Here is a 72,089-nt window from a genome sequence, read left to right as displayed (position 1 = left end):
CCTTAGTTTCTTCTTGCAACAAAAATGAAAATTTAGTTGGTGTTCCTATTCATTCTTCCATTTTTATGCCCAAAAACATCATTTTCCCTTGATTTTCCATATTTTACGTGTTTTAGTGTATTATTTTGAGACAGAAAATGGATGTTTTTCTGATTTTTTGATTATGAACAACAAGTTCTCATGGAAAACAGCAACATAAACAATTTTTAGCCCACATGAACAACATTTTATCAATCAAAAGCCATGAAATCTCAAATTTCCTTTGAAAATTTTGAATTACCGCTTATTTGCGTGTTTCGGGTTTCATGTCCATGGCTGCAAATCTGAAAATCAGCAGCACTCCATGCTCATGACGATCACAAATCACCATTTCCAGCCCGTGGAGCAATCCGATCGATGCCGGACAAGCCTCCACCATTCTTTCTTCTTCTTTTCTCTTCCCACATGAACTCCCCCTTAGAGGAGAGAGAGGGAGGAGAGAGAAAGACTGATTTTCTCTCTCCCTCTACAGGCTGCCATTCCTCACGTGGACCGGAGCGATATGGAGCACGGAGTGAGTGCAATTGCCTGCTGTGATTTGTTGCAGGGCTTGCTTGTAGTCCAACATCTTGATTTGTGGGGGGGGGGGGGGGGGGGGGGGGGGGGGGTTTCGGCGGCCTGCAGTAGCCGCCGCCCCCCCTCAATCACGTTTTTTCATGGGGGGGTGCCCCTTCACAAATGCACCCCCTCACTTCTCATTTTTGGGCACCTCCCAAATTTTTGAACGCCCTTTTGGCCCTTTTCCCGGCTCTCTCGCATACGGCATCCGAATCTCGATCTGAAAATTTATGTGAGCTCGTCTCGGCATCCCACACTGATTTCCAGCTCCATTGACCAGCACAGGCGCATGGAAAAATTACTAAAAATCCACAAGTGTTGCCCGGGCGTCCTTAGAGCACTTTGACGCTTAAAATCATCCTAGGTCGAGCCGCCGCCTTTGACATTGGATATTTTTCCCTTGATATTCATACTTTTTAGCTATTTTTAAGCACTTTCCCGGCACCAAAATGCCGCTCTCAATATATTAGCTCTTTTTCTCCACTCAAAATGCATTGACAAGAAATTCAAGCCACAACCTCTCACACTTTAGGCACATTTCTAACATATACTCAAATGCATTCAATATAGTGCTTATTCTTGCATTTCAAAAAATATATATTAGCGTGCATGTCTCTTTCCTCCTTCTTGTACTTGTAATCAAAGAAAACCAAAATATAGAATGAATACCATAAGATTACAATTAGGGAAGATAGTATAAAGTAATAAAGATCATTACATTGCATCCACATTACAAAATGAAGATACTTAACCTAACATTCTTGCACCACTTAGTAAGAGCTATGTACCCTTGATGCATAGTGACTAAGCAACATAAGTCCTTAATGTCATAACTTTGCCAATGTATGGGTATCTTATGTGTGTGAGATTATGTAGACTTGTGGTTCTAGTCATGGGCAGTCAAGTGAGTAGGACGAACACATTTAATGTAACCTAGATATGAGATCTCAACAAATAGACAAAACACACTATCTATATTGGAATCAAACTCCACACACTCTACGACTCTATCTAGAGTCCCTCTTATGATAGCATGGTTAGTAATAGCCCAAAAGTACATTGTAGAAAGTGATTTTGATACTCAAAAGCTAGATAATAGACATAACTTGGAGTAGGCATCTACAAAGATCATAACTTAAGAAAGATAGAGATTGAAAATCAAAAGAAAATTTTCAAAAACTTCATATATAATATGCAAAAAGATATATGAGGCAAGTGGTTGCAAAGGGATATCAAGAAAATAAACTTCACAGAATGGACTTTTCAAAGTATATTTCGAAGTACATTCTTATAGACAATGTTCGTAGTCACATTTGCAACATCTACACTTTCTCCTAGCAAGACTTTCACACTAGATGATGATTTTACCCTTAAAAATGCTACATACAATAGGCCATGAATAAAGACTGGTGCTTTCAAATAAAGGCCAACAATAGATAAAGTTTGTCCTTTTGACTTATTGATTGTCATAGCAAATGCAAGTCATATAGAAAATTGTCTTCATTTCATTGTAAATGGAAAATGCAAATTGCTATGTGATTATTGGAATAAAAACCCTTTCACCTATATTTTTTTGTGAAATTATTTTTGCATCTATCAACTTTCTATTAAAAGCCTTGCATATCAATCTCATGTCAATTCCTTTCCTAGATTCAAGTTTCTAAATTGAATTATAAGTGCATTAATTTTCAATAGCAAAAGAAGAGGAGGGAATCTGCCTCCCAAGTGGTCTTGAACCTAGAGTGAGAAGTAGGACCACTAGGTAGAAGCAAGTAGCAATGCCAAATGATGCTATTGCCAATGCTTTATGTCCATCACTTTGCAATTGATCCCTAATAAAAACGTGTAAATAAATATCTTTCCAAACCCACTAGAACCATCCAAAAAGAATACATCCCTAGAATCTGAATCCATAGCATGCATAATTGTAGAGTATGTAATTCTCTATCCATCATTTAGTATTGCATTCATAGATATGTAAGCACTTTGCTAATTTGTAGTATCATACATTAATTCATCTTGCAAAATTGAATTGATATGCAATTGACCATTTGGATCAAGAGGATTTGGCAACCTAGGAAAGTTAGACAATCTTTGCTCATGCTGACATGGAAAGTCATGGAGATGTAATAAGGCCCTATTAGATGCCTCTTGTTGTAGAACATAATAGGATTACATGCCCATGTTCTTGTTGCAACTTATATAAAAGATCATCTATCATCAATAACATAAACCTTTTCCATAATTAGCTAGGTTGAGTAGCCTCACAAAAAACCAAAATAGTAGCAATTAACAATTGAAGTTGAATGCCAATTTGTACAGTTGCAACCTCTTCTAAGCATAAAGTCCACTCATCATCACTTTCAAGCATTCCTTTTGAAATGTAAGCATCCTTAAAGTTACCATACACCACATTGTGAATAATACACGAATCCTCAAAGGAAGTACATCATCTAGACAGTGTCAAAACCATTCATAAGTAGTAACATTCACCAACGATATGTTAGATATGCTCAATGAAACACCCTCATAGGGTACCACCAATAACGATGGTGCTCTAAGCTATAAGGCACCCATTATGAGGAGAAGCGATGTGTGAGCTTGATGCGTCTTGATTTGTATGTTAGATAGGTCACGAGAAGGGAAAAAGGTAACTAAGTTGACTAGATGATCTTCCAAGGCTATAAAAGGGAGACCCCTCTTTCTAAAGACATTGTTAGTCTATCCTTCACCTAGTTAGAGTTCTTCTAGCTAGCCTTAGCTCTTCTCATATCATCTTTTTAGATTGCTATCTAAGCTTCATAGTGGAAGCACACAGATGGATAGAGTCATCATTGTGTCAGTTTGTTTGAAATTAAAGTAGTTTTGGTTCCTCTAAAAATTATTATGTATTCTCTACTCTTTACACAAATTCAGTCCATTGTGCCCAGTAATTTTTACAAGGTAGGTGCCATAGAGTATATATGACCTATTAATATTTCCATGCTTTCTCTTAGTCCAAACCTTTTGTGTGTATTCCATACCCAAAACATTAGAAAGTCTTGATAAAGTATCTAGTTTTGGCCTTTGCATGAACTCTATTGCATACAAACCATTCGGTAAGAGTAGTTTTTTTGGATGTTTTCATTTTTCATGATATCAAATATATTATCTGTATCTTGAAATACCACATAATTCTCACCTAGAAAGTTAACTTGCAAGCATTGTATATCTGGCATCGCATTATGTAGTGGAAAATCCAATATTTGCTAGCATGCCTCAAAATTGCCTAGCCATTGCAATATCTAAAAGCTTGTGCATACACATTATGGTGATGCATCATAGATTGAAGCTCTCTAAGTAAGTTTAGTAAGAGATATGACATAATTGCTAGCTGATTAGACAACTCATGCTTAGTATCATAAATATAAAGTTGAGAAAATCTTAGTATTCCTTGATATTGCATATTAGCTAGGAGAGAACTTATACGATGATAAATTAAGCCATGTACTCTAAAAGTATAGGCATTACCATCATCACACAGAAGCTCATCAACATTTGCACCAATTGACCAAAATGTAAGAATTGTAAACTTGTGTATTATTTTTGAACTCTCTACTCATAGGATGCACACCATGCAACAAATCACGCAATGGTTGTGGTGGACATTACAATGGCACCAACATCACTTTTCCATTTTGATAGCAATGTTTATCAAATTTAACTGCATATTGTAATTTGTGTTTTGCATTTGCATAGTTAGGTAGAACGTCACTCGCGTATTTCAGAAAGACTCCCAATTGAATGCATACTTGGGTCTTAAAATATCAATATTGTAGTTGTAAGATGAATGTTCATTGTGGGTAGCATATGTAGTATGGATAAAAATCCTACATTTTGGGGATTAGAAATGGGAATACCATTGATATGTTCTTCACCTATCGTTGGATTTTCTAGACTTTGATCATTTTGAGCATTACCACCATCTACTAACTCCAAAGGTTCATGCATAAGAATAGTTGATCCAATATTCCTAGTAGAAACTTCTATATAAGAAATCCTATTCTAAATAACAAAAGGCACCATATCATTCAATGTATTATGCCTAATTACACAGGTTTCTCTTGTTTGTCAAATGTTACCATGTAACATTGCCACTCTCCTTTCCCTCCTGTTGTGTGAGCTAATGCTTGGGAAGAGGTTTTAAGTTATAACCTTTTGGAAAAAAAGTTAAAAACCAAAAAGAAAAAGAAGTCAATGTTTCCATCAACACATCAAACCACCATCTCTCCACCATGTGATCGTCATGGATCAAGCACATCAAATTACCTAGATGGCATTGAAAACTCTTGGCTCATCACATAGGTGGACGCTAGAGAATCAGCTCAAGGCTATGAGAGAGAGAGAGAGAGAGGACTCGTAATATGATGGCCTTAGCCATGAAAAACAAAGGGAGATAGTAAGCCTTTTCATTCGCATTCTAATACAGCAAGAGAGATACACAATAATAATAGGAGGAGAGAAAGAGGAAGAATAGAATAGAAGAGAAGGGAGAAAGGGAGAAGAAGAGAAAGGAGAAGAGAAGATAGTGAAGAGAGGAAGGGCAAGGAGGAGGAGAAGAGAAGTAGAGGTAGAGAAAAAGAGGAAGGGAAAAAAAAGGAAAGAGAGGTAGAAGGAGAGAAGTAGGGAAAGAGAAGAACAAAAGAGAGAAGAAAGGGAGAGAGAGAAAAAGTAGAAGAAGAAGATAAGAAGAGGGGAGAGGAGAGGAAAAGATAATGGAAGTAGACAAAGAGAAGGATAGGATAAGAGGATAAGAGAGGAAATAGAGAGATTTGATATCACTCACTCAGACAAATCAACAATACAGTGGAAGAAGATTATTGACAATGTGTGAAGACCTGCCTCTTTCCCATATTGTAGAGGCTTTGTTTGCATATCTAATCTCTTTCCCATCCTACATAAGCTCTAGCCACATACTTTAAGACTCAAACACCCATCATGATAATCCCATCTTAGTAATGTGGATATGCTCAGGTAAAGGTTGCTCACCTTATGCTAGTAGTCAAGATCAACTAGAACGCTTTAGATATCACAAGGCTCTTTGTGATAAAAATATTTAGGTTGCATGGATTTCCTAAAAGGACCATCAATGATTGCGACTCTCGTTTCACTTCCAATTGTGGATATGTTGGGATAAAGGTTGTTCACATTATGCTAGCAATCAAGATCAACTATAACACTTCAGATATCATCACAATTATAGAAAATGGAACATAATCGGATATATGCCCATATTCTTATTACAACTTATATGAGATTTATGCTTTGTTAACATAAACATTTCCCACAACTAGCCAAGTCAAGCAGGCTCATAAAAAACCAAAATAGAAACAAACAACAATTGAAGTTGAATACTGATTTGTATAATTGCAGCGTCTTCTAAGTAAAAAGTCTAATATTTATTAGTTTCAAGATTTCATTTGGAGGATATATTCACCCAGATGGAATGGATATAATATTTATTAGTTTCAAGAATTCATTTTGAGGATATATTCACCCAGATGGAATGGATATATGCCCATGTTCCTATTAGTTCCATTGAGCAAAATTATAGAAAATGGGATTTTGAGGCGAATTGAATGATTAGATGGATCCTTAGTTGTCATGGTGTTAATGCCAAGTAATGTGATCATAGAAATGGCCAAAGAAGAAGCAACTAATGATCTAAAGTATCGACAGATGCTAAAGGAGATCCTATCCAAAGAGATAAACCCTAAACTCAAGCTCAAGGATCTAAACTTCTCCACATCTACTTCAAGACAAGACTGTGCATACCATTGAGTCAAGAATTCAAGAAAGGGATACTTTGGGAAGCCCATGACTCCTCATTCTCAAGATACCTGGGCTATACAAGACTCTCAACATTGTAAGGAGAAGCTACGACTTTGAAAAACTCAAAGGTGATGTACTCAAATATGTTACTAGAATGCCTAAGCTACCAACTAGGGATCATAGATGCTCAAGGAGATCCTAAGCTACTAAGAATACAAAGGTGATCATAGATGCTCAAGGAGATCCTATCCGAAGAGATAAATCCTAAACTCAAGCTCACATTAGGGGAGTTTTGAGGTCTCGAAAATGCCCTGTAAGAGATCCTAGAGAGATAAAACAATTTAAGAAACAAAATCATTTTATAGAATTTTTAAAATATTTATATTTTGGTAAGTCAAAATATCAAAATTCGTTAATAAGTCATTGTTGTGATATTCTCGTGGTCACATCAAACCTAGAAATCTAGGTCGCCATAAAGTTGGCAAGGTTGTCATAATGAAGATCTTACCTCTCCTCATTAAAGTGAAAAGTAATATTCAATTTGAATTTTGGTGGATACTCGATTGCCTCCCTCCATCATTTCTCTCTTCCTTTTTTCTCCTCCTTAGTAGTGTCTTCTTTGTTTTCGTTCTTGCTTCTAATCATATCCTTAGCTATGGATCAATCACCCAATGATCTCTGTAACTCAGCTATGGATCAATCATCTAATGATCTCTGTAGCTCTCATAAAAGACCTCTCTATCATCTTCATATTGAGTTGGATAGTGAGTATGAACCAATAAGAAAGAGAACAAAATATATCACCGTTACAGAGTCTATGAAACATATAATGAGGTTTGAAGGAAAGAAGAATATTGATCTTTGGTTACATGGAAAGCTATATCCCAAAGATCCTAGCAGAAATAGCACTCCTCCTTTCTATAATAGATCATCATTAATGAGGTTTATTGGTGATTGCTACAATGGATTTTTAGGTTATACACTTAACCTTGTTGCAGAAAAGGATATCCTTGGACAAGAGAATCATCTTTTGATGAAACACAATATAGAGTTGTTGCAGAAGGCAGAGGATTGTCAACAAAAAATTCATTCATTGGAAAAGCATATCAAAGCTTATCAACGAAAGAAAACTTTATTAGGCCTTCGAAATCGACAAAGAGCTCTTAAAAATATTGAGAATCTCAAATGAGGAGGAGGAGGCTGTGGTAAAAGAATCCAAGTAGCAAGGTATAGTTTTCTTCACTTGAAAAATCTTAAATATGGCTTTATTTAAATTACTTGCATTGATTTGTGATGTTAATTTTGCTTAGATCTCTTCTACAACCAAATGCAAGTGAAAGAGATTCTTTAAAAGCAGCTCTGTTTTATTATCATCTTCTTCCTTCAGTAGTTTCAAAGGATATTTTGGAGAAGAAGAAATTTAAGAAGGCAAAGAAACAATGCTTGGAGTCATTTGTAAAGGATCATTCTTTGGATTCTGAGTTAGTACAGAAGACACTGGATAGTTTTGGTATCAGTCGAGATGCTTATATGCAACTTTTCCAGCTTTTACAATCAAATATTAAGCAAGGACAGATACGCAATTGCATACTTCCGAAGCCATTTGTGGTTAGGACTATCAGACAGAGAGTTAATAACAAAGTGATGGGGATTCTAGGTGAGCCTTTTCATATCAAGGCTAGCTTCAAGGGCAAGAAAAAGGAGCTTACATTCAATGAATTTAACAATATTTTACTTGACTTGCCCACCCTACAATGCTTAATGATCAAATTTTATGACTTGTCAGTATAGCAAAGGCACAGGGAGTGGCTAGATTTGTGATTAAACTTTATGAAAGTGAGATTTTGAAATGTAAAAAATTGGAGAGAATCTCTATCATCTTGATGAATAGAGCACTTTCGTCAGGTCATTGCAATCACTCAACATCATTCAGTGTTCAATCTGAATATAACATCTGGTGGCTAGGAGCATTTGAGGTAGATACTGAGAATTTTGATATATTATATTGGGTTTTTCATCAAACATCAATACCTAATGTTATTCAAAGGCAACAAGCAGGAGAAGAGCTATTTGTTGAAGGATTTGGGAACTACAGGATTGAGTGGCACATAGCTGGTGACCTAAATACACTCAAATGTATGTATAATGTATCAAAGGGAGCCAACTTGAGATCTCCTTGCTTATACTGCATTCACTAGCTGCAGAGTTAAACTCAAGCAATTGGAATAGAGCTCCCTCTAGGCACAATAAGGATCCACAATTTAAACCAGTCTTGGACATTCCTTTAGCGAATGCCCATATTTGTACACTTCATACACTTTGTAGGATAATTGAAAAGCTTGTTCATTACTATATAGGATTTGCATGAAAGATGAAGCCATTATCAACTAGAACAGATGCTATAACAAAGGTTGAAAAAGTTCTCTCTGCAATTGGTTTGCATGGTGGCAATGTTGTTATTGAACCAGATCTTCAGAAGTCTAAGGATGGTAATTGTGTCCCAAAAAAACCATCTATTGGTGGAGTGAAGTCTAGAAGGTTTCTAGGCTTTCATGGGAGACTTGGCAAGATAAACTCGAGAAATAGTGGCTCAACTATTAAATTTAATCAATGGAAATCCCTACATAATGCAATTAAGGATCACACTGATAATGAACAAGCTCGGAATAGAAAAGCTAAAGTTTGGGAAACACTAGACAAAGTGTTTTTTTATTGTGATAAGACTGAATGGAATGATGATGATCTCAAAGACTTTAAAAACCAATTGAACCTTTTCAAAAAGGTGATGACAGAAGCTTGGGGTGATCAACACTTTACTCACTATATGGTAAGAAGTTTATATATGTTTTTTTCTTCATTGTCGAACTCATATAATGTTTTTTAATAACTTTCTTTATTTGTTGACTATCCAGCATATTCTATACAACCATGCTCCATACTTTATTGAACAATATGGATCTCTATCTATCTGGTCAACCCAAGGTATGGAAAAATCACATTATCAAGCAATAACAAAATATTTCAAACACACAAGACATGGAGGTGGAAGACACAAAGCCAACAATTTATTAGAGGTCTTTCAATGGTTCTATCAACAAATCTGGCATAAATTCAAGCTTAAAGATACAATCACATCAAGCAATACATCATCTTTAGCAAGGACTATACAAATTGTTACCCAAAGAAGAAAAGATAGATATTTAAATTCTTGTGCAAAGCAAAGATTTACAGAATGGTTACAAACCAAACAAAGAGTTGGTAAAAGATGGGTTCCAAGAAACCCTTAATCTTTGGCATCTTCTAGTCTGATTGTGTTGCAGAAGAGTCCTTAATTTCAAGCACCTCGACAGGGCCTCCAGAGGAGTCCTTAGTTTCAGGCACCTCAACAGGGCCTTCAGAGGAGTCCTTGGTTTCAGGTAGCTCGACAGGGCCTCTAGAGGAATATTTTGTTTCATCCCACTCAATAAGACCTCTATATTTCAAAAACTCCTATTTTCGATAGCCTGGAAGAAGCTTCAAATTCTTACTATCTCCTACATAAGAGAGCAAATAGGAGCCAAGAACTCCAAAATATCCAGCTCTAGATCCACTGTATCCAGGCATGAAGCCGAAAACTCTTATGGCTTCTTCCTTCTCCACTAAAATGATCTTGTCCAAACCTCTGCTGAAAACTTAAGATCCAATTACCTTTGAGATAGCTCTCAAAGCCATCATTGGTAGACTTGGAGAGCTTGACAATCTACTATGATATATTACAATTGTTTGATTGTTTAAGTTTCCAATATAATGGCCAAGGCTTTGATTTTTTCCAAGCTTCATTGGCCTAGATCCCTTGGCCCTTCCAAGAAAGTTGTCCAGATCTTCAATCTCAATCTACACAACAAACCACAACAGTATAAGATATAAGATATTTATCTATAATGCATAATAAAGTCTAACATAAACTCAATGGGTAACTTTGAATTATATTTCATACCTTAGGGTGTTCATCTTCTTCGAGAAGACTATCATCATAAAGATTTATTGAACTCTTGGGTTTCTTATCTGATGGAGACTTCAATCTCTCTTCATACCCTACATCATCAATATGAAGTTTCTTCTGGACCTGCAAGAACTCTTCTTCTGTATAGGTAGCCCCCCCTTTTCGTATTCTACGATCTGATTAATACATGTATGTAAGGCTATAGAGCTGTCTTGGAAATTCTCTCCCTCAACATCAAGACTTGCTAGTGGTTCTTGTTCATAACCTATAAAATTCATGTCATTTTTGCCCCAACCTGCAAGGATTGCTAAGCAATAATCTTCTCTAAGATCAAAAAGATGTTGAATATCATTTAGCAACACATATCTCTTCTTGTTGATAAGATAAGTGGGAAATGTTGGAACACATGCAAGAGGACCTTCTTCATCAACCTGTGCACTTGGCTCGATCTCCTTTTCTTCCACCATTGTGATATTGTCACTCTTGAATAAACCTACATAAAAATCTTGGACAAGTTGATTCTCAATATCTTCTCGGAACATCTCCTCCTTCTCTTCGACCTCCTTATCCATACTTGCAATATCCTCTAGCTTTCCCTGTTGGTCTATATCTGGAGAAGAATTTTCCATGTACTGAAGATACACAATAAATCCAACATCCTTGTGGATCAGAAGGCATTGGTGTTGATACATGTGGAAAGGGAAACATGTTTCTCTCTTTCTGAATTCCTCATCAATGAGGTTGAACCTGCCTAGCAAAGTTGACCTGGATGTACTGATGGCTCCCATGACATCACTATAATGAACAAATCCATTGACTTCTAAACCTTGCACATGTCTATCATAAAAATATATGTACTCCTTAAGTTTATCTTCAAGATCCTCCAATAACTCCTTCCAATCAAAAGGAACATTGAAAATTTCCCTGATATAGCTAAACATGGAATAATTTCCAATTGTGTGTAAGAAATCAAAGAGCCTATCATCAAAAGTCTCCATTAGCTCCTCCTCATCCATTCCTTCCAGAGATAGCTTTCTCTTTGTCATCTTGACCAACAAAAGATTTATCCCTGAAAACAAGGCAAAATGGCAACAATGTCCAATAAAACAAGATGGAACCATGGAAAGAGGCACCAAAATTGCATTTTTCAAGACAAAAAATCAAAAAATGAGAAAAAAAATTAATTGACCAGTGAAACGTGAAAACAAGGTGTTCAAGGCAAATGACAATGAAGAAATCATGTTTCACCGGACAATACTTGAAGACAAAAGTTATTTGAAGATCTCACCAGTGAAACGCGATAGTTAGCAAAAATACCACTAATTAGAGACATTATTTCATGTTTCACCAATCAAAAGATGCAAAACAAGAAGAGAAACATGAACTATGAATTAATTCTATTAAAACACAAAAATTTATGATAAAATCCTTTCTAAAAGTGCTATGCTCCTTTTAAAAGATACAAAGCACATGACATCTTTAATTTTTTAAGTGTTATTAAAAAATCTTTCTATATTAATCAAATTGATTTTATTCAAATACTTGTAATAACAAAATTTTATTACCTATAAGGAATTGTTGAACTGCTCTTCAAACAGGAAGCAAGGACCTTGAAGCGAAGTCGAAACAAAATTTTGGGAGAAAGGAAGACAGTATCAAAGAGAATGGCTTCGAAAAGCTTTTATATTGATTGTCAAACGTGTGTTGATAGTTCCAACGAAAAAGTTTGTGTAATGATGGAAAATAAAATGCGACCACAAATTTGGACAAAATTTTCAATATTTTTGCACGCACGAAATACCTCAAAATACGTGCATACGTGTCTCACTTAACACACCATATCAAATTTCTCAAAAGACATGCGCACTCCCCTTTTTCGAGAATATGTCGCACGTGTTTTACTTAACACTTCGCCAAGTAATGCATGTACCATCGAAATCCCCCAATAAAGAAAAGCAACGGCCAAATTCATTTCATATTTTTATGGTCATGGAGCACATTTTCATGGTCATGCAGTAGGGTCTTCAAGCATATTTTCATGGTCATGCTGTGGTTGTGAAGAACGTATTCGCGTTTCACCAGACCTATTGACAAAATTGGTTCTAAATGGATTTTTCCCAGCAAAGCGCCAAAGAAGGTGACTTAGGCACATTGAATCCTTAAGTATTCAATGGGTGACTTAGGCAAAAGAACTGAGATTATCTCTTTTGATGCTGCATGTGTTCAGATACTTAAGGATAAAAGAAGAGAAATAAATGACAATATTATTCTTGTTGGCGTAAGGTATATCCACCCATAATTACTTCTACTTTTAGATATTTTTTAATAATAAGATTTTTCTTGTTTATACTCACTGTTTCTATGCCTTTTCTAGGTGTGTAATGCATGAGTTTCCTTTGGATATGCAACAAAAAATTGAGGTTCTTGATCCATCTATCTCATTCTTTATGAGGAACGAGCTTGATACAAGTTTTGTTGAGCAGTGGTTCAATCTGATTGACTTCGATACTTTGGAGCTCCTTATAATTCCATATAATGAAAAGTAAGTGATTCAATATTCTATTAGATTTTTTGAAATTTTATCCTACTAATTTGTTGAGATATGATTGCTTTCAGTTCTCATTGGAGCTTGATTGCAATAGACTGTGTGGATAAGCAATGTTTTTTAATCAACTCTATGAAAGGAAGCCATAGAAATGCTAAATTGTAAGTTATATTATCCAAGGGCTCCTTGATATTTAAATTCTTTTTTTTTTGTAAGTACTCTAAATTTTAATATATTTTATATATAGAGGTGCAAAAAGATTAATTGAAGAGCTAGAGAAAAGACCCCCTATGCCGTCTGATTTGCTTGCAACAATGCAGTACAGACAAGTTGCGGTAAGTTATTGATTAAAATAATTGAAACATAAGTTTATTCTATGAACTACAATCCATCCTCTTTATAGTTTTACTTTGTGTTGGTGGTTGCAGTGCCCTCATCAGGATGATAGCCATTCTTGTGGGCTGAAGGATGATTGCAAATGCTAGAAGAATGGTTAACTTAATGATGATAAGTATGTAAAGGTAATATGAAAGATGCTAAACTTTAAGATAAATATTCATTGCAAATAGTCCATTGATGATAAACATATAGTCTATTGTAAGAACAATAATGAATTAAAACTCTTTTTTCTATAAATGTGTGACAGTTTTCGAAGGATTGCTATGCATCTAAGCATGTTTGGTATGTCAGAGCAAAGCTCTTGAAGTATATAATGGTCAATTGTATACAACCAACAACAGAGATTGGTGGGGATTTGCACCATGAAGGAGATGTAGTGCCTATAACCACGGAAGGTGAAGCCACAACTTCAACACCTTTACCCACACCTTCTATACCCAAGACATCAAAGAAAGGCAAACGGACTCCTAGAAAGAATAGTTCTCCAAAAAAGAAATAGCTTTGCCATATTGCCTTGTAAGCCTTCATATATAGAAATTTGCCCTTTGGCCCTTGTATATCTCATAGAGATGGCAGATAGACATCTGCTACAAAATTTGTATATATTTTTTATATTAATAGTAAAGATATCTTTTCTTGAATGTCCTTACAGTGTATATTATTTTCTCTCCTTTTCGATATCTGCAAAAAATAAATTACAAATGTTTGTTAGTTAGGAAGTGAGATCTTGATATACATCTAAATAGATGTAATATGATGTGAAAACTTACTCATTTCTTGTCAAGTTGGAATACAAAGGAGCATGGTAGTTCAATGTCTTCATTTTGTAAATCCATCCTCACTTGATGTAGCGTACATGATTTTCTGATCTTTAAGATTGCAATAATATCCTCGTTGAACCAAATATCAAGATCCATTATAGGATCTTTTCTGAAATCATTAAGATTCTGGTCTAAAGCAACTAGACTACTACCAACAAAATGCCATCGACTATAGTAAAAGCTAAGGATAAAATTTTGAGTAGCAATCATATATTTACAAGCTATAGAGTCTTGATCTATCTTACATATAATTTTTCCTTCTGTCCTTGTATCCCATCCTTCATCAACAAATTGTATGATATGATCATATGTTAGTCTCTTCACTGAAAGCATGGTTTTTGTTATTATTATCTCCATATTAGAGAAGAAATCAATAAATATATTAATAGGCATAAACAAAGTAACTTTGCTTAGCCTACTTGAGATATCAGATTTTAGTGCTTTTTGGATCTCAGAAAATATCTTACATCTATAGCCCTCACTAGTAGCTGGACTTGGCAAAGGCCACTTAAAGCTTGAAAAATCTGGCAAAGGAAGGAGGTTTATTGATCCCCATTGGCAACGCCGCATAGGAATAACATAAGAATGGTCATAAAAGAATATTACATTCTCTGCAAGCTCTGTCTTCTTTCTACCTCTATACATTTCTTCTCCAATTGAACCATGTATAACATCAATAATAGACTCTACTGGTTGCCATTCCTCAAGATTAGAGGAATAGACATCTACAAGACAAACAAATATTATAATGGAAAAACCTAAACCATGTTTAAGAAAGGAAAAACTTTAAGAATCAAATTCTTACAATTTGGTCTATGCATTGGAAGCTTTGAAGATCCAGGTTTCAAACACAACTCTCTATGCATGAACACATGTTGCACTAGTACCTCTTTGATGCTATTCTTATTTGCTCCAAGCTTAAAATCTTGAATTCTGCCCTTCCAAGCAGAGATAAACGAGCTCTCATGTCTTTGCCTTTTTCCACGTTTTGCTTGTTGCATGGTGATCCAACTACCTTTGCTAATGATAGTAGGAATCCATCTTCCATCAGTTTGGAATGAGTTAAACACTGATATGGATGTGATTTGGGAGCTTGGACGCCTTGTTGAAGGTCAAATTTCTGTATCCATGTGATGCCAATAGGCATATTACACGACGGTGGATTCCGTGTCACAGTGGATTCCGTGAGGTTTTATGGTGGATTCCGTAAACTTTTATTACCGGGGTCCATATACAAAGTGGATTCTTTGTGCGAGAAGTCGATGGGAACGCCTATCCTTTTCGGGCGTTTTGTTAATTTAGTGTGTACATAGGTGATTCCATAGCGGGTGATTTGGCAAAATACATATTTAAATTAATAAACGTTTATGAGTTTAGAGTTCGCACTCATGATAAATTAAGGTCAGGATTGATTTCTAACCAATTGATTTATTTAGCTGAAGACTGCCAGGTATTCACTTTTGTCGATTTAATTGTATTATTTTACTAACAATTGTGAATGCTTCAGTTGATGTGTAGAGATAGCAGCAATGGCGGTGGAAAGCATTGGAGGATAGCGTGTATTCGAGTTATCATCTATATTTTGATGGGCGTATACCTTAGGCATGGCGCCTATATTTTGTCGCGTCTATTTATCAAGGTGTTGAATCTTTAGTTATTATTTTTGTATGTGCATGGGCGGACGATTTAAATATTTGTATTTGGACATTGTATTGGGTACGCCTGACTTCTTGGGCGCCCGCCCATTAGCTTTATTTCTATTTGGCACTAAAGTAAACTCAAAAGCCAAAAGCATACTATTTTGTAATTTGGGCTATTATTTGAGCTTGAAGATGATTAATACATAAAATACATGCTTTGTGGAGCGCTCACACAAGGCATGGGAGAAGATTGCACCCAATTGGTCTCTTATTCATGACGTGCAAGTCTTCTACATTGATTTGTGTGCAAAAAGTAGAGTTCTTTTCTTCTTGGGGACCTTTTGATGCTCACTACGTGCGCTTACGGCATCCGATCTATGCACCAGTGGTATCAGAGCGAAGTTGAGATCGAGAGCTTCCAATGGCTACCCATCTTGTGCGAAGGCGGAGCTCCTGGAACGATCGAGCTCTACAATGAGTTTCATCGCGAATGGTCAATACGAGTGGATTCCTAGCTGTCAAAAACCTCTGTCTGCAGCCTCTGATCGCGAAGGACCGGCCTAAGGAGGCGGAGGACCACTCCTACATCTCCCTCTCCAAGTCGTTTTTTCCACAGTCAACAGTAAGCTTTACTTCCATAGCCAAAAATTTTAGAAGTTCTATCTTAAAGCTTCAAAAGCTTATTACAAAGCTTAAAGGGCCCACATATTTTACGAATTTGAACGCGGTATGTTGATCTCTGAGCCGACGGTAAAAAACACCCCCCCCCCCCCTACAATCGAAAAAAATGGCGCCTCTCATCAGTCTTCTTTCCTTAAGTCTAAGTCAATTAAGCTCTAAACAAGCTTAATCATCTAAGTTCTCTTACTACTCCAAGTTTTGCAAGTCATAAAGGTTAATCAAGTCCCCACATACTAACTTCAACAACTCCCATAAAGACTGTTCCTGCGCAGAAGCACCAAATTACGGAACTACTCCCTGGAAGACTCGGTTCACATATACGGACTTGCTGAACGAGTTTCAGCAAACGCAAAAGGTCATATGCAGTTTCTACAAAGATAACAAATCCTGCAAATGCAAAAGACAAAGACCGTATAAGCCAAACAAAAATATATAAGCCTTGTATACCCGACTTTGAGCTACGCTCATCCCGCTAATCAGATGTCAAGAGTGTGAGGTCTTTTGGATCTTTACAGGATGACGGAACAAAACATGGATGATTTAATGGCTGAAGGTGATCTTCCTAAACCTACGATGGAACAAAAATTGGATTTGATTATGATGCAACTTGATGAAGAACAAAGAGCCCGACAAGCTTTGCAAGTTCAATTGGCCAATTTGCAACGATCTACCACCAACAAAGATGGACCGCAACCCGAAGATCTTATCCGACATACCATCGATGTGATGCTCGAAGCTCAATCCATCCGCAAAGAAACAAAGATAAGTAAAAGAAACTTTAAATTTCGTACTTTCAATGGATCTTGATTTGGAAAGACTGTACTTGCATTTATCAGTCAGTTTGATGATTACTTTCATGAAGAGACATATGCTGAAAAATTAAATATGTCACTAATCATTTAGTCGATCGAGCATCTCTATGGCGGACTGTGGTTTGCAAGAACATTGATTGTTCCACTACCTGGGAGAGTTTCAAAAAGAAGTTTATGCAGAATTTCCTTCCTCCTCAATTCCATGAAAAAGCCATAAAGCAATGGGATCTTCTACAGCAAAGAGATCGTGAGCCTATTTCCCAATGCCCTACTGCAACTACGCATGCTCGAAGATATACCTGAAGCGACTCACAAACGCAAGTTTATGTCTAGCTTACTTGGACATTACTATGCTGAAGTCAATATGTTCAAGCCTACAACCCTTGAAGATGCAATTTCTTTGGCTCATGACACTAAAGACAAGATTCGAGGAAGAGACAAGCGTCCACAACAATTTCAAGCAAATGGTAACTATGGTTCCAAGCAATTCAATTCAAATTTTAGAAGATTCAATCAAAGTCATTTTCTTCCATCTTCCTTCCGTAAGTCTTGGACACAACCACCTGCTTTGCCATCAAATACCAATCAAAATCCTAAGCCATCCTCACAGCCAAATCCCAATACTCCTAGACTTCTTGCCATTGCCAACAACGTATCTAAAGCCAAACCCATAGTTTGTTACAAATGCCATCAACCTGGACATCTAGCAGCCAATTGCCAATCGAAGAAGCCACATGTCCATATCAATTATCTTGGCACAATGGATGAAGAAGAACGTGAGGAAATGCCTGACTTTACCGAAGATGATGACGACATTGCTACTTCTTCACATACTTTGCCAGGTATGCCAACTCCACATTCTTTGTTGACAATGAAATGTTTAGTGCATGGAAAAGAAAAGATTATTTTGCATGATGATGGTAGCACACATGATTTTATTTCTGCAAAGTTAGTGAAAGAATTGAAATTACAAACTGTTTTCACACATTATCACATTAAAGCAGCATTCTTAGGCACAAGATATAATGGAACACAAGAGGTACATAACTTAGAAATTAAAATTGGTGAATACACTGAACAAAGAAATTTCCTAGTTGTACCTTTGCAGTCTAGTGATATTATCCTAGGTATGCCTTTGCGTCATCAGTATAATCCTAACATAGATTATTCTACGCATTCAATTAAAATTTATTTTCAAGGAAAACAAATCACATTGCATGGTATGCACGCATCTAATAATTTTTCACTACTTACTCATACTCAAGCTAAACGTGCATTACGTAAAAGTAGCAAATCTTATTTAATTTGGGTGATGAACTTCAAGCTAAAGAAAAACATATGCATCCTAGGCATAAACAATTCCTTGCTCAATTTAAAGATTGTTTTGTTGATGATTTACCACCTGGACTACCACCTTCACGTCCTAAAGATCACAAAATAGATTTAATTCCTAGTACACAACCACCATGTAAAGCACCATATAGGCATAACCAAATTGAACAAAAAGAAATTCAAAATCAAGTAGAGGAATTACTTAACAGAAGATTAATTAGACCTAGTAGTCCTCCATTTGGCACACCTATTTTATCAGTAAAGAATAATAATAATACTTATCGTATGTATATTGATTATCGTGTCCTAAATAAAATTACAGTTAAGAATAGATATCCAATTCCTAGGGTAAATGATCTTATGGATAAACTATAAGGTTCGGCCATATTCAGTAAGATAGATCTTAAATCTAGTTATCATCAAGTGAGATTGGATAAATCTGATATATTCAAAACTGCATTTAGAACACAATTTGGACATTATGAATTTCTAGTGATGCCTTTTGGATTAACTAATCCACCTGCTACATTTACTCGAATGATGAATCGCATATTTTTGAAATATCAACATTGTGTTATAGTATTCTTTGATGATATATTGGTATTCAGTAAAAATGAGAATGAGCATTATGAGCATCTCAAGTTGTTAAAAGATAATCAATTGTATGCTAATCCAGAAAAGAGTGAATTCTTTCAAACTGAAATTGAATATCTAGGTCACATTGTGTCATCGGAAGGTATTAAGATTGACCCTAAAAAGATAGAAGTAATATTGAATTGGCCTATACCCAAAAATGTGCATGAGTTACGTTCTTTTCTAGGTCTTGCTAGTTTTTACAGAAAGTTTGTGTGAAATTTTTCATTACTTGCCTTGCCTTTTACTAAACTTTTAAAGAAGGGTATTGTTTATCATTGGTCTGATAATCAACAAAAATCTTTTGATTTATTGAAACATGCATTAACCCATGCTCCTGTATTACAACTACCTAATTTCAATAGACCATTCTTTTTAGTAGTTACTGATGCTAGTGGATCTGGAATAGGAGCCGTACTTATGCAAGATAATCATCCCATAGCCTATTCTAGCTGTAAACTGAAACCATCTGAACTTAAATATTCTACATATGATAAAGAATTGTTAGCTGTAGTACAAGCCTTACGTCAATGGAAACATTATTTAATGGGTTCTGAGTTTATGATTAAAACTGACCAACAAAGTATTAGACATCTCCTTAGTCAACCTCAAATATATGACCAACATATCAAATGGGCAGCTTTCATTCAGAGTTTTCATCCCCTTATACAATATCAACCAAGAAAAGGGAATGTAGTAGTCGACGCTTTAAGTAGAAGACCAACAATTCATAATATTTCTGTGATATCTTTTGATTCCCTTATCCCTATGAAAGATACTTATCAACATGATATTACTTTTCAAGCTGATTGGAATAAATTAGTTGCAAATAATTGGATTCCTATTGATTCATTGTCTTACAATGATGGATTCATGTTTTATGAAAAGAGATTATGTGTGACAATTCCATTTAGATCTTTGCTTAGAATGAGATTCATTGTCCTCCATATCAAGGTCATAGAGGTATTATATCTACTTTGCGTACATTGACTGAAGATTTTTATTGGCCACATTTGGACACTGATGTATCTAACTTTGTTACTAACAGTACTATTTTAGATCTTTTACATGCTTACACTATTTCAAAACCACATACATGGGATACACATCTACATTTACTTCAGTTTGCATATAACAATACACCACACACAGCTACAAAGAAAGCACCATTTGAAGTTATTTATGATTATAGATTATCTACACCTGTTGCATCTTTATCAAATAAAATTCAGAATGCCGATGATATTGCTAACATGCATGCCACTATTTTTTATGAAGTTAAAGACATGATTGCCAAAGCCTAGCAATCATATACAAAACAAGCAAATAAGAAAAGACAGGCCATGAATTTCAAAGTTGATGACTATGTTTGGTTACGTATAGAAAAACGTAGATTACAAAGTGTAGATAAACACCCAGTTGTGAAATTAGCACCTAGATTCTATGGACCATTCAAGATCATACACAAAATCAATGACAATGCATTTAAATTAGAACTACCACAACATTGGAAAATTCACAACACCTTTCATATTAGTTTATTACGACCCTTTAGAGGCCAATTACCTGTACACCCTGTCTATGAAAACCCACCTTTGCTAGATGAAGAGACTGAAATCCTTGAGCCTGAAGCTATCATAGATACTGACTTTATGACCACTAGAACTGGCCATAGATATTCTAGATATTTGGTCAAGTTTAAAAACCATCCTCTTGAAGAGGCCCAATGGATGCACACTAGAGACTTAAATGCTTTCCCCACTTTGTTAGCTCCACATTGAGCTAATAGCAATTGAGGACAATCGCTATCCCACCCTGGGGGTATGATGCCAGGAGGCATATTACACGGTGGATTCCGTGCCACTGTGGATTCCGTGAGGTTTTACGATGGATTCCGTAAACTTTTATTAACGGGGTTCATACACAAAGTGGATTCTTTGTGCGAGAAGTCAATGGGGACGCCTATCCTTTTTTAGCGTTTCGTTAATTTAGTGTGTATATGGGTGATTCCATAGCAGGTGATTCCACAAAATACATATTTAAATTAATAAACGTTTATGAGTTTAGAGTGCACACTCGTGATAAATTAAGGTTAGGATTGATTTCTAACCAATTGATTTATTTAACTGAAGATTGCTAGGTATTCACTTTTGTCGGTTTAATTGTATTATTTTACTAACGATTGTGAATGCTTCAGTTGATGTGTAGAGATAGCAGCAGTGGCGGTGGAAAGCATTGGAGGATAGTGTGTATTCGAGTTATCATCTATATTTTAATGGGCGCATACCTTAGGCATGGCGCCTATATTTTGTTGCACATATTTATCAAGGCGTTGGATCTTTATTTATTATTTTTATATGTGCATGGGCGCACGATCTAGATATTTGTATTTGGACATTGTATTGGGTACGCCTGACTTCTTGGGCACCCGCCCATTAGCTTTATTTCTATTTGGCACTAACGCAAACTCAAAAGCCAAAAGCGTGCTATTTTGTAATTTGGACTATTATTTGAGCTTAAAGATGATTAATACATAAAATACATGCTTTGTGGAGTGCTCACACAAGGCATGGGGGAAGATTGCACCCAATTGGTCTCTTGTTCATGACGTGCAAATCTTCTACATTGATTTATGTGCAAAAAGTAGAGTTCTTTTGTTCTTGGGGACCTTCTGACACTCACTACGCATGCTTACGGCATTCGATCTATGCACCACCATGGTAGAAGAGAGAGAAACATGCACACACACACACACAGAGGACTAGGCTACCATAACGGAGGGAAAAACAATAGAGGAATAAAAGAAAGGAGGGAAAAAACTGAGCGCCATGCTTTTCACTAATTTGAATTTTGATTACATCAGTCATTATCATTAATCTAGAAACAATAGAGGAATAAAAGAAAGGAGGGAAAAAACTGAGCGCCATGCTTTTCACTAATTTGAATTTCAATTACATCAGTCATTATCATTAATCTAGAAACATCATTAAATAAAAGTAGCCGAGACTCTATGCCATTAATGCAAAAGATGTCATAATCACGAATATAAGAGACTAAAAATAGATAATAAAAATACACATTCGTAATATTATTATATTTGTATGTTTTTGTAAAATGATTTTTTAATTTTTTTAAATAGAAGTTCCGTTACGGAGGCTTTGCTCTTATTGGTCTAGAGCACTCTCTCTCCACATCCTAAAAGGCATTTTTGAGACCTCAAAACTCCCCTAATGAGGATCTGAACTTCTCCATATCTACTTCAAGACAAGACTGTGCATACCATTGAGTCAAGAACTCAAGAAGGGGATACTTTGAGAAGCCCATGACTCCTCATTCTTAGGATACCTGGGCTATACAAGACTCTCAACATTGTAAGGAGAAGCTACCACTTCGAAAAACTCAAAGGCGATGTACTCAAATATGTTACTAGAATGCCTAAGCTACCAACCGGTAAAAGTAGAATGTGTCAAGATGGTGGGAAAGAATCCAACCACTTCATAGGAGAAAATTAAATGACAGTTCATCATCATGGATTCCATAGTTGGATTACCCTCAGTCTAAGGATCGTATAACCAAATCCTAGTAATTGTGGATATGCTCGTGTAAAGGTTGCTCACGTTATGCTAGTAGTCAAGATCAACTAGAATGCTTTAGATATCACAAGGCTCTTTGTGATAAAAATATTTAGGTTTCATGGATTTCCTAAAAGGACCATCAATGATCATGATTCTCTTTTCACTTCCAATTGTGGACATGTTGGGATAAAGGTTGCTCACATTATGCTAGTAGTCAAGATCAACTAGAACACTTTAGATATCACAATTATGGAAAATGGAACACATCCTAAGGTACCAAAATTGGTAGTTTTTGGTACTTAGTACCTTACTCCCTATCTCATTGTACAATTATTGGTAGTTTTGGTACTTTAGAGTACCAAATTTGATAGTCATTTACTTTGGGCCGTAAGCGAATCATATTAGAGCTAATTGTTGTTGAGAATGGCACCTAATTTAAATAGCCTACACTTGGAGGGTCACAACCAAGTGATACAGGGGCCATCGCCCCAAGGAGTTGCCTCTCTTTCTTGATGGTAACCCATATAGCGTCAATACACACAAGGCTCAACACCAAGTGAAGTGGGGCCCTTCAGCCTTGGGAGGGGCCTCCTTTGCTTGGTGATGACTTTCATGGGGTTCACCACACATAATAAACACTTCAATTGGCCTAACTATAATCAAAATGGATTAGCCTTTCACAATTATAGACACATGGGTATTTTTTTCAAAAGAAAGGTAAATGTTTCACAAGGCTTTTGTACTCAAAGAAGATGATACCATCAAATAAATGTCAATAAGTATAGCAATATGTATGTTTTCATTTACAAAGTGACAAACGAGCACCAAAAATTTACAACAAAGAGGCCTTGAAGGCCAAGTTTAAGGTTCTCCTCGAGGAGGGATACGGGTTGAAACTTTAAGAGTGGATTGTTCCACAATGCGGCTAGGTTGTCTGCAAGGGCAGCACAGTTGTCATTGGGATGGGGGGAGGTTGTGGCTGAGGCTGGTGGGAGGGTTGACGTGCTTCCTCCATATCATGCCAAAGAGCTTCAAATCTATGTGGTCCCCTCTCCACCACTTGTGACCCACTCTCTACAGCTTGTCTCAATTCAACCCATTGACGAACCTCTTCCATGGCCTCCTCATGACCTTATATGGCATCTATCATCTCTTCTACAGCCCTTACTTGCCCTTATTCCCACTTGTACCTCCTCTACAATCTCTTTCTCATGAATTCCTCTCTCTGAAACACCTCCTTCTTGTGGTGCTTGGCAATCACATATGTAAAAAATTACATTGTACTGATACTACCTTGAATTTCTTGACTTCAAACTTCTAGTAGTTCCCTATATCAACATAACAAGCTTGCATCATAAAATCCACTCACAGTTGGAAGATTGTATAAAACCTTTAGAAGGAGAAACATGTTGAGACATATCCTCCATCCACAACTGAGGTCTCCAAGGCCCTATTGCGAGATCTACATAATCCTTCTACTCAAATGATATAAAAGGTTTATTATAAAAAGAACACCCTCCATGCAGGCCACAATTTTGCACTTAGTCTTAGAGACACAAGTGAAATTAGTTTAGGATTGACATCTTTAAAGAGTAGGAGCCAATTCTCAAAGGAGAGACATGGATACTTACTATCGGGCACTTCCATGGTAGCCCTTGCCAACTGTATTTATAAAATAGCAAATGTTTGTTGGATGTTGCATAATATCAGACTTTAATGAGAGTTATTCAATCATCAAAGTAGATAAATCACCAAAAAAAAGATAAAATAACTAGTTCTACATACACAAACAATGCTATTTAATCAAGCATTTACTTCTGATGGTACAAAATGTAGATAGTCTGCACCTCATTGATCGAGATGTAACTCCACTACTTCAAAGTGCCCATCCATGAGACTTTTTCATCTTGCAAGGGATGCGATAGTAGTGGGTCAAGACAATACACGGATCTCTGGATCTCTAGTGGCAACAATGATATTACATAGCTATCAAATGCAAGGGGTACAAAAATAGATTATTAAGGCAACATGCCAATGAGATCAATTATTGAGATGCCTAGAAAACAAAAGCCTAAAACTTACTATTAGAGGGCAAGAAGGATGGATTCCATCAACTCCTCTTCGTTAGGATGAGCAAGAACTCCAATGTCCATTGTGTCCAACTTCACAACATGTTGTTACCCTCTCAAAGATACAACTATCCTACCATGGGCCACTACCCCCCCCCCCCCTAATTACCATCAAGCACTTGTTGAGGGCAAGGTCAAGCTTGTTATGGAGGGTGAGCTCATCCTCCATCAAAACTAGTGGATGTCGATGAGGAGCTAAGGTGGAGGCAGAGGTGCAAGAAGGTGCTGGTGAGAGTTGGGTCGTTGCTCTCATTGAGGAAGATTGTGGGAGGTGGGGCTTGTCTTGAAGGGGCTCATCCTTTGGGGGTTCGTCCTTGGGGGGTTCATCTTGAAGAGCCTCCTTGGGGGCTTAGCATGGTGGGGCTCATCCTTGGGGGGCTTGACATGGAGGGACTTAGGGTGGCAGGGCTGGGGTCTCGTGGGCATGGAGGGGCTCAGTGTGGTGGGGCTCTATCTGAAGCAACTTGTCCTTAGTCTAGGGGGGCAAATCCTTAAGGGGCTTCTCTTGGAGGGCCTTGAGGGGCAGGACAACCTAGAGGGGGTCAAAGTGGTAGGGCTCATCTTGGAGGGGCTTGGAGTGGTGGGGCATCTTGGAGGGGCTCGGAGTGGTGGTGCAAGACCCAGAGGGGCTTGAAGGTCAGGGTCTAGAGGTGGAGTGCCAAAGTGGGACCTAGAGGGGCATGAGAGGCGAGAGACTTGAAGGGGCTCGAAGTAGTGGAGCTCGCCCTGGAGCACTGTATTACGGTTACACAGGCTTCGGGCAAGGGTATCACTATCAATACAACTACGGTACCAAATATAAGTAATACATTTTCAAATTGTTAGATGCTTGCTTTGATTCCCGCATGAGATATATTAGGTCCCATACTATGCTGCATGAGAATAGGTCATTGAAAGGGATAAATTTTATCTTTATAATTGTAGGATACATATTCAAGTGCAAGAATTAAAACTATGAAAAAGAAAATTGCACTCGTCCATGTATGATAAATGCATCTATACCTAAGTGGCGGATGAAAATATTATCGCGTCTATTCTAGCATTGTTTGAAAAAATGTAATTGGTTTTGTTGGTTGATCTAACACCATCCTAAATTTTACATTCATTTGGTTGTTGGATTATTGTTTAGATGATTATTCCAAATGCTTGTGATTGATGGTAAATTCATGGCAGGGGTCTGTGATGACAAATTGCCATGAGGATAAAGGAATGTTTTCTTGGAAGACGATATTAGGGCTAACTGCCTTAACTGTGCTTGATTCTTAAACGAATTAATTAAGGAAAGGTTCTTTGCACGAGTGGATCACTTCCATGATTTCACCACGAATAATCCCGAAAAGGGCACTACTCGATTCATGGGCCAAAGGTCCAGTGGTGGGAAGGCCAACCACAAGAATAATGTTTTCACTCCTATGCAGCTTGTGGGTCAAGTGGAGCTCTGGACACCCCTTGCCAAGTCCAGAATGGAGTTGAGGACCTCCATGGCCCCAGCATTTGTGGTGTTGGAAGATCCTATTCTAGATAAAGGATGGAAATTGTGGTGCCACGTGATTTGGACCAGCTACTTCTACAAGGCAGAAGGGACATACAATTTCTCCTGTACAGGCAGGAGGCAAAGATTAACTTGAAGATAAGTTAAGGAACTTGTTTGTCAAAAGGAATGCTTACTATGTTTTCGTGTTAGTGCTATAAGTTACGCGAACGAACCCTGTTTTCTAAAAGTCTTAATTAAGGAAGCTTATTTTAAATGTCACATATAAATGTTATAGGACCTAATTAAATAACTAAAGAACACCTATCGAGGGAAGCAAGTGGGCAGAACCCCAATGGGTTTCCTCTATGGTAAGGTGGTCCCAGAGAACTAGGAGGATTCTCACAAGGTTTTATGGATGTCCATGACCCTTAGAAATTGTTAGGTTAGAACCCAAATTCATGTTGTTTTAGGGGACCAAAATGGGACTATGCCCTACGGGTAGAGAGGTTGAGCAGCGTATCCCTCTCATTTCCCATTCTCTTTGAACTGGCACGGATTTGCTTCGTCTTGGGTATCTTTGCATAAAGTAGGATGTCCAAGACCCGACGTTAGAATGCTGTTATGAGACCTTGACCACTAAGAACCCAAATTTCAGGTCGATCCTGGTGGGTTCGACCGCAAACGTTCCATTGCAAGGTGGACTTGAGAAACCCTAGGCAACAAACCCCGCAACATTCCATGGGAGTGTCAGGCAGCTATGCTTAGAATTGTCTCTCAATGGACCACTAAAATGTGCTTGGATAGCAGGCATGTTACACTTGTAGCCTACATGAAAAGTGCTCTTCTTGATCAATTTTATCCCATTGCTTCATTTACTAAACGTAGACTAATATTTTAACCTTATATTCTTGAGTCTTATTCACATTTGCATCCAATAAACCACTTCTTAGCCTTTGTCATGATTATTCTTACTAGATTGAAAATTAAAAGAAATTTGTATGTATTTGGTCTCGGGTGGCTATTTGATGCTTTGATGCTTGGCCTTTTAGGACACTTTAATTATAGTCAGTTGGTCTCTTTTGAGCTTGTAACTATGGGTCACTCGAAGTATAGTTAATTGGTCTTTTTTGAGCTTTCAACTGAGTATATCTTGCTATTTTATTATGCAAGACATATTGTTGCTTCTTCATCCACTTCTAAAAATGCATTATTTGATATTGAAAAAAGAGATGGTACCAATTTCCTTACTAAAAAGAGTAGATCTATAATGTATTGGTTCAAAAGAAGCAAGTAAGAATAATCAAATGTAATGGTGTCAAGCCTAAGGGCATGGATGTAGATATATGTGAAGAAATGGATGAGTTAACATGTTCCACTATCATGTTGACACTACCTAAGTTAATGTATTTTAATGTAAAAAATATAGTAGGCAATGCTTCTGGAATATGGAAAAAGCTTTTTGAAGTGCATGATAGAGAAAGTCTTGATTTTTATAGGTTGAAGAAACTCATCGATCTCTACATGGAGGTGTGATGTACCTACTCCTAGACTAGCTAAGGGAGAGGATGTTTGAAAGTCATTCAGATGCCTATTCTAAGTAGCATTGTCCATACCCCTTAAGATTTAAAAACTTAGCTAGTTATGTGACTTCTGAATCTATCTTGCAACAAAACATATGGCCTTGATCCACTAGGATCGGTCTAAGGGACCTATGACCTAACAATATCTATCAATATTTTAGCACCCGACCTTGAAGTTCACTTTATAATAATCAGCCAATTTCTATACTTGGTTCAAAGAGAGTGAGAGGTGATGGGAAGCTCAACTGGACTTCTATCAATAAGGTATAATCTCAACTCCAATCCCTTAAAATGATGCTTAATTGGGATCTAACACTTGACCCTAGGAATTCATCATTTGGCCATATTCAATAAGGTATAATCTCAACTCCAATCCCTTAAAATGATGCTTAATTGTGGGATCTAACACTTGACCCTAGGAAGTCATCATTTACCCATTTTCATATTTCCATCAGAAAGCACCCAACTTATTAGGTCCACCCATCCATTAGATGATATCATCATCATGATCATCCACTCACTTTTCATGCACACACCCAAGTAAGCTTGCTTATTTAGTTATGCTCTACCACATTGTAAGACATAAACAAATAGCCTAGATAATTAGCTCATTACATACATCTATTTCATGCCTTTAAGCATGATATGAAAATAGTAAAAATAATCTTTTCAAAACAATGTTAAAAGCATTTCCATAAGCTAGTCTTCAATTGAGACTCTCAAGATATTTCCACTTCACCTCAATATTCTCTTTCTCCTTGGTATCCATCATTTGATACCTTGACCTTAGACTCCAACCCTAGGCTAGGTTAAATACACCCTTGACCCCTCTTTTCTCATTAGATTCCCTCCCATGCCCATCACCCCATACCGTGCCCACTAAGGATTTCTTTCCCTATCATTGGATCAGCCCCAAGCATTACCTAACTGAACACAACCCCATTGGTTCTCATGTTGCCATAAGGGTAAACCTTCCCACACATTCAACCTCTCATCAAGGTGGCAATTTACATTCTAGACAGTAATAATTGGCCATGTGGAAATTGTGATGCCCATGTCAACAACATCACAATTGCCATTATGCCTCACCTTAATCACATTCGTAATGAACCATGTCTAGGCACAAGTATCTCATTCAAATAGTAGTTCTACTTTAAACAACCAACTTGCAATTACAACTTCTCAATGGTCAACATTTAATCATTGCATTTTACTAACACTTTTATACCCATGTAAATTAAATACACTTCAAAACCATTATAAAGAAAATTCATGCCTTTACAACAGTGTATTTGTGCACTCACAAGATTGGTATCTATTTTTTGACACTACTATTGAACACAATATTAGGGAGTTTGGGAATCTCCCAATTCCCATTTTTTGAATACTAAAAAGGTGGCACACGGATAACGTGCCCATAAGTTTCTCAAAACCATATGATGTGACCTATCATTGGAAAGCGCTTGAAAAATGGAATCTATTGAGCTACAGAGTGCTCGATTTGGAGCTATAGTGTTCAAGTTATGACAAATCAAAAGATTTGACCACGTGTCCCAAACTTATAGGAAATTCCCATATTCCCCAATATGGTGTTATTGTAACGTGTTGCCTCTCCATACACGTATTTAGGGGTCCAATCAAGAGACGAATCCAAGCATCGCCACCCGACACTCCCATGGAATGTTATGGGGTTTGTCACCTAGGGTCTCCCGAGTCTGCCTCACAATGTAACGTTCACGGCCGAACCCACTAGGATCGACCTGAAATCTGGGTTTCTAGTGGACAAGGTCTCCTAACAGCATTCTAGCATTAGATTCTGGACATCCTACTTTACGTAGAGATACCCAATTTGAAGCAAACCTATGCTACACTTGGTTCAAAGAGAATGGGAAACGAGAGGGATGCGCTACTCAACCTCTCTGCCTGTAGGGCATAGTCCCATTTCGGTCCCCTAAAACGGCATGAATTGGGTTCTATCCTAACAATACCTAAAGGTCATATGACTGTAGAACCTTGTAAGAAGCCTCCCAACTCTCTAGGGCCACCTTGGGGACCCGTCAGGGGTTCCGCCCACCTGCTTCCCTTGATAGCTTTAGTTTTCTAATTGGGTCCTATCACATTTATGTGTGACATTCAAAATCAGCTTCCTTAATTAGAACTTTTAGGGAACGGGGTTCGTTCGCATAACTTATAGCACTGACATGAAGACAGAGAAAATAGTCCTTTTGACAAACAAGTTCCTTAACTTATCTTCAAATTAATCTTTGTCTCCTGCCCATACAGGAGAAATTATGTATCCCTTCTCTCCAACAAAAGTACCAGGTCCAAATCACATGGCACCATAAATTTTCATCCATTTTCTAGAATAGGATCTTCGAATACCTCCAGATGTTGGGCTCTCACGACAGTCTACAACTCCATTCCGAACTAGGCAAGGGGTGTCTAGAGCTCCATTGACCCCAAGCGACCTAGGAGTGAGACACAACTTCCGTGGGTGGCCTTTTCACCACTCAACCTTCGGCCCGTGAATCGAGCTGTGCCCTCTCAGGGTAATCCGCAGTGCGATCTTGGAGATGATCCACCCGTGAAAAATATCCTTCCTTAATTAATCTATTTGAGGAATCAAGCACGAACAAGGCATTTAGCCCTAATATCATCTTCCAAGAAAAACATTCCTTTATTCCCATGGCAACTTGTCATCATAGACCCCTACCATGCATTTACCATCAAACACAAGCACTTGGAATCATCATCCAATTCACATCCCACAATCAGTTTAATGCAAAAGCATTTAGGACATTATTCGATCAATCAACAAAAACAATTGTATCCTTTTCCAAATATTGCAAGAATAGTCACAATAACCTTTCCATCGTGTATTTGCTCTCCCCCTTGGAATCTAAGCGATTCCATGCAAAATTTACTTAACACTTCCTCTATTCGGCTAGGACATATGTCGAAGTTTTAACATTGCTCAAGACGTGAGTTCTAATAATCCCTTACTTTGATTGATAGCCAAACCTTCTTCCTAATGAGTACAAAAGCATCGGTCTTTCCTTTGACTTAGGGTTTCCTAACCCTTGAGCTCTTTATTTGCCTTTGAGGCCTAGAGTTTTTTGTATCTATTCTAGTCCCTTAATAGGATTGATAACATCGTAGCTATCGGACGGATCTCAAGGCATCTCAATTTTCGCCCTTATGATCATCGTTTGTGTTTACTACGCACAACATCAAGACTCCTAATCTATCAAACATAAGCTATTAATAAGATCTTGGACAAAGGTCTAGAGCTTAGATAACGAATCTTTTCTAGACTAAGCTGCTTGTCATGCAATCCTTCAAGCATGAAGTTGCAACATATACCTTCAAAGCGAGGAAAACTCACCTACTATTGCGAGGACATGCTTGAAGCCTTAAATTTTGTTTATGAATTCATCGTGTAGCCTCTAAATACAATTAACTTCTCTTTATACATGCATTTAGATCGAATACTTGCGATTCAGTTTATCCTTTTCAATGTCCTATTCTTGTGCGATATAATACAGGTCTAATGCTCCTCATGCGGGAAATCAAAGCAAGCATCTATTAATTTGGAAATACATTACTTACGACCAGTATTGCATGCGGATTGGCAGTGATGCCCTCGCCCGAGGCTTTGTTGCTTATTGAGGGATTGCCATCTTGGTGTGACAATTTTCGCTTGGGTGCCATCCCCGATCTCTTCTCTTTTAGACGTGCTTCGCACATGACTTCCACGTCTTGTACTCGATTAGCAAGGGCCAGTTGAGGAGCGAGATGATCTTGCAGTCAAAGGATAATCATGCGAAAACAGGGTATGGATTCGCGGCCAACAGGAGAGAAGGAATGCGTGTGGATACCCTCTTCAGAGGGGAAAGGGAGGAGAACCTTCTTGGGGGGGTTCTCTCTCTTTCTCTCTATCACTCCCTCTCTCTCTCTCCCTCTTCTTCTTCTTCTTCTTCTCTCTTCTCTCTTCTTACCTCTCTTCTTTCTCTCTCTCTCTCTCTCTTCCTCTTCCTCTTCTTCTTCTTCTTCTTCTTCTTCTTACCTCTCTCTCTCTCTCTCTCTCTCTCTCTCTTCTTCTTCTTCTCCCTTCCTCCCTCCCTCCCTCCCTCCCTCCCTCCCTCTCTCTCTCTCTCTCTCTCTCTCTCTCTCTCTCTCACCTAGTTTCTCTCTGCGACAGTAGGGGGCAAAGAGGTGGTCTCCCCTTCCGGGGGGAAGTGTGACACGGAGGTGGAGTGGTGGAGGGAGTTGGCTGCAGTGGACTGGTTGAGGTGGCATGGAGGGGTGGTAGGCCCGTGGCTTCCCCTCGTGGACGTCGTCATCGTCTTCTCTGTCGGCTTCCTCCCCATGGCCTCCACATCATCGTGCTATCTCCCCTACCACCGTCATTCGTATCTCCATCACCTCCTCCCTCCTCGTGCTCGTCGCCCTTATCTTCTTTTTTCCCCCTGCCACCTGGGCGGCGACAAGGAGTAATTAAAAATTTTTTGAATTATCCTTAATAAGGGGGGGTGCTTAATTCAACGGGCGGGAACGTTACAACTACTTGATCCCTATCTTCAAACATGGAATTTCCATGTACTAACATTATATTGTGGCATGACCACTATCTTAGGGAACTTCACATCCATCCAAACACAAGTATGATTAATGTAGTTTATAGCTACCCCAATAATGATACTATAGCATGATCATCCATGCATACACAAGAAACCCTTACAAGAAAGATCCCATTCTTTATTATCAATGCCTCCATATAGACACAAGGCTTGGTTCAAAATAACCTTGCATTTTTACCATTTTCTATTCCAACTATTCTTTGTCACAACAACACTCCTATGCACATGCAATTGTTGCAATCCTTACAAGAATGCCTCTCTATATATTTGTATCTTAGATAGCATCATACACAAAAATCTATTATGATCCCCACCTTCATGTGGATCTTCACTAACCCAACACCAAGGCTCAATGAGTAGTCATTCTATAACAATTCTTCTAATGTAACTATCAAGTTAGCCCTTTCTTATGTACTTACAAAATTTTCACTATTTTATCTTATTATGGAAAACATTACTTTTCTAACATGGATTGGTCAAAATTTGTAGCATGCATTGACTTATGCCTCTTCCCCTTATTTTAGTCTAACTCCCAACATTTTCATGGCCTTAATCTTAGGTAATGTTAGAGGTGATCTTCACATGATTTCTAACTTCATCTACAACACCTTTATTCAAGCACAAAAAATATTTTGAAAAATATTATTGTTATTTCAATATTGTGACATACCATTGCTAGACTAGCTATGCGCACAAAGAGTAGTGCTACATAGCAACTATCCGTATCTATGACTTCGACATATGACTTTTTCTCAATAAGCAAGCTTTTGAATAGAAAAAGGTTGCTTATTGAGATCCACTTTTCTTTTCCTTGTCCGGAACAGATACTCTTTCCTAACGAACTCTTACAAACCAGAAATTTTGTGACTTTTGCCCCTATACTATTCACTGAGGATAGAGGGACTTGAATCCTCACGGTTCTGCAAAAACTAACGGTTTTTCCTTAGTGTATCTGACAATCGGAAAATAAGGCCTAAAATAAGCAGGAATAATGCCGGCAAATAAACAATAATAAGGCCAGGTTTTTACAATGTGTATTTGCAAATAAGGCCAGCTTTACTGGTTTTTCCAACGTGTATCCGGGAGCATTACAATCTATCCGTACTCTCGTTTCCACTTATTTACCTTACTTTATCGCCTCCCAAAGTTGCAAAGATCATCCTATCCATTGCAGCACTATTGGCGCCCGACTGTTTGCCTTTACTTCCGTCCAAAGCCGCACCATGATATGGCAAAAGCGTGATGGCTATTCTCGTTGTTTCCAGGATTTTTTGGTTCCCCGCAAATGAAATAACTGGCACATTAGGATGTATGAACATAGTTCTATTGACTGAAACTTATTAACGTACATGGTTAATGATTAGATCTAAAAATGTTGGCGCAGGTGAAGAAAGCGGAAAAAATACTAGATCAAAGATAAAAGGATCCCACCCATCCGCTCTGCATCTGAAACAGAATTACTTCCGAGCCTGAGCATAGCGATAGGTATGCTAAGCGGTTCGGTGTGTTTCCGGGGGAACAGTGATGGAACTGGTTGTTAGACCCCTGGACAACTGGTATTCTGGACTTGGGGATAAGGATGCAACTATCATAAACTTTATGGTGGAAAAACCTGATAGAATGGAATGTGCAAAGTGGATCTATTGGTACTACCTATATTACACTTCCTTGGGGGTGAACGGAGGAGCGATTCAGATCACACACCAGCAAAGGATACTTACAAGTCGTACGGCTTGGTTCCGTTTGGTTACCGATGGACCCGCAACCTGCTGCAGCAAATTTCATGCGGAAGACTAGACCGCCCATGCCCTATTGATTCGAGAAAAATGGGAATCGAACCCGCGGCTTCTGATATGACAAACCAGCACTCTAACCAACTCAGCTATTTTCCCACGCGTAATCAATGGCTACAAATAAATTATCTGCTGACAGAATTCTCAATCAGCATTAAAATGCCCATAAACTGGCTCAAACAAAACTATCGCAGATAAGTGGCCTAAAATAAGGAACAAAAGGCAAACTTATATCATATTAGTGTTTAATTTGAAACTTTCTATTTGCCATTATCCCAGCTATGTCCTTAATGAAATTTCGTATATTCCTGCACTTTACATCCCCTAAGACAGTTGGCTTAGAGGTATAGAGCAGGCAGCAAAATGCAAATGTTTGTTACGTCAGATCAAGCCAATTAACGCTTTCTCCATTCACCACATCAGCAGGTAGCCAATATCTGTTAATTGACGCCTTCCCGGCTTTTCTATTAGAACTTATGTCAAAAAAACCCTTTCCCCGGCTTCATTTCATGGGCCAATCGTCTGAATTGACGTAGCCATACAATAGAAAATATTAGCTGCAAAGATACAATCGGAGAGTTCCCACATGACATAGAAACTTCCATTCGAAAAAATAAAATTGATACAAAAGCAAATTCCAATAAGGTCTTAGTTAAATAATCAGTCATGATTCCATTAATCCTATAATGTCAAATAAATGTTTTTTTTTGCAATTAAGTCTAGCGATCAAATCGCATAAATTTCTTGATCTTAATGCTCTCAAGAAAATGACATAACGTATCCGATATCATTCCAGGCGGTACTCGTGCAGCAAAAGCATTTCATCAAAACCTTTGGGTCTAGTGAAGCCTGGATTATCCTTGTCTCTTAAAAAGCAGTAATACTATGCAATTTGATAGCAACTTTAGCGATTTCAATTAAAAACAACATGGACAGGCTATTAATATTTGATTGTTTAAGGCCTATTGGCTTTTATGCGAATCTGAATGGCTTTATCGGTGGGTTTTCGAGCCTTTCTAGCTGGTCTTTGGGCTTTTTTCGAATGAATGATTGTTTTCGTAATCGATTAACGGAATGGATTTGTAAACCATACGGAATCACTATTTACGGAAATAGGATAAGTAACTAATTTATGCAATTCCTCCGGAGAGATGGAATCTATCAGAGATACAATAGAGATTCACGATCGATTGGCTTCGGATATAGCTATAAAATCTTTACGTACATTCAGTACAACTAAACTATCTGGGATTTCGCGTGTTATCAATCCTTCAAAGCATTTCTACATCTTTAAGAAACGTGGACTGGAATGCGGGCGTTCTTCACGTCTCATATGTGTCCAATTGGTTGAGAAACCACCGATCCATTTGGAATTGATACAACTTGAATTAGTCTTTCCCGCCACTCTCTTTATCATGTCGTTATATAAAGAATCAGTATTCATTAACAATAAATGGCCATCTTTACAGGTAATGGATCCAAGCGCATTACGAGCAATCCTTAAGGATAAAAATGTTTTCTACAAATCCACAATAGCTCTTCCGTGCCGTTACTTTGTAATGGCAATTTCCTAATTTTTGTATTTTCCGTACAGCTTGTAGCCTTTATTTCAAGCAATTCTTGTATAGCTTGCATTCATTATTTCCCATTTCTTGTAAGGCTTGCAATGGCAAGAATTGGATTAGTAACGCTACAAATAGAATTAAGAGTTTCGGGTTAAACATTTCCAGTATTCATAAGTTATGTTGTCTAATTGTTGTCTTAAGCTTTCTTTCGTTAAGTAATTTCTGTGAAAATCGTAATTTCATTGCCGAACATCCCAAAGAAAGGAAAAATCAAAGAAAAACTCGCATCAGAGTTGTTTTTTTTCGTTTAATTACCACATAGAAATCTCTCTTCTAATTAATATTAATAATAATAGAATAATATTTGGGTATATAGCTCAGTTGGTAGAGCATTGGACTTTTAATCTAATGGTCGCAGGTTCAAGTCCTGCTATACTCAGAAGCATTAAAACATTAAATGCTTTAGGCAGATGGTACCGTCTAATGGAGATTATTATGCCATGATAATCTCCAATCCAGACCGCCCTTTTGTGAAAAAGGGCAAACATGAGCTCATCCCTTCGTTTAACCGCGATAAAGAAAACAAAAGATTCCAAAAAAACATAATGGCAAATCATTTTTTCCTTTGTTTCTTTTAGGGAGTGAAAAGACAAAAAATTGGTCAGGGATTTTCGGAAGAAAAAAATACTATTACTATCACAATTTACGATGTAATTTTAATGTCATATAATGGAGGCTGACCTTCAATTTCATATCTAAATATCATTGTAGAATTATTTGCTTTTATCCATTAACGTCAGAAAGTTTAAATCGCCCAGCAGGTCATAAAAAACTTAGCTCAAGCAAAGCAAAGAAATAAACATTGCCAAACAAAGCAATAAAGCGCAAGGAAATAAAATGGTTTAAGTTGACTCAAATTAAAAGAATTGCAATTAATACCTTACTCGTCTATTCGTTTCTTATCCATTTTTGCCAATTAAATCAAATAACAAAATCCCATAAAACGAAGCAAAAAGTAGTTGCATTGGGCTCATTTTGAAATTTGATTCTATGATTTAAAACTATATAAATGTTAACTCGTTTGCGTAGTTTTTCATCTTTCAATTATACCTATCTATTTTTCTTCGTCTCTGCATAGCTATGGATACATATTTGGCTTTAGCGCTCCATTTACTTAGTTTATTCCGTTAAAACTTACTTTCTTTCAAATAAATACGAACTAACATGGCGAGAAAAATTTCATCCCTTTCCTCTATATCAATCACATAGTGAACTTTATGAGGTTACTTTCCAAAGGAATGGCTTCAAATTCTAAGAATGAGAAGATAGGAATTATTATGTTCAATAATGATACCGTCATTAAAAAAGAAGATATGGTTAAATACACTGGATTTTTTATGAATGTTCCTATGGAAAAAGCCATGTCAAGTTACATTTTTTTAGCATTGATGGCTCAATTGGATAGAGTGCCTGGCTTCGAACCAGGTGGTTAGAGGTTCAAGTCCTCTTCGATGCACACGCAAGACACATCGCTGTCTATTCTTAGTTTTGGCCCTCAAAAGCCTTAATTACTTTGGTTTACTTACTTATTAATCTATATGTCTATTCGATGCGAAACCAACGATTTCAGGTCCAGGGGCTTTTTTGTTTGTTTTTTACCTGTGCCATTAAGCATTAGGGATATTTGGTAGTTGATTTAATGTGGAAACAAGAAAGTAAACCTTTGTGAAATGAGGAAATTCAAAGCTAGCCCAATGCACATCGACAGGAAAGTTTGGTATTTTGATGTCGACTGTTTGTCTTTTAAAGGTACGTGAACTGGGTTTAGAACGTCATAGGACAGGCCCATATTCAGTGCAGGCGTTAAAGCAACTATTTGTTTTTTATGCCGTTCTAATAAATAAAAGAAAAGTAGTTTTTTAAAAACCAATCCTCTCGTACCCCTTAAGCAATGTGGCAGAGAACCTTTTTTGTTTATATAGTGTCTTGGCCGGGTGCTTGGATTTGGACCAAGCACGCTTCTCTAGCTTTCATAGCCTAGTCTGAGATTATACTGTTTGATACGAAATGATCGTTTCCGACTTGCAGACGTCGTATCTTCTTTTATTTCGTATCCGCTCTCTATATCCACTGGTTTATCTAGGCATATCGTCGGTTATTTTATTTCTATGCTTTCCTACCCACGTAACATTACAAAAGGTGCAGCAACGGCGACGATGTGACAGGATGGAGTTAGAGGGAAAGAGCTATGGAAGTAAAAAGAATTCCATTCCAAGGGAAAGAAAATATCAATAGCCTATCCTTTAAGCACTTGTGAGAAACCCATCTCTCCTAAAGAACACGTGTGAGAAATATTTCTTTTTAGCAATTTCGTCGTCTGTAAGGCTTTGACCAGTCTATGCAACCACTAAAAAGCTCTGGAAACACTAGAGTATAAAAAGAAAACACCGAGATGAAAACATTCTCTAAGAACCACATCCCGTTCTTCTTAGATAGAGGATTCGCCTTATCCTACGCCATCATGTGAAAGTCGTTTTCATAGTTTAAGGATCCAACCGATTCTAGACAATCCCTTTCTATATGGCATAACATAAAAGGTGCTATAAAAGACACGTAACCAACCTGCTCTCCAGTCGCAGAATTATGAATAGTTTCACTAAAAATAAGTTTATTGGCTTGAAAAAAAAAATGAACCAATCCTTTAGCCTGGCAACCTATACTATTTTTGCTGCCTCCAGCAACCTGTTGCAACTAACTTCATATTCAAGATGAAACAAGACAATTATGCCAGATAGTAAGGAATTACAAGTTTTCTGCACTAGAAAAAGCTAATAAATGGACTCGACCCATTATATATTTTTCCATTAGTCATTTTAGGGACGTTTGCATGTACTGTGGGTCTTGCGGTTCCGGAACCATCAATGATTGGTGAACCCTATATTTAGACGGCAACATGCTTAGACAAGCATAAGTTATGTTACAAGGTATCATCACATTGTCTTATATCTAATGTTTTGATGAAACCATTGCATAAATGGTTTCATTATTTGCAAGATCCCTAGCACCTCACTCACAAACGCAAGGTGTGGTTCATATAATCCTCACTCTTCTTTACCATAACTATTCCCTCACTATTAGAGCATAATTCCTTACCTCACATAATCTTCATCTACACAAATGCTTACTCAAGGGACTATTCTATCTTACACTCACCAATCAATAGTCCCTAAGCCATCATTGTCACCTACTATGACTCTTCATTTTCCCTCCATCAAGTGTTCTACTTTAGTAACAATGCCTTTGTACCATTGTCTATCCAACACTCCCTAATAAGGTCCTTGCATAACTTTCATCTTTACATAACCTTTATCTTGCATGGGCCATATTTCAATAACATAATATATTAATTACGATAATGGCCCATCCCATTAGCTCCTTCCCTGATAAGGAAATTGCCATCATGTCAAGGAGGAGGGATTTATGTATGCCTCTTAAGTCATCTCTCATTACATCTATAGAATATGCATGCATCCATTTTAAGTGGATCAATAGGTTGCCCTAGATCCCGTGAAGTGTATGTACCAATATTGCCCAACTCTACTAATTAGCCCTTATCATTACCTAGAAATTTATCAATAAAATATTCCTACCTTAGGAGACAACATATCCAAGCATGCATAAGGGCAATTTAATCAAATGTCACAATATGGGGGTTTAGAAAATGTTATGTATTTTTGCTTCCCCCAATAGCAATAAAATTTACATGCATTTCACCTAATATTTTACTATAACTATTCCTCTTCCAATACTCTTTCTAACATTTTGAGCTTCTCATAGTTTCTTTCATTTCTTTACTAGCTAGTGTGGTCAACATTGCCAACCATGCTTATTAGTGCGCTTCGCATAGTTGGCATCATTGCAAAGCTTGTGAGGCTACACCTCCTTGCTTTGCATTTTTATCTTTATTTTTAATGCACCTCTATTTATGAATGATAAAATTATAAAGTAATGATTTTGATGTGAACAACACAATTCGTTATTTTTCCATGGTTATTGACCCTATAAAACTTTATATATTACTCAAATATGTCCTCCATAACCCTAGAACACATTAGACATATGTTTGTGTCCACAAAAAATATTTCAAACTTATGGAGCTCAACAAAATATGCTTGTTTCATGTAAAGTATCTTAAATAAAATTTGGTCCACTATCAATATATGCAAGGATATCTAGCATTTAGAAACTTGAATCCTACTAGGAAGCAATTACAATTACAATATCTAAAAAGTACAATCACCATACATTTCCATTCTAATTTTCTTTGCACTCCAATCCCCTCTATAATGTGCAAGGGATTCTTTAATAATTATGTAATTAGTGCGTTATTTTCTAAATCTTATTTTATGATCCTAGATTGCATTCTTAACATTGTAGATAACCCCCTCTACATAATCAATGGTATGTTAAGAGTCCATGGCATATGTAATGATCTCAATCACCATGCCATGCAAATATTGATAGTGGGCTAAACACTATGCTAACCTTCTAGTAGATACTACCCACCCTAGTCCCATTCCTTTACAATACAATGAAGTGGTTATCTCAACAATGCACCATAATGGCCATGGCCTCCAATTATGGGAGCCTTCGACATCACTTTCAATACACACTTTTACCCCCTCCACCAAAACTATCTTATGGTACCTCATCAATGCTTCTTCCACATGTGCATTCCAATGTTAGGTGATCCACTACTAGCTTTTTAGACTACTGTTATGGGGTCCATTAAAAACTCAAAGTTGGTTATACTATGTTGATGCTACTCACACTTGTGCTTGATATATAAGAGACTAGACATTAGGGGAGTTTTGAGGTCTCAAAAATGCCTTTTAGGAGATAGAGAGAGAGTGCTCTAGACCAATAGGAGCAGAGCCTCTGTAACGAAAGTTCTATTTTTAAAAATACCAAAGATCATTTTACAAAAAGATATATATATAATAATATTACGACTTTGTATTATCAATATCTATTTTTAGCCTCTTATATTCGTGATTGATAGGGCATGGGCCCACATACATCTGAGTGCACAAGAGCCAAGGGCTCACCCATGCGTTTCTTACCAGACTTTTTATGTGTATTCCTAGTCTACCTGCCATACAAACAATGATCACAAGAATCAAAATGCGAAGAGTCAAAAGGCAGAAGATACTCCAAAGCACGGAGCATTTTCATTCCTTTAAGGGACACATGCCCCAAATGATCACGCCAAAGGGACACATGGGGAATAAAACCCACAAACAAAACATGATTCAAGGTAGCTCCAGATACAAGTAAGGGATAGAGGCTGCAGACTTGGCACCTCTTGCAAGCACAAGCCTACCATGAGTAATCTTCCATGTAGAGTCTCCAAAAGACACAAAATACACTGCATCATCAAGCTATCCAGTTGACATAAGGCTGCGAGTCAACACAGGTACATGGCGTACATCATGCAAAACAAAAGAACTGCCAGAAGGAAACTACAGCCTAACATCTCCAATGCCCATAATGTCAAGAGACTTGTCATCACCAAGATGCACAGAACCAGAGATGGTACGATAGGTGTGAAACCAATCTCTACAGGGTGTCACACAAAATGACGCACCCGAATCCAAAAGCCAACACTGCGCATACGTAGAATGTGTCTCAAAAGCCTATAAGGCATCGCATGAAGAAGCTGCAAGTATGTAATCCTCATCTGAATAAGTGGCCTACATGGCATTAACCTCTTCTGTCTTCACACTAGACTTTGCAGGTACAATACTGTGCTCAGAAGAATTTTCTTACACTTTCTCTTTTCCCTTTTCCTTGCGCGATGCACTGTGGCCTAATATGTCTTGCTTTCCCGCAATAATGATAGGTAAGATCAGACTTCTGTCCACGGGACTTACTGCGTCCACGTCACTTTGACCTGGACTTCTAAGAGTCCTTGCCCTTATGATCATTATCATGCATGCCATGTCTACCACCTCTAACAGTCATCAATGCATGTGAAGAGCGGGAAGCATCATTGTTTCTCATGTTGATTTCCTCTATCAATAAAGCACTCTCAACATCTTTGATTTTCAGCCCATCAAGCTTGTTCGTGCATATGGCAGTACGGAAGACATCCCATGATTCATGCAAGGTGCCAAGCAGAAACAACAGGTGCAAGTTGTCTTTGAACTCAATACCCTGTGACAACAGATTCTTCATAATAGCATGAAACTGGCTGAAATGAGATGATAGGGATGTCCCCTCCTTCATGCAAAGGTCCATTAACTACTTCAGCCCCAATACATCTGTGACGCAGGACTCTGCTGTGTATAAAGCTCCTGAATCTTCTCCCATAAGTCCCATGCACTCTAATTCTCATCTTCAACAACATTATGATGAACCTCTTCTGAGAGTGACATGATAATGGTAGACTTGCATAGCTCATCAACTTCCATCCAAACATCATCATCCATATCCTTGAGTTTAGCACCCTTGAAATGCAATGGTTTAATCTGCAACTTCTACACCAAAACCTGCCATATCTGGGACTTCCAATATCCATAGTTGGTACCATCCAACTTGGCAATGTTAAAGAGAGCTGTGTCTTTCAGATGACCAGTCGTACTGTCCCAAATCAAAGCAAAAAAGCAAAATTGCAAATTGATGTAATTAGCAGAAAATACACTAAAACCAATGCTAAAACTGGCTGAAAGAGTGGTTATTACCAAGAGAACCACCTATCCATCAAATATGACCAAGATAACATCAAATAGTAAGCATTAACCTCATACAAGTGCTCGAAATCTACAGATTTCAGCTTGTTGAAATAAATTACAACAGTATGTAAAACTGTCCCAAAGTGAAGCAATCACTAATACATATGTCACTATAACTGCCAGGTAGCAATATACATCCAACAAAAAGTGTCAAGGGGCAAGAAGGTACCAAGAACTATCAAACCAATAACCTCTCAGGCAAGATACATCGCATAGGTCTAGAAGTCATGCATGTAATGGGTCTCGAGGTAAGAGAAGAGATTAACCACAAGCACAACTGATAGAGTAAGAAACTCAATGCATAACCATCCAAGATGCATACAAAACTAACAAACATGTAATAGAGATAGGTGCGTGCCCTAATAGGCGTATCAAATCAGCCCACTATAGACTAACTGCAGACATAAAGCTCTCAAAAGAGCAAATGCATGTAACTGTCCCATAAGCTCAAGCTCAAGTGTAAGTAAAACTCTCCGTACATCTGAATATGCCAAGAGGCTCCCATTGGAAGCAAAGTCAGATGCAAATAGAGCAAGCAATGCTCATATACATCGAGTACATAGTATCAAACATTCCAAATCCCAGTAGGGTACATCCAGAGCATAAATCCGAAGATATCTCAAACTCGTAGAGCATAAGCCTGAAAACATTCAAATAACATATAGCTGACAACCAAATGTAATGCCTAGTGAGTCCAAAACGCTCAAATACATCCAAAGACGAAGCTCCAAGTGGCTGTCATCCATGGGCAAACCAAGGAGTAGCCATATCTGACCAAAGCATAACTGCAAGAGGCCTAAATGTCAAGCAGTGACAATAGGCATAAATCGGTCCAATGCATGCCAACATAATCCAAATTCCAGTGAATGACGACCAAGATGGAGCCTAATCCAAGATCAAAAGTATTTTGGAACCAAAAAGAAGCATTTGGCAATCTCCAAATACATCAGTATGATCATTCAAATCGTCAGTAAGCTCCCCCGTATAAAAGAACCAATGCATACACCAAGTAAATGAGCTTCAGCCCACTGTATTACAACAGCATATTCACTGTCAAATGAAGTTCAATCGGTGCCCAAATCTACTCCAAATCAGTCCCAAAGCATAGACATAGCATCCCATAACATCCGGGCATCAATAGGCATCAAACGAGCAATGCCAAGAAGCATCAAACATCAAATGTCAAGTGCTTCCCTGTTTTTGACAGTCTTGGGACTGTACATACAGCAATGGCTAAAGGTGGAAGCACTCGTATCAATTTTTGGGAGCCAAGAACCAATGTCGGGGAGTCCGAAGATGATCGGGAAGTTTGCAAACAATGTCGGGAAGCCGAGGAAGGAGCTAGAAATGCCAAAAGGGGATCACTCTGGCCCCCTAAAAATGTGCCACATTTTGTGTTGGCTGCTCATGGGGGCTGGGGAGTCTTCAACAGTGCTACTAAGCACTTGTCAATGATCAAGGGGCTCCAATGCAGCCTTGCAAGGTGCCAAATGAAGGCCGGGAAGATCGGGGAGGAGGCGGGAGAAAACATACCTGCAAATGAAGGTGCCATGGCTACCATTGAAGCTCGAGTTGAAGCTCTTCAAATCCGGGCTGAAGAGAATGCCGGGCAAGCTCTAATGCCTTTGCTCTGATACAAGTTGAAAGGGAAGTATAACCCAAGAGGAAGAAGGTTGGCAGCAGTGAGAGCTATGGTGGATGGAGAGCAAGAGCAAGAGAGAGAGAGAAACTCAAAGCGGGAACTCCAACAGCCACAATGTGTGGCTAGGCCTTCTTTTATTCAAATTGTCACTAAAAGAATAAAGAATAAGTGACTGTGACGGGTGTTTGCCACCTACAGTGTGCAATGGCGGGTACTGTTAGAGAAGTTTTACACAGGCGGCTAGGCGGAAGCGCATTTACCCCCATCACTAGACCAACTAACTAACCAATAAACAAAAATTAAACTAACCCTAAACTAAATAAACAACTATATATATATATATATATATATCTCTCTCTCTCTCTCTCTCTCTCTCTCTCTCTCTCTCTCTCTCTCTCTCTCTCTCTCTCTCTCTCTCTCTCTCTCTCTCTCTCTCTCTCTCTCTCTCTCTCTCTCTCTCTCTCTCTCTCTCTCTCTCTCTCTCTCTCTCTCTCTCTCTCTCTCTCTCTCTCTCTCTCTCTCTCTCTTTGAAGTAATCTAACCAATCAATAGAAAGTTAAACTAAAAAACAAACTAATAACATAAGAAACTAAAGTAAATCACTAAACAATTAAAGTAAACAAACAATTTAAATAATATAAACTTACTAATACTAATTACTAGCTAACCCTAAACTAATTAAATAAAAATAATTAAAATCTATAAACTAATTAACACACACACACACTCTCTCTCTCTCTCTCTCTCTCTCTCTCTCTCTCTCTCTCTCTCTCTCTCTCTCTCTCTCTCTCTCTCTCTCTCTCTCTCTCTCTCTCTCTCTCTCTCTCTCTCTCTCTCTCTCTCTCTCTCTCTCTTTGTGTGCTTGCATTTCTAGTAGCGAGTCTCAGGCATGGCAGTGACTTGGGGGTGGGCTTGGCATTGCATGGTGGGTGTGTGGGCTTGACAAAAATCAGAAGACCTCCAAAAGACATTTTTCCAAGGTAGGGGACAATGTAAGCAATCTGTTCTCTAAAGGAAAAGAAATAGCCAGGAAAGGTAAAAACAAAAAATAGTATTTATGATTAAGTCAATTAAGCTTATTTCACTTAATTGTAAAGGTGTCTCACTGACCAGAATAGGGGGAGAGTCATCAAGAAATGGTTAAGGGATAACCAATCCTCACCAAATGTAATATGTTTGTAGGAAATCAAAACAACTGGTGTTAACTTGGAAAGAAATCTCCAAATAATTAGAAAGGATTTTTTTTGGCATGTTACTAACCACACTCATAGAAGCGGAGGAACAACTATAGGAATTAAAGGGAAATTAAATGATCTAGTGACAAAAGTTGAAATTGGCCCTAATAACAGGTGCATCTCATTATTTGTCAATGATGAAGAAAAAAATTTATCACATCAATTTATGCATCCTGTAATGCTCATGAAAGGACTACGATATGGAGATCTCTAATGATGACACATCGTCCTCTAATAGTCCTAGGTGATTTTAACATGGTGGAAGATGCAGTTAACAGGTACATTTAGAAAGGCCTAGTGATTGCTAGACAAGAAAAAAAGGCTTGGGAAGATTGCAAAGCATTCCATAGGCTGGTAGACATCGGCATAGATATTGGCTTTACCCAGTCCAATAACCAGAAAGGGCAACTTATAATGAAAGCTAGACTGGATCGAGTCTACATTTTTGTAGGTTTGCTTTCTTCATTTGTAAATGTAAGCTATAGGTCAGCAAAGGATCTTGTTTTGTCAAATCACTACCATGCGGTGACCTTACTATCCAATAATCTGAATGTAATTAGGGTAGGATGGTTCCATACAGACCCAAGACTATTTAAACTGAATCGGGTTAGGCAGTTCATTCAATGTATCTGGAAAGGGGCATTTAGACTCACCTCCCACCCAGATCAAGCCTGGTTCAAGGCAATAAGTGACTCTCAGGATCTACTAAGACACACTAAAAAGGATAGAGTGGCCAGTATAAAGAGAAAAGAAGATCTCTCTACCAAAATCTAGATGATTTAGAACAGAAAATTAACTTAGGGGACTACCAGGGGCAAGAAGAGTGGTTATCAATTTAAAAAAAGAGTGGAGAAATATGGAGGAGGAGGAAGCTGAGAGTATAAAACTATATACTAGGATATGGTGGGCAGGAAGATTGGATAGACCATCCAAAGAGACTTTTAATCATTTGAGAAAGAAAAAAGAGAAGGACTGCATTCGCCTTCTAAGAAAGAAAGATGGGTCCCTTGCTGGAAGTAATGAAGAAAATTCAAAAATATCCAAAGAAGTTTTTGCAGACATCTTCTCCCCTCCCGCCTCCCAGCCTCAAGAGGTGATGTTGGCTAGAGCTAAAATAGCTAGGATAAGACCTAAAGTTATCCCTACTACTCTAGCACAAATAATGGAGCATGATTTGCAAGAACTTGAGATTGTAGACACAATAAAAGGACTCTCTAAAGGCAAGAGTTCAAGACTAGATGGACTGCCAAACGAATTTTATCAGGAATTCCAAGAGATCCTGGTCAAACCACTCCTCCAAGTTTGGAAAGAATCTGTAAGATTTGGGGCCCTACCTATTGGAATCAATCAAGGTGTGATTAAATTAATTCACAAGAAGGATTCCAAAGATGAGTTGTCCAATTGGAGACCAATTGACCTCACCATACAAGATCTTTTCCAAAGCCCTTGTAAGAAGAATAAGTCCCCCATCTAGACCATTGGTTAAGAAAAGAACATAAGGATTCCCTAAATGGTAGGTTCATACTAGACTCCATCATTGGGCTGTGGGAAGGATTTGAACATGCCCAACAAAATAACCAGGATTTTGTGTTCTTTAAAATAGATTTTGATAAATTGTACGAGTGTTTGGACTGGTGCTTTATTCTCCAATCATTGCAGGACATGGAAATGGGTAGATAATTCATTAGATATGTAAGCAGCCATTTTGGTAATGCCACTGCTAAGGTAGCCATTAATGGAGTAATATCAAAACATTTCCCCTTATTCAAATCCATTAGGCAAGGGTGTCCTCTACCACCCCTGCTCTTTGCCATAGTTGCTGATGCACTAGGATGGTTGATGGAGAACAAAGTGAAAGAAGGCAGGATGAGAGAAGTTAAACTTCCAAACAAATCTAATATGGTGCTGAACTAGTTTGCTACTAACGATATGAATGGAACAGTAAATAATGATTCAGAATCAATTAAGACATTCTGAGGTTGTATCCAGACCTTTTGTATGGCCTCTGGGTCACTGGTCAATCCTACAAAAATTGGGATTAAGTCCTTAATCGTCCTCCCCAATGGATATTGGATGAAGGATGCAAAGAGATAGAAGATGGACAGGTGTTCAGATTATTGGGGATACCTATGGGCTTTGGAGTCACCCTAAAGCACAAATGGGATTGGGTTCTAAGTAAATTTAGGAAAATTTTGAAATATCTAAAAGGTCTGTAGCTAAATTTGGCAGGTTAGAAGTCTAGTACTAAATCATGTTGTTATCCCAACAACTGCCTATTTTTTATCATGTTGGAAACCCTCCAAAACTGGTCTTAAAAACCTGGAAAGTCTGGCAAGGAACTTCCTATGGGCTGGTGACAATGACAATGAAAAACTCAAAATACCTAAAGTGTCTTGGTCAACATGTACACTATCCAAGGAAGAAGGAGGACTAGGTCTCCCAAACATATTAAGTTTAGGGTTATTCTTTTTCACAATAGCTGCAAAAACTTCTATCCCCCTAATAAGTGCAAAAGATGGAAGAATGTGAATGTCATCAGTGTTGTCTTTAGTAAAATAAAGCTAAAGATTCAAGGGAGTTCAGATTTAACCAGGAGCATCTGGGGGGCTTGGATGTCATACAAGGAGTTGACCACTCTATCCACTATTAAAAACTTTACTCTCCCATGGGCTGCTCTAGACTCCATTTGGTTTAGTGTGTTCCATGGTTGCATAGAAGAGGACCAAATAAGGTAGGCATTACTAAACAAAAAAGGAGTAATAAACTGGAAGGACATATGGGACTATGACAGGGGGGACTGGGCTACTGCTGATCCTTCAGAGAAAGGTATGCTTTATCACCCTCAAATATCACTTTATCACCCTCAAATATCACTTTAATACAATAAAGAATTAACGGTTGGGACCTGAGGGTGTGCAAGACTATACAACTAAATATGAAATTTAACATAAGGGGAATCTACTGGCCTAACAATAAGCCTTTACTACCCATCCCATATATAAAAACAAAAAGGAACTTATTATACATCAGGCTTAATAAGAGATGGAAAGTAAATTGGCACCCCATTCAATGGAAATATAGATTTGGAATGATTTGGAACAATATAAATCAACCCAAAGTTTCTTGTTTGTTGTGGCTCATACTGTATCATGCAGTGTGGACAAATGACCGAGCTTTCAAAATTGGAATAGGTAATGGGACTTGTCCATGATTCTATAAAGGTATGGAATCCATGCCCCATTTGTTCCTTAGCTGCAAAGAAAATACTAATGTGTTGAATGTCTTGCAGGTATTGATGACTCCTTATCACCCCACAGCTATGACTTGGAAAGAATTACTTCTAGGAGAAATATATGGGATCCCCCCTGTTTTTTGGAATTGGCTTAGAGGGACATTTATCTAGGCTATATGGATGGCTAGAAACAAAAAGATTTTTTAGGTTAAGAATATAGACCTAATGTGTATGTTCTTACATGAAGTATGTTTGCACGTTCCACGGATCAAGTCCAAAATGGAGAAGGAGCATGGGAAGTGGTTGAAGGCCAAAGCTAAACATAGAGTTGCTGTTCTGGAAGCCCAGGAACTTGCTCGCAAGAAGAGACTGGAAGTGAGAAGGCTAGTCATAGCAAGACAAGAGGAGCTGATGGAAATATCCCCCACATCCTCTACAAAAGTTGTTTTGGAAGATCTGCATAAGAGAGCTCAACAATGTAGCATGAAATGCAGCTTCATATAGATAGAATGAAGCAAAAGTCCATGGTGCAAATAAGGATGCTTCTCTTTTTTGGACCCCAAATGGTGGCAATCATATATTCCTCAGCATATCTGTAATGGATATAGGCAACCTTCTTTCTTTTTGCCTAATGACCTAATGGACATTACTTGCATTTGGTTAGACTTCCAACTAAAAAAGTCATCGTTGTAACTACTATTTTGCTTTTTTACATTAATACACTTAAACATTTCATGAAAATCTCTCTCTCTCTCTCTCTCTAGGCATCGATGTGAGAGAGAGAGAGAGGACAACTGCCTACCTACGTGTGTATTAGAGAGGACGACTACCAGGCACATGTGTCCTAAGTGTAAGAGAAGACGAGGACTACCTATGTGTTAGAGAGTGATGATGACTTCCTACATGCTAGAGAGAGAGAGAGAGAGAGAGAGAGAGAGAGAGAGAGAGAGAGAGAGAGAGAGAGACAATTTCCTATGTGTCAAAGAGTGACAATGACTTCCTACATGTTAGAGAGAGAGAGAGAGAGACGATTGCCTATGTGTCAGAGAGAGAGAGAGAGAGAGATGACAATTGCATGCCTGTCACTACACTTGCATGTGAGAGAGAGAGTGAGAGAGACAATGTGACAACTACCTGCATAGTTTGCACAAAGAGAGAGAGGACAATTCTTGGGACCAACATAGCTACAGGAGCTGACATCCATGAGAGAGAATGATGACTCACCTACCTCTACACGCTGCCCTCTGCACACTGCTACCTCTGCTTACTACTGCCTTTGAGTGGGAGTGCCAAAGAGACAAAGTGAGAGTGAGAGAGAGAAAGAGAGTGAGAGGAAGAGGAAAAAGACCACATATGTTTCTCTTTGCTCCCAATCATGAGGACAATCATGAGCAATTAATGAGCACCTTTTTTGGTTTGGTTTGGGAGCCAAGCTCGGGAGCTCCTTGCGGTGCTTTGACACCTGCCAAACCTCCAAACCTGTAGCTCAAATAATAGAGTAGTATAGATGAAGGTAACCCTACATATTGTTCATGCACAAAAGCCATTATGTTTCCCCTCTTATCTACCTAGCCTATTTAAAGGTGCATAGATCTTGATGGAAGGCATAGCAACCATGAAATTCTAGGTTTTACGCATATGTTATTCTATAAGGTTAATTCTAGTGTGAGAAGTAGAGTGATGGCAGAATGAGGTTTATTGGTTACATCACCTTGTTGTTCTCATACAATTTTTTATCTACACAAAAATACCTTGAATGATAGGTTTAAAGTAGAGGAATTTAGAACACCTACACGAAATAGATTTATATCCATGAATGATAGATTTAAAGTAGAGAAATTTATAACATACTCGTAAATAAATATAATTAGAAGTATGTGCTCAATCTGCCCCTTCAAAGATAGAAGTCAATTAAGTTTAGAATGGTACTTACAAAAACCCGTTAATGGATTAAGTGTTATAAGGTTGTGTAGTTATCAAAATAGGAAACAATAATAGAACTTAGGTCAAAATAAATACCATTCATGAGCATATGCAAAAAGATGGTTGGTGACACTTTTAAAACAAATCCCTAGGTCTACATGATTATTCAATGTTAAGGATTTACAATATAAGACCCTTAGATAATCTCCATGATGTACTTCACTTTATCAAACTCGAATTATGGGCACACATTTGTACAAAAATCACATGCCTTTGAGGACAATAAGTATTCATTATTGGATTAGGAGATAAATATGAATTTCTTATTAAACCAGATAGGGGTTATCATGGGTCCTAAATGGTTTTGCTATTATTAGGATAGATTTAATAACAAAGTGTCTTAAAAACATTGGTTTGAAATTGGATTCTTTTAAGAAATTGCTTATGCATGATTAGGGCTACATTTGAATTCTACTTGAGCCTGGATAGGGGATATTTCTATTTGTGACTAGATATGATTGATTTTGGATATGTTTGAAAAGATAAATGGTAAAGATCAAGTGGATAAGATGAGATGATATAGTGTAGATACACCGACAAGAGGCAACACTATAACTGGTAAAAACTCTCCTCTCAAGTCGTCTTGCCATTACGGCTTACACCTGGTCAAATATTTAAACCATTTAGAGTGTTTTTTCCACCAGCTAGACAATGAGGTTAAATGTCATTCATCCCATTGCAAAATTGTGGTGGATTTGGGCTAAAAATAGTTAAGTACATAGCTACTCATAAGATAGGGAAAGAATCATTGATAAGCACAGTGTGTGTGGTAGGCACACTAGAGAGACCTAGAGATGAAGTGCATGTATAAGGGTGAGAATGACCTGGATTAGGGTCAAGAAAATGAAAGAATAAGGACAAATTAAAAGTGTCATGTCTCAATTGGAGACTAGAAATTTTTTTTATCTAGGTGAAATACTATTTTTGTGTCATGCTTAAAGGCATGTAATGAACATTGTAAATAAGATAATTAAGGAAGGTGCTTGTGGATGTCAAAGAGTGTGTTAGGTAATAAATAATTAGAAAATCACTTTGAGGGACGTGAGAGGGTGGATTCTTGATGGATTCTAGTTGGTTTCGATAAGTTGAGAGGTTTCTTTCAAAAGCATTGCATTGGAATTACAAAAGAGTTTATTGATGACTTTTTCTAGGGCCTAATTTTAGAACCTAGTCACATGTTGTTTTAGGTGAACTGAGATGAGATTTTTCCTTACGAAAAGAGAGGTAGAGTTCAACTCCCCCTCATCTCTCACTCACTACGAACCAAGTGCAGCAATTGACATGTTCTCAATCTTATAAGGTCACAATGTGATTGCTTGGATTGAGCACTAGAATGAGACTATTAAGTTTTGTAGGAACCTTTAAGTCGATCCTTGTGGGTCGAGACCAAGTGCTTTGCAACAACGTAGACCTAGGGCCATTTGATTGTTCCTATGGAGTGTGGACGATGGCAATTGGGATAAACCTTGGACATGATTACCAAACCTTACCTTTCACAACTAAGCACCAAGTAGGTTACAATATCCACTAGACATTTTTCCAACTCCTTCAAGGCTTCTACCCATTCATAGGGTTATTAAACTCATCGCAAATATCCTCTCCAAGATCATGTGGCTCCTCACAAGTAGATGTTGCCTCTACTTGAAGTAAGTTTCCTTTGTGAGACTCTTTATCCGAATGCTCAACATGAATTCTATTTATTTTTGCATTCTTTTCCTTGTACTTGTTTTTGTGATCAGGCGATCATTTTCTACCACATTCAAAACATAAATCTTTGGCATGCATTTCTCTTAACTTTAAGTAGATAGATGCTTGCTATGGGTATTATTGAATGAATTCTTGGCCATAAAACCATTCCACTTGAAATTACTTTTTGCTTTAGCATTAGGTTGATGCATACATAGTAGGGAAAGTATATATCTTGTAGAAGGTATTGAAAGTTCTCACCTCATGCTTATACCCATCCTTTTCTTAGTTGAGATAGGGTCATGTTTTAAATAACAAATTTATTTGTAAAACACCCCCCATTTTGTGCTAAAAATTTACCACTTCTCTCCTATACTTTTGGTTGTACTGCTCAGCTAATTGGATTGCCTCATGGATAGTAGCAAGTTGCATGGCTCCTACCTTTGATAAGAGCATCAAGTCAAGACTACAAGTGTATTTATTTAGGTTGCTAAGTTAAAAATCCCCTCAACATAGATAGATAGGTTTAGAAAGAGATTGGAGTAATCTCTCACAAAGGAACCTCTTTGTTGAAGAGCATGCCATTTGCATTCTACTTTCTCCTTCTCCATAGGTGATGCAAAAACTATCATCATAATTATCTCAAATGCATTTCAAGTTGGAAATCTACGACAGATCATTTTCACATACCCCCACTATGTAAGTGCATATCCTTCTAGGTTTAGGGTTGCATAACAAAGTTTGGCTTGTTGTGTCTATGGATAGAGGGTAAAGTACATCTCCAACTTGTTAATCCACTCTTTCAAATCAATGGGTGAAAAATTACCCCCATGAAGTTGGTAATGTTGAACTTTTTCTTTTACTCATCTCATGATAAGGTTATAGTCTACCATTATGAAGTTGTCCATATCAATTTGGCCCATGATAGGAGTGCTATCCATAAGAATGCTACCCAAAAGATAGCTATCCATAAGGGTGATTGCCATAATACGATGTTTCCTCATGCTTATCTTCATGAATGGGATGATTATGAATGTTCACCCTCTAGAATACATTCATATGCTAAGAATAAAATGATTTATAAAAGGAATCACATCCATATGCTACTTCTCTAGGGAGAGAAGAAAGATCTTTACAATGATCTTAATTCTTTGGGGAGAATTGTGGCATGTCCTTCATAGCATACCTCAAACATATAATCATTAGCTAATTTGTATCTTCAAACCTTGACAATTCTCTAACCTCGACTATAGAAGGCATAGACCAATTTGATCGTTTCATTAAAAATAGGGACATTCGTGGGTTGGACACATGACAATTTGCCACTTGAATCATTAAGGGCTACTATCATTTGATTGAATTTTTAATCCATGGTTTGGTTGAGCTAAAGAATTCCCACATTCATATGAGTTTCTAACATCCTATAAAAGTTGGAGATAATTGTTAAACCCTCGAGAAACATTAGTGTCGACTATTTGATCATAAACATTGGGCACTACATAAGAATGACATGTCTCGTTTGATGTACTCTTCTCTCCACCTTGTAGGACTTTATTCATAGCTTCAATAGAGAAACAAGATTTAGCATAGCATGTTTGCAGCTCCTCATTCGTGTTGTCAATCCCTTAATCCTTCCTTTTGTTCTTGGCCATAGGAGAAAAAATACACTTGTATAGACAACAAATCAAATAAAGGCCAATATCTCTCTTGATATTCCACCAACCAAGAGTACAATAGCTCCAAAAAACTTCTTAAAACACAAGGAAATTTTATATTGAATGATATCTTGATTCTAATATAAATGGATATATCAAATAAAGCAAAATAAGGAGTCTTTTCTATTGTCTAGGGTGTTGTCCATGGTAGTATACACTTAGTAAAACTTAAAAAATCTCTTCCAATATAGAACAAAAAATGAATGTGAAGTGGCTCCATATGAAGGTTACATAATAACCCTTCTAATTATAAATCTACACACTTAAAAGGGACTATCTCACTATCCCCAAACTAATAGTAACCAATTCTATCTTGCTTTGATTGTGAGGATCATGCTACCCTGTTTTGACTTTTCTCTCAAATTTTTGATTCATGCTCATTCCCAATCAAATGTACCTACAAATAATGGATTTGGATCACCACAAGGTAGGTAATGTTCCTCCTTAAGCTGGGTTGTGTAGCCCTTCGGAATCTTTGGTAGAGAGGGAGGATCACCCCAATAATGATCCTTTTTGGAATGGGAAAGAAAGTGAAAAAGAGAGATAAAGTATTTTCCAATGGGAAGGAACATAAATAGGATTGGGATTGATAGGTTACCTCAATGTATGTCAGTGAACTTACTAATAGTGCTCATTGACTCATCCCTTCATGATTATTTCAAACAATCAAAAAAAGACAACAAATCTTAAGGTTAGATGGAATCCAATAAATCTCACTATGAACTTGAAAGGGATTTTAAATGAAAAAGATGCAAATTAAAGGATTCTTCATTAGGATCAAGCCTAAATGATATTCAACAGGTTCTACAAAATCAATTTATTGAATAATGAACTTAATGAAGACTCTAAATCTCTCCTAAAGCAATAGGACTAGCTCAACAAGAGAATTTTAGAGAGACTTAAAATGAAATTGATGGATAATACCTCAAATAAGATGACCATTTGTTGCTTGAATATAAGAATGTCTCCATAGCTTTATTCGTAAGGCTTGATATTCCATATTCTACTTAATCTTGATCCTCCATGATCCACAATGAAGATGAATGCATCTGTTATAGAATCCGAGATACACACTCAACTTTCTTATATACTTAAAATATATATGGCGAATATTATGTTGGCATAGAGGGAGAATAGATAAGAGAAAAGAGAGATGTAGAGAGAGAGGTAGAGAAATTGGCAGCACACTAGGGACTGGAAGATGGGCCAGTCCGCCCCCCCCCCCCCCCCCCCGCCCCTTGTGGAGTTATATTATTGACAAGGAGCAAGCTCCTCTGTTACACATAAGCCAGTTCTTACTTGTAGATCTTGGAAACAAGATCATGATTCCTTGCATGGTATACAACCGGCTAACACTTGCACAACTTGGAAGTTGGCACCTTTTGATCCTTCTTGAGTCTCCTTCTCTCCAACACAATATGTGTAGGGCTCTCCTCTTAGCGCTTGATTTCAACAGAGCTTCCGCAGCACTTGCATCTTCTCTTCTCCTCTTAGAACTTGATTTCAGCATAGCTTCCGCAGCACTTGATTTCTGCAAGGCTACCACAGCACCCATAGCACTTGCACCCTCTCTTCTCCTCTTGGAACTTGATTTCAATAGAGCTTCCATAGCACTTGATTTAAGTAGGGCTTCCACAGCACTTGCACCTTCTCTTCTCCTCTTGGATACATGCAAAGTGATGCTTCCTTTACCTCTCCCTTACACCCAAGGAGAGCCTCCTCTTTTATAGGCTTTCAAGAGCTTCTCTTCTTGGAGAGAGAGTTGAGTTGATCTTCATGCAAGATGTGGTTGTTCCACTCTTCATCACTAATTTTGAGATATCTCTTTGTGCATTTTTTGGATGAAAAAGCATCCAACACAAAAGTTGTAGATATCGCTGTTTCCGATAAACTTCGCAGCCCGTTTTTAGAGATTGTGAAGAGCACCCTGCCACGACACCATGAGAACCACGAACCGTCCAAGAGAGGCTGCAAATACATTTGCTGGCCATGAGAACCTGCAAGAAAACTCTCCTTCTCACCAAGAATCCATATCCTCAAGACACACAAGAGGAAGGCACACAAGAAATTAGGAAATTCTTCCATCCTCACCCTCTTCCTCTTCCTCACTCTCCATTAGATTTGGCAAAGGAGCACAAGAGAGAAAAGCAAGAACAAGAAAGATGAGAGTTGTGCCAAAATGAGAGAGGGAGAAATGAACCGTGAGAAGAGAAGATAAAGGAAGAGAGAGTGTGTAACCACCTCAACCTCCCACCTCCCCAAATCCCATGGATGCAACCACCTCCTTTTCCTTTCTTGAATTATAAAATTCAAATTTGCATACATGGACTAAGGTCTAAGGACCTTTCAATTTTTAGCATGAGACAAAAGGGTTTGACCTTTCCTTTTCCTAGCAACATTTTAAGATGTGAGCTTAAGGACCCACATTGTTACATTGCTTCATAAATGATTTTTGACAAAAATTACATTTGCAATAGATCATTTTGCAAAAGATGTTTCCATGACAAGCACATTTTGGTGCATTTATTTGCACATATTTGTCGGTCATCAGATCGTTTTTCTATTGAGAGATATTTTAAAAATGGATTTTCCAAAAAACTTCTTTTTAAATTGTACTCTTAATTTGTGGTCCATGTAACCACCTTGAGTCATAGATAAGGAGAGTTCATTAGATTGCCTTGGGCCTCAACCTTAAGATTGAATTCCACACAAAAGCTTGTGTCATTTTAGACCTTAGAAAGAGAAAATCACTTCTCTCCTCACTTCTAGAGGATCACGTCTCTCATCTTTCTTAGTGAGAGAATTCCCTCTCTCGTCTTTCTTAATGAAAGAAAGGACCTTAAACCTTGACTTGTAGGGGAGAGGATGACTCCAAATGAATGCAATGCTCATTACATACAAGTAAACATTCCCAGGTGTCCCTGGATGCACACATAAATACATATACACAATGCTAATGCACTTCCTCCTCCTAGAACTCAATCCATCTTCATTTATGTGTAACTCCTTGGTTCTTGTGTACACTCTTACACTTGGAAAACACTTCTTTTCCCCTTCATAACTTGTACTACATGTACCAGATATCCCCATCATAGTGCTCTAATCACCCCATTAAGTGATGCACTAGGAGTACTGGTCTCTAAATGGTCTCATGGCCATGGTAGATCATCATCAACACTTAAACAAAAGTGAGTCATTAATTTATTAACATGAATTTATTAAATAGAGAATGCGTAATAAGCAATCAATTTAGTGACAGCATCAATAAAGTGAAGCCCTACGATAGTGATAATGCCTTCATGAAGATCCTTGAAGGTTTGTTGAAGCTTTCATGGTTCTCCACTATTGTAAATTAGTATTTGAGATGGAAATAAATACTTGATGTCTAAGAATAGGCTCAAATCTTATCCAAGCTTGTAGGAAATCATTGTTGGAATAACAAATAGAACAAAGAATGAACTCTCTTGAAGAATAATGATCACGGAAGAAGATCTAATGGATGTCTTACTTCCCTTTAGGGTTTCTTAGAAAAGAGAGAATGTTGTGGATAGTGAAGATGGAGCTCAAATATTGATCCCTTGTGTTGCCAAAGGATAGAGTAAAGACATTGAAGTGTGATCAATGAGCAAGAAGAGTTTTTGTGGATTATTTTCCCTATGGCATTCCAATGTGAATTGCATTGATTTTTATGTGGACTCCCTACAATCTTTTCAAATACCTATTTGAAATAGATATGAATGCCCCAAATTGAATTGGGATCACCACCTAAAACCCATTTGGGCCAAAAAGTTCCAAAATTTCTAGAGGCTAGGATATTCTCTCCCATAGAATACATGCTTTCTTCTAAGGCTTGAGTTCCCCATACATCAGTGTAACATAGGATATTCTCTCCCATAGAATGCATGATATCTTCTAAGGCTTCAGTGCTCCATACATAGATGTAACAAGGGTACATAGAGGACCTTCTTAAGCATACATGCAATACAATAAAGCAAAAAATAATATGGCAATAAACATCAAAATGAGACTAGGAGGAATGGTCCAAATGATCTCTATAGTAGTTCCAAACATTAGACTCAGGTGGGGAGTTCCTCATCCATCCAAACAAGTAGTTCTAGAAAAATGATCTGAATGGGACATTCATAATAAATAATAGTGTCATGTGAAGGATGGAAACCATGGCTTGGTTACACATGTCTTGGTAAGGACCAAATTGCACATCCTACTAATAACCAATCCTACTCTATTGTAAAGCTAAGAAACCCCTTGAAAAACCCCTATAAATGAATTGAAACTTAGGTAAATTTTCTTTATCTTGTTAAGTAGCCAAGAGTCAACACTTGAACTACTCCTTCTTAGAAGGAATCTTAGCCATGAAGTAGAAGAAGATGCTTGTTATGGCAAAGTCCTCATAGTGTTTCTTGAAAAGCTCATTAATGTGAGAAATAGGATTCTTATTATTTATTCTCACTTGATTTAGACCTCTAAAGCTAATACACAACATAAGTTGTCTATCCTTCATTAAGCTAAAGAGGATAGATACATCCTCCTCAAGGTGAATGACTAGGTCAAAAAAGCCTTTCTTGATCAATTATGTTAACTATTCCTCGAGCTATATGGCTTCTAAAACAAACATCCTATAGGATCTTTTTGATACCAATTTAGCTTTGGGGGTTAAATTTCATGACCACTATCCTTTTTAGGGGTTAATTCTTTTGATCTTTGAGGGAATACATTGTCAAAGTTATCTAATCATGATGGTCCATTACATTCTTTTAGTTTCTCTATCATTTTTACTCTTTGTTAGGTTAATCCTAACAATTCCACCAAGAATATTTTGAAACATAATCTCATCCTTGGCATAGAAAATGTGGGTTTTCTTTGATTTAAGCCAATCCATGCCCAAAATATAATCATAGTAGCCTAATGAAAATACTCTGGATTTTGTTATAGTTGTCTCACCACCTAGTATTATGGATATCAAAGCCTCATTACCCTATAATAACTTATCCATCTAGCCACCCTCTTGTACATCTGATAGAGGAAGTGTACAAAGAAGAGGAATACACAAATCCTTACATAAAATATGAAAAAGAGGATAATAGAGTCCTCAAGGACCATCACCCTATTCCCATCATGTTGTTAGGTCATGAAATAGAGAAAGGAGAGATCTACTCAACAAAATGACCAAGTGCAATGGTGATCTATCCATTGGTATTAATATTGGACCTAGGAAGGCATTTTGCATAGCATGGCATGTTGCTCTATCCATTGGTATTCATCTTAAACCTAGGCAAGAACTTTGCATGACATGGCATCTTGTCCATTTGTATGGGGCCATATGATGGTTGCAAGCATATGATGCTCATATTTGTTTTGGAACAAGGGAGGCATTTCAAATTATGTTACCCTACCTGTTTTGGTGTTTGCACATGGGGTACCTATATTTCTTTTGCACCCATACAAACCTTTTGCATGATGTGTTGCTCTGGGAAATTGTACCATTTAACTCAAATTTGAAAGAAAATGTATCCCTAACTTTACAAAAAAATGGATGTGGGGCGTATTTTATTTATGCATGCCTTTCCAAATCATGGTTTCCATGTAAACTCCACATGCATATTCACAATAATTGATGTCATGAGGCATATTCCACGGTGGATTTCGTGAGTTTTTTATTCCACTGTGAATTTTGTGAGTTTTTTATTCCACGGTGGATTCCGTGAGGTTTTGCGGTGGATTCCATAAAACTATATTTATTTGACCAGGGTCGTATACAAAAGGTGGATTCCTTGTGCGAGAAGTTGACGAGGATGTCTATCCTTTTCGTGCATCATATTAATTTAATGTGCACGTGGGTGATTCTGTAAAATACGTATTTAAATTAATGGACATTTATTAGTTTAGAGTGCACTCATATTAAATTAAGGTTAGGACAGAGTTCCAACTATTTTATTTATTTTGTAGCTGAAGATTGCTAGGTATTCACTTTTGTCAGTTTCATTTTATTATTTTCTAAAAATTGTGAATGCTTCAATTGATGTGTAGAGCAGGCAGCAGTGGCATTGGGAAGCACTGGGCGATAGCGTGTATTCAGATTACTTAGAAGAAATTATCATTTCTGATGGGCACGCATCTTATCATTAAAGGCATGGCGCTAATATTTATTTAGGCGCGCTTATTTATTGAAGCACTTGACAAATATTTATTATTTTGTATGCACATGGGCGCTCAGTTTAAATATTTCATTATTGGACAGTGTATTTGGGCACAGCCTGACTTTTGGGCCGCCCAACCGCTTTATTCTTTATTTGGACAAAAGCAACACAAAAGCCAAAGCATACCAATTGTAAAATTGGGCTATTTTTGAGCTTTGAGATGAATACATTTTAAAATATAGGCCTTGTGAAGTGCTCACACAAGGCATGGGGGGAGATTGTACCTAATTGGTCTCTTTTCTTCATGTCGTGTGAATCTATCTTCTTGCTTTTTGAGCTTAAGTAGAGTTCTTTTGTTCTTGGGGATCTTCCGACGCTTGCTACGTATGCATCCAGCATCTTATTTGTGCACCAATAATCATTTAGCCATTATCTAAAATGCATACCTGGCATGACATGTAGCTATCACACTTGGAATGGACTATCATTGACACAATTTCATAAATATCTAAACATGATGCCAATAGTCATGTCTAGTGTTTTCTTAGTCACTAATGATTATGATTTTTTTGGGAAGAAACCATATCTAAACCTATCTGATGGCATATATATGTCAAATTTTTTGGTCTTTTGGATTATCTACTAACTCAAGTCAATATAACTCCCAAAAAGAGATGAGAATGGGCATACATATGAAAAGTTTTTTGTCTTATAGATTATCTAGTAACTCAAGTCAATATAGCTCCCAAAAAGAGATGACAATGGACAATTTATGCCCCTAGAATGTAGAAGTTCACATCTTTGTGGCAACAATCACAAAATGTGCATGTGCATAAAGTTAATTTTTTTATGTCAAAGTTAGGCTTTTGTGACATACATGTGTTTAAAGTTACAAGTTTCACATCCGATCTTTCACAATGTAGGGAGAGTGCACTATTGATGTAGACTTGTCAATGTCCAAGGAGTATAGATTCAACCACTTCTATGATGGAAGTTAGAAAAATGATGGCCAAGGCATACAAACATGCACCACTCATGGAAAGGCACATGTCTAATCTTTCATAAGAGGTGCCAAATGTATACATCAAGGTTACTAATGTCCATTCTATTGAGTTTGGGATAAAGGGATAGGGCTCCAACCTATTTGCAAAATTCAAATCTTATAAGGTTTCCTTTAGTGACCTTTGAATTAGAAATGTGGAACATTGTATGCTAACAATGGCTAATGATCCTTTTTGTGTGTTAACTTTCTCCATAAGTATCCCATGGGGATGAGGAAGTTAAGGACCTCAATAAGGCACATAACCAATTCCAATACTATTGCCAAATAAATATCTTTGGAGCTCATATAATTATATCTTAAACCCACAATAGAAGATGCATGTACACATGTTGGCACATGTGCTTGCCAAGTTTCAAGAAGGGATCAATAAGTTAAGCCTCTATAAGTGATTGAATGTGTAATTGTTATAAGAGACTAGGAACTACAAATGATTTTTTTTTAAATGATCACAAGTAAATGGATTATACAATCTAAAGATTTTAAAGGGAAGTGGCACTAGTTTCAAGGTTAAGCAAAGGAAGATATATAGAATTTTAGCTATAAATGGGGTCACTAATATAGAATCCAAAGCTAGATAAAATGAATGCTTGGTATTTACAAAGTCTTAACAAGCTAATATTTCTAGGGAATTCGTTGTTGTTAACAATTAAAGTTGACTTGCTAATCCTAAGTGTACAAAAGCAAGGACATTTTATAGTGAAAGAAGAATACCCTTCAAAGTGGAAGTTACGTAAGTTCTAAAGCACAATAACTTCCCCAAGGAGAATGTGATTTTAGATGAGTAATAGCTCCCAAGACATTGACAAAGCAAGGTCATACACATTTATGGACTCTACTAAGGACAAAGGCCTAATAAAGCCATAGCCCCTACATAGGTGGGGTTCAAGGTAAAGTGCTAGTAGACTTTAGGTGGGATATCAAGTTGTTTGATGACCCATGCAGCTAGAGGGAAAAAAGAGATAGCCTAGCTCGAAAGAAGGAGGCCTAAAGTCTTTGTCAAATATTGCTATGGTTGGGAGGTGATGCAAAGCTTTGTTCCCTCTAGGGTTTTTTCTAGTATTATGCATTTTGTTACACTAGTAAACATCGTTCCTTTTCAGATAGAATCCTTTTATAATCAATACATTGTTTATGCTTATTCTATGTCCTTCATTAGTAATACTTTGCCCAAATGCAATATAAAAAGGAGGATGCTTTTCAATCAATTTATGGATAGTATGTGTATCCAATACAAAATTAAGCAAGCCACAAAGATGTTTGATGTCTATTGATCAATATGCTATTAACATATTCTTTGTCATACTAATCGTATTAAGGTACTTGTTCCTTTCCAACCATGGATTAACACGAGATTAAATCCATAGAGTATTGTCAACCATTTTTTCTTAGAAGCTCATTGAGATTTTGTAAGTAAACCCAACAAAGAACTTACAACATTGTATCCAATTATATTCACACATTTGAGTAAACCATTTCTCCAATAATCGTTCACAATAGATTGTTGATATTAACATTTTAACATTGTAGCTTGTTACTTTTCTCAATTAGTTGATTTTTTATTCTCTACATAGATTTTAAGTGGATGCTTGTGTGGCTCTTTTGAAGAAGTCAAAGTAATAGTTATCAACTTTTGAGACACCTTATCTCAACTCTTGGCATTATATTAACATTCACTAGTGGTTTAATGGTTTCATTCTTCCCTTCCACTCATAAGTATGAGTAAAAGTGTATACTCATTCAAATACACTACGAAATCCTCACAAAATCTTATCATTCATTCTTTTGCAAGAATTTAAATGTCTAATGGAAGCTCACTAGACTCCAACTTTATTATGATTTAAAAACATTTCTCATTTTGAAACTCTTTTAAAATAGAATCTTTGAGATTAAGAAGAGAACACTACTTTGATTCTTTTGAAAGGGAGGTTTCCTCCAAACATCCCTTTGATACCAAATTAAAAATTTTCATACAAGAAGCTCTGTTTATTCATCCACAACCAAACAAAGGATTGCACTTAAGCACTTCATGTCTATACCAAGGGCTCTTCATTTGTTTTGTCACAAAATGTAAAGTTACATACTTGGATCTATAAGTCTTACTTAAGAGTATTACCAAGAAATCAAGCTTGACTTCATACATGTAGGGTAGAAATTCTTTACAAGAATTACAAGAGAGGTCACATGCCAAAGTCTAACTATACAATGTGACTCTAAGAGTTGATTTTAGTCTTGTAAAAGAGTTAGTTTCTTGGAGCTAAATAAAGACAAGGATCACCTCAAAAATGCATTATACTAAGTATGAGGACCTAATGTTTTATCTATAGCATGCATTTTAGTTTAGTTTACGTTGGTAGAGGTTTAGCATGCAATTTTCTTTAACTTATGTTACTAGTGGTTTTAGTTCTTATTGACAAAAACTTGTACGATGAATCAAATCATACACAAGTTTTTTATAAGCATTCGTATGTAATGCACTATATGGAGCAGTGTGTGTTTTTCTATGTGCTCACATTCCTGTGGACAGAACACTCTGTGTGATGTTAAGAAGAGCCTAAAATCCTCAAATTGAGAGGTGAAGAAAGCAACACAAATTGGCTAAGGTCATGACTCCCAATAGGGACAAAGATAGATAGATAGATAGATAGATAGATAGATAGATAGATAGATAGATAGATAGATAGATAGATAGATAGATGGATGGATGGATGGATGGATGGATGGATGGATGGATGGATGGATGGATGGATGGATGGATGGATGGATGGATGGATGGATGGATGGATGGATGGACAGACAGACAGACAGACAGATTGATATATATATACATATATATATATATATATATATATATATATATACTTTTATTAATTACCTAAATACCAAAAAGTTGAGTTCACCTACTTAACAGCTTGGGGATTTCAAACAGATTTACCTTTTGGAACTGTAAAAGAGGAACTTCCTTTTTGGAAACCCATTAGGATAGATTTAGAATAATTAAAAAGAATATGATTTTATGAACTAGGCAAGCCTAGCATTTCCTTTCTAAACAAACTATACTTACAAACTTCTTGCAAAATTTAGCAAACAAATTCAATATCTTTTATACACTAGAAGGAACTAGTGGAAAAATAAGTTGAAAAAATAGGTTAGAAAATAAAAAATTAGTAAATTCCAAATTCAAGTGCAATGAAGACTTTTTCAATGGAAGGTCTGTCAATAAACAAGTCTAGTCAAATTGACCAATAATAATAAACAAGTCTGGTCAGACCAGTATAATAAACAGTCATATTTGCGCAATAATGAAAAACGGGTGGAACAAAAAGGATTTGCACTGGATGTTCAATCGAGTGGGAATATAGCAACCCCTAACATTTTGTCAGGGAATAGGCTTGATGAACAAAGGCAATATATTTCACAAATCTATACCAATGAAATGAACTTATACAAGACAAGCCTCGTTGGCTCTTCGAGACTAGAGAAAGAATTGGTTGGTATTGGGGAGAAATTACTAAGGATCCACAAACTAGTTATTGAATCAATAGAAAGTTGTGCTTGGTATATCAGAACGACATTCCGGGATATTTACAAAATAATCATGCATTTCTTGATTCAACTTGCACACTTCAAATGCAATTGGCACAAGCTATTGAGGAAGTAACTACACACACACACACATGTATAGAGAGAGAGAGAGAGAGAGACTGTGTGTATAGAGAGAGAGAGAGAGAGAGAGAGACACTCTGTGTGTGTGTGTGTGTGTGTGTGTGTGTGTGTGTGTGTGTGTGTGTGTGTTGAGAGTGAAAAAAGACTGAATTTTTGACTGATTTTTGTTGTTTTTTAGGTCTGAATGATTGATTTTTGATGGATTTAGAGTGATGTATGGTTATTAACGGAAGTGTTTGAGAGTGTTTTGGATGATATTGATTATGTTTTGGAAGTTCATGATGATTCTCAATAGAGATATGAAGCTCTGTGATGTTCTAATAGGTTCTAATTGGTTCTGTATACCTTTTGTATAGCTTCTATTTTGTTCTGATTTTCTTCTGTATGAAGCATAGATTGATGATTGATGAAGATTGAGATCTTTTGGAAGCTTATTGAATAGTTTTTGATAGTTTGGAATGGTTTCAATATGAGTTATGAGGTTCTGATGACCTTTTATAACCCTGTGTAAACCTCTGTAGAGCCTTTGTCTCTACTCTGTCTCTGCTCTGTAATTGTTCAGTATCTGCTCTGGTACTGTACTATACTGTACTGTTCTATAGACCTTCTGTAAGTGTTCTGTAGAAAATATGTGTGACTTTGGGAAAGTTTTCCAACTTTTGGAAAGGATGAATCTAAGTTCAAAAGAGCTAAAACAAATGGAAGAAGCAGCTGCTGAAGACTGAAGAGAAGACTGAAGTGACAGTGACAGTAGTGAGCTGTGAAGAGACACTGTAGTGGCTCTGGTGCCTCTTCATATCAGACATACCTCTTGGGAGGTGCATCCACGACCTAAGAAGGATTATTGAGAGTTATTATGAGAGTTTTGTAGTGAGGATATGATGTACTATTGATAGAGAGAGAGAGAGAAGAGAGAGAGAGTCAGAGATAGTCAATTCTATCAAAACAGTGTAACTGTATATGAGAGATTGAGAGAGAGAACTATGAAGACATTGAAGATGGATAATATGTGATTGATTTCCATTCAAAAATGGTGTATTATTTTATGTTCTTTGTTCTATTGAAGGATTCTATGAAGATGTTGAAGACTATGATTGATTCTATCAAATCCGTGGCAGATATCTACTATGATGTTACGTGAAGATTTGTTGTTTTCTTTGTTTTGATCATCAAAAGAATGAAATAAAGCTTGTTGATGTTACAAGATAGATTTCCTTGTAGTAGAATCCCCTTTTCCTTGGTGTTTCTCTTAGTGCTCCATGTTTTTGGTGCATAGCCGAGGAAACTTGCCATCAACAAGCATCAAAAGAGGCTGAAAATGAAGGAAATTGCATTGCCAAGAAGAGAAGAATTCAATGGATTTTTGCAAAGTTCCTTCTTCCACTGAAGAGTTGGAGATCCTTATCATCAAAGCCACTTTCCACAAGAATTTCATCCCACAATGGCGGAAACATATCACCATCATGATGCATGCTCTATGTGGTGGACTGTTTCGAGCAGAAACTTGCATCTTGGTGGCAAACTGTTTGGGAACAAACTAAAGAGCAGAAACAGAGAGAATGACTATCCATGGAAGATTTGGCATTCATTGAGAAGTTTCCAGACATCATCAAGTGGAAGATTGTGAAGAAGCTTCAGGAGTCGTGGTCAGTGGAGGTTCACGAAAACAAGAAGGAAAAGAGTTGGAATTTGTTCGTGGATGCTCAACAGCAGGATACGTGGGATATTTGGTGCAATGACAATCTTCTGTTTGTCCAATTACCAACCCACTGGAAGTTGGTAGATAGAGTGTTTTTCACAACATACACTGTTGAAACCCTCAGAAGCTGGCATTATTATAATGGCACAACAATGATCCTAAGAAGAATGAGTTTTGATACTTTCAGAACAGAATATCTCCCCCTCTGTAGTGGTTTGAAAGCCGAATTCGGAGATGTTGAAAAGAAGGAAGTAGAGAAGATGTTGGCTAGAGAATCCCCTAGAGACTAAAGCCCTCTCTGATACTATCATGTTGAGTACAGACCAACTGATTGGAGCCAACCCCCCGATAAATGACGCAATCAAGAGGCAAGCATTAGAATGAGTCGAGAGGTACGTGAGAAGAGAGAAGGCAAAAATCAAAGCTGAGAACGAGCTCGTAGCAGAAGCTTCCTTTGACGCCCTAAAAGCACTCTTTATAGAAGTTCCCATGGCGACTCAAGGTCCCCTTCCTAGTCAGATTCATCCTAGAAATATTGATGACATGCCAACAAATGTAGTCCCATTGCCAGTTTTTAAAGGAGAGTACGATGAAAACCTTGATCTTCATGTAGCAGAATTCATGGTAGCATATGTGGCTAACAATGCTTGAACCCCTAAGCATTGGTTAGCAATATTCCCCGCCACTTTCAAAGGTGCGGCATTTTAGTGGTATGAGAGACAAGCAACAGGAACTTTTGGCACATGGAACAACCTGAAGTTGGCCTTCCTCACTAAATTCAAGCGTGAAGGTTTTGAAGAGCGGATGCGAGAGGAGTTCATGAACCTAAGTCAATCCTCTGGAGAAAGAGTAGAAGCTTATGTCTCACAAATGAAATCCATCCTGAAGAGATGGACTAACCATCATTTGGACAAAGGTATCCAGAAAGGAGTGTTTCTCAGAGGTCTACAACTAGAAGTTCGCAAGTTCGTGGAATTGAGAAGACCAGTCGATCTGCAAGCTGCAATGGAAGGTGTAAGATTGTATAACAAAGTTGAAGCAAGGCTGTCAATGACTCCAGGAAGAGGAGTCTTACCTCCTCCCATGCCAAGAATGGTATACCCACCAAATGCAGTCCCAGGGTCAATTCCCTACCCCTATCCCCAGATACAAACAATGCCACACTATAATGCACCTAATCCACTATGGTCACCACAGATGACAGTGCCTCAAATGATGGTTCAACCACAACAACAGTGGCCTCAAACAGTTCCTCCAATGGTGATTCAACAACAGTGGAACCCTACCAACTGGAATCAACAATCCCAAGTCTCAGTAGGAGCTCTGAATTAGAATTAGAACAGAGGACCTTCTGGATCGATCCAACCAGTGTATGCAGTAATATCAGAAGCTTCCCAAAACCCTACTACAAGTACTTCAAGAGATGAAAATTTGAAGGACTACTTATCCAACTCAGTTGCAAGAATCAAGAAAGAGCTTATGGATGTGATTACAAAGCAGCTATAGATGCTAAAGGTGAATATCGCCAATATATCCACTCCTGCGAGAGTTGGAAGAGATGTAATGCGCTCTAATACATGATGCGAAAAGTGTCATCAAGTGGGACATTTAGCCATTGAATGTACCCGAAAACCAACCATTCCTGGAGCCTTGTGTTCCTACTATTTACAGAAGAACCATACAGAGGATATTTGCTCTCTGAAAGAGATACATGAACGAAGACAGAAGGATGAAAATGCAAGATTCAACTTGCTAGAATCTAAAATTACAACACATGATATTGGACCAAATCCTAGGGAGTTTGGTCCTAATTTCGATCCGAGGAGGATTCCCTCTCAAAGTTACAGAGGACGACAGTCTGGCGGTGGTCAGAGATTAGATGTTGAATGTTATAGGTGTGGAGAAAAGGGACATATCCCCCCGAATTGTCCAAACCCTAGACGATCTATGGATTACAAGCCCTTATGCAGCCGATGCAAAGGAGAAGGCCACACTACAAAGGACTATCCGAGTCCATCCCCTGTAAAGGCCAATGGCACTGATAGCCAACAGAAGGTACAAAAGCGTGCCTCCAATTTGGTAGAGTTGGAAGTTGTCGTTGTCACACGCACCAAGAAGAAGGAACCAGTTGTTCAGAACAAAAATAACTCTCCTGCCAAGACTGTGAAGTTCAACTTGCCGACAGAGGGATAGAGCAGTATAGGACAAAACAGTGCAGTCCAGAGCACTGTAGTGCCACAGAGAGTTATAAAGACAGTCCTAGAAATAGGACCAGAGGTCCAGGAGATAGATGATACATAAGCACTTCCAAAAACAGAGGAAGTGTCGATGATGCAATTATTAGAAGAAAAAGAAAAGATGAAAATGGGTGTAGCCCCATTCCTCAGCCGGCTGGAGAAGCCTGTGGATCCTATCAAAGCTTATGACTTGGTCAAAGACCTAGACACTTTTAAACCAAACCTAACATTCCGACAGTTACTGATGATGTCTCCCAGCTACCGAAAGAAATTCAAAAGCATCTTGACAAGAAGACGTGGATTAAGGATTGCTCCTTCAATAGTGACCAAGACCAATAAGGCCCCGGAGCTTGTAAAGGAAGTAGATGTGCCTAACGCCTTCCTAGATGCTAGAACCCCAGAGATTAGTGTATGGATTGAATGATGCTTTATTTTAGATGCATTGATTGATGGAGGTTCATTAGTAAACATAATGACGAATGTGACGATGAAGGACTTAGGGTTGCAAGGAATTCAACCTACAGTGGCTTATCAGATTGGTAGACCAAAGCAGAATTAAACCGTTGGGCATCCTCCCATACGTAAAAACAACCCTTGCAGGAAGAGACTATTGACTGACATATTTGGTGGTCAAACCAAATTCTTATGGAACATCATACCCTTTGATGTTGGGAAGACCTTGGCTTTTTGAAGCGAGAGCCAGGACGGACTGGTTCAAAGGAACCCTGACCCTAGGAAGAGGACCAAACAAAGTGGTGTTAAAGCTGTATGGATCGCAAAAAGGCAATGGATCCACATCCATCGAAGTCATAACTGACTCCTCCAATGAGGTAACAGATGGTACAACAGGAGACAAAGAGGCTGTTAAGCAAAACTTTCCTAAGAAAACAGAGGCACAGTCCCTAACAGTGGGCGTTGTAAGCCAACTGCCAAGGGAAGCAAAATCCTTGTCCATGGGAGAATACCTCCTACCTCAACTAGAATTAACTTCTGAAATCACCTCTGATAGTGAAATAGAAGCATGGATGTATTGTTCTCCCTGTTACATGACAGTCCTTGCAGAGATAGAGCAGAGGCAGAACAGATACAGAGCAGTAATAGATACAGAGACAGAGCAGATGCAAAACAAAGACAGAGCGGATACAGAGACAGTCACAAAGATAGTAACAAACACAGAGCCAGAGCCAGAGCCAGAAGCAGAGTCAGAAGCTGTGACAGAAGCAGAAGCAAATGCAGAGGCAGAAGATCTATTCTTCTCCTACAGAACCTCTATAGAAGCAGAGACAGAGCCTTCAGAGGAAGAGGATGAAAATGATGAAGAAGAAAATGAAGCAGGTTATGAACGTGCAGATGAAGAATTTCCACCGATAACAGATGATCTTGTTGATGTCCCTACAGAGACCTCAGTGGTGGCCGAAGATATTAGGGTGCTGGATGGAATGACCATGGTTCCATTTGGGTTGATCAATGGACCACAAAGTATGCAGAATCTCTCTAAGCAATGGATTAAAAGCATAAAAATTAAGTTTACTACTGGCTCCTATCGCCCTGACTGTTCAGCCTAGAGAAAAGATGATGATGATGCCCCCTACCAACAGAAGCCAGAGCTATCAAAGCCGCAGCCTCTAGAAGGTCCGTGCTATGTGACTGTTAACCCCAGACGCAGGGCAAATGCGGAAAAAAGGTAGCTCGATTGAAGAAAGAAGAGGAGAAAATGCCAAAAGCGCAAGGGCAACCTTAAAAAGTCCAAGGCAAATGAAAAAGGGAAAATGTGCATTTTAAAAAAGGCACACCTCGAAATCTTGTAAAAGAGTGCCAAGCAGTGGAAAATCCTTAAAGCTAAAACAGAAGACAAAGACAAAGGCCAAGGCAAAGAGAAACGGAAGACAAAGGTGCACAAGGAAAAGCGCAAGTCAAAACTTTTATAAAAGAGCGCAAGCGCATCATGGTTTAATTCAAGGAGCACTGGGCTCTCACCCATGAAATTTGTAAATGTAGACGGGCGGTGGAAAGGAAGCTAGGAAGATAGAAGGACAATGGGAAAAAGGGCCTAGGCTACGGCCAGCCATGTAAAAAAGGGAAAAAGGGGATGATCGCCCAAAAAGGGATTTAGGATTTTGTATATAAAGTTGAAAAGTGAATGAGAAGCTCATTCTTGTGTGTGGCCAAAAGTAACTCTCCTCTTCTTCTTCTTCTTCTTGCTTGCTTGAGCATGTGCTTGAGAGAGGGAGTGTGAGAGTGTGAGGGAGTGAGTGTGTGAGGGTGAGGGACTGGGGAGGAGAAGCTCTCCATTTCTCCTCTCTTCTTCTCTTCTCTTCTCTTCTCTTGTCTTGCTCGCGGCAATGGAGCTTGGAGCGTGGAGCTTGCGGATGGAGCTTGCTTGAAGCTTGCACTTGGATCGTGGAGCTACCGGAGTGCATGAGAGAGGAGGTCACTCAATCGGCATGGAGGTAAGCTCACTACACCCGTAGATATGGATGGCGCATCGGCTATGTGAGAGGTAGCCATTCGTGCTCAGCTTGGAATGCTTGAACAATAACCAGTCCGTGGGTCTTGGCGGTTGAGCGAAAGCTCCCACATTTTGGTTCCGTTGCTGGGACCAACGGATTCAAGCCTTGAGCACTTGCGCACTTCGAATCGAGCATTGGAGCAGGGTTTTCCCCGAACCAGTGCTAGAGGTAGATAGGTAGGCAGCGAGGGAGTTTGAAGAGGTATTCAATCTCCTTAGCAAGTAGATTTTTGGTTTTTTGGATTTGGAAAAGCATGTTGGAGTAGTGTAGGTGATTGCTTTGTGATTTGTATGCATTTAGGATAAGAAAAAACAAAGAAAAAGAAGCAAATAGTAGGGTTTTTTATTGCTCTATAACAGGCTAAAACAGGGAAATAGCGGCACAAATCCTTGGAGTGCCGTTTGATTCGAGCACCATAGTGATTCCAGGCATGTCTAGCATTTCCTTGTGGTGTTTTGTACCT

The 72,089-nt window shown here is 37.8% G+C and overlaps 2 non-coding genes across 2 annotated transcripts; both read left to right on the top strand.

Moving 5' to 3' along the window:
* The first annotated feature begins 36,375 nt into the window (after positions 1 to 36,375).
* Positions 36,376 to 36,448, top strand: TRNAK-UUU (transfer RNA lysine (anticodon UUU)). Its single transcript has one exon. It is a non-coding gene; the product is annotated as a tRNA-Lys (tRNA).
* A 1,003-nt stretch (positions 36,449 to 37,451) lies between these two features.
* Positions 37,452 to 37,525, top strand: TRNAR-UCG (transfer RNA arginine (anticodon UCG)). Its single transcript has one exon. It is a non-coding gene; the product is annotated as a tRNA-Arg (tRNA).
* Positions 37,526 to 72,089: the final 34,564 nt, after the last annotated feature.

The sequence above is a fragment of the Lygodium microphyllum genome, chromosome 21 (assembly GCF_053477565.2).
Source record: "Lygodium microphyllum isolate KBCC chromosome 21, Lygodium_microphyllum_v1.1.10, whole genome shotgun sequence".
Classification (NCBI taxonomy): Eukaryota; Viridiplantae; Streptophyta; class Polypodiopsida; order Schizaeales; family Lygodiaceae; genus Lygodium; species Lygodium microphyllum.
Note: the sequence above shows the minus strand (reverse complement) of the source record. Positions and strands in the feature narration are given on the sequence as shown.